The 59,417-nt window shown below is 45.7% G+C and overlaps 1 protein-coding gene and 1 long non-coding RNA gene across 2 annotated transcripts; one reads left to right on the top strand and one right to left on the bottom strand.

The window, feature by feature from the left end:
* Positions 1-4,549: 4,549 nt before the first annotated feature.
* LOC142597187 (uncharacterized) lies at positions 4,550-9,061 on the bottom strand. The gene is made up of 2 exons (XR_012832003.1): positions 7,515-9,061; positions 4,550-6,928 (listed from the first exon to the last, which is right to left on the bottom strand). It is a non-coding gene; the product is annotated as an uncharacterized LOC142597187 (long non-coding RNA).
* Positions 9,062-10,426: 1,365 nt separating this feature from the next.
* RAB30 (RAB30, member RAS oncogene family) lies at positions 10,427-56,810 on the top strand. The gene is made up of 5 exons (XM_075727734.1): positions 10,427-10,440; positions 47,687-47,787; positions 49,270-49,353; positions 54,040-54,223; positions 56,560-56,810. The coding sequence occupies exons 2-5, from the start codon at positions 47,695-47,697 to the stop codon at positions 56,808-56,810; spliced, it is 612 nt and encodes a 203-aa protein (XP_075583849.1). The 5' UTR covers positions 10,427-10,440; positions 47,687-47,694.
* Positions 56,811-59,417: the final 2,607 nt, after the last annotated feature.

The following is a 59,417-nucleotide window of genomic DNA, read 5'->3' as shown; positions in this document are numbered from 1 at the left end:
CACCTGCTCTGAAGGACCCTTGGAAAAACTGTAGAGCCTCCTTCACATTGTGAGCTCATCAGGGCCTTCTTACTTAGGAGAGGATTTCAAAACCTTAATGCAAGATTACCACAATAGGGCCATGGAAGAATACTTGCTCACAGTGCCTCCAAAGAGGAGACCAAGCCACGCTTTGTCAAATTTAGCAGAGGTCACACACAAGACTCTACAAAGGTATTTCTTGGACCTTGTCCACATTAATGTCCCCTCTCTTACAAACTATGTAAGGACCACAGCTTTTTTCCCCCCCAGTCAGGAGGGCAGCATCTGATCAGACCCCTGCACCCACTCGGGAGCTGTTCAGGACATCCCAATAGACAAGATGGAAAGGAAGGCTCTCTCCTCCAAGCTTGCTTTCTTCTTCTTTATAACGATGGGATGCAACAGCTGGAATTCTGCAGCCACCGGAATCACCAGCCCCACACAGCTGAACAAATGGGGAATTATCCTAAGGCTTCTCACACACATCAGGGCATAACCTACCGTTGAACCCAGTGTGATGTACTATGTATGGGTGACAGGGAGATATAACAGAAAAGGAGAAATCCCAAAGTTTGGAAAACAACTTGTGTGTTGGCACAAAGCCTCCCTTAACACTTACATATTAGCTAGAAACAAAATGGTGATCAAAGCAAATGCCATTTGTGGGTGGTGGACATGAGCAAAATAATGCCTTGCATTCCCTGCTGTCACTAACTGCTGAGCAGTAAATTCAGGGAAGACTGGGGTAGCCATCCTGTTGCATCCCACAGAGGTGCACATTACCTGGAGGTTGTGCACATAAAGCACTACCACAGCATGGGGAAAATTCAGGTGCACGTTTCCTTTGGGAGGAGTAAGACTGACAAATCGACTGTACCCACCCGTACCAGAGAGCATGACTGAATATTACAGGAAGGCAGGCATATTCCAAACCCAGGATCTTGGCTGTCATGATTTTTACCCAGTTTACCTTCAAATAACAGAGAACCGACTATAGCAAAAGGCTGGGATATTTGAGCTACCGTCAAATCCATGTGAATGAGGCTGCAACGCTACTCAGAATGAATGGCAGCAACGTTACCTATTCTGGAGAGCCGCAACACTTAAGTGTTGACAGAAACCTGTGAGAGACCGCACACATACCTACTTCCATGGCCAAGCATGTCACATGCCTCGGTACTCATGACGAGCTTAATTCACAGCCAAATAACCTCCTCAAGGATGAGAGTACAAAAAACAGACAGGATTAGAAATTTTAACAAAACAAGATGATTCACGCAAACTGTGTTTGTTGGGGACCAGACTTTCACTTTTGACCTGTTCTCAAGAGGAAACAGCTACTCCATCCCAGGAGTCTGTTGGCAACACAGAGCTCCTCTATTTTTCCATGATTCCCCTGGCTTATTAATTTATATTTTATAAATGGTTAATTTATAAATTATTAATATACACAATATATAAATGTATTTAACATTATACATTTATATATACACATATTCATCTATTTCAGGGATGTATTTATAAATATATTTACACTATAAAATATTTATAAACTATTAATTTATAAATTAAATATATTTAAAATTATAATGACAAGCAAGCAAAGTCATCTGTTTTCATTGGATCAGAGTGCCTACTAAAATAAACTCTCTTTCCTCACTCATTCCCAGGAGGTAGCATTGGGACAGCGGTTGCTCCGGTCACAGTCTGCCCTAGAATGGCGAGGAGCTTTCAGTGGACAGGATTTTGCAGGAGGCTAAAGGGACCTCATGGACGTGAGCGAGGAAAGCACAACTGCCCTTCACCCCCAGTGAGATGTAGTACCCCCTTGGCTGTGCAACACCCTCCTGCCAATTCGCGTGAGGATTGCATCTGCCTCTACTCCTCATTTGTTTTTCCAGAAAGGTTAACAACAGCAATAATCTAACTCTTAGGGGACACAATTACTGTTTTAGTTGACATTCACTAAAGCAGAGCAAGTACAGCGAAGCCACTGGGTGTGTCATTTTAAAACAGCTGCCACTGCATCATCCTCATCAGAGGACGACATTCACCAGTATCAGAATGGAGGCAATAAATCATATCTGCATTGTAAGAGAGTTTACAGTGGCGAAGCTGACTTCACCCATATCAGGAGCACTGCAAAAATGTTTATGTGGAAAGCTGAACTTAGGCTTTTCAGCTATCATATGTGAAATATTTTAGTGCCTAATTCTCTTTTTGCAAATCTACTCTGCCATTAAATATAAAAGGGGTATTTGGCTAGGTGTGCAGGGGTAACATGCAACTCCCTAAGCATAAGAAATCAGTTTCATCGCAAGATAACAAACTGGTACCCTCCGTAACAGTCATAAAAGGCAAAATGTAGGAGTAAACTGCTCCACATCATACTCTCGCTCTCTTCTCCCATTGGCATTTGTCTGGACTGTATCTAGCAATCGCCAGTGCTGCTTACAGACATCAGGGTTTCTCGAGCTGCCACTGCCCAGTCAGAAGGCTGCACACAGCAAAACATTTGGCTGGGTCATGTAAGCTAAAGCAGAAAAACATGATTAACAAAAGCATCCACGTGCACAAGGGACATGCTGCTGCTGTTCCTCCCCACAAAATAAACTGCATCCTTAGATGCACAGTGTAATGAGTCAAGAGGCTTCAGCAACAAGCCCAAGGGCTTCTGATTTGTGCTGTGCACCCGGCCACCTATTTTTAGCATCATGTTACAAATGCTCTAAACCAGCTCACTAACCTGATCCTGGTTTCGAAAGCTGAACAATTACAAGCCTCCTCCACTTCCACCCTGAGCCACGGAAGAGCATACACAGGGCAGGGAGGGTGCGTAACACCCTGATGACGGCACTGATAGCTCACCATGCCGCTCCAGGTAGTTGTGTTGGCACAAGAGGGAATGGTGTACTGTGGCACAGGAGGGCAAGGGTCAAAAAAATAACACCAAATTCCTTAAACCAGCGATGCCACCAAAGATCCTGCAACTTCATTTTGCAGGAGCTCAAAGCAGTGAGCTGAGGTAATACACCTCCTGGGAATGCATGCCCAAAAAGGCTCTACTGGATACAAAACAACTCTGGTATGAATCCAGAACCTGAGGAAAGACAACAGCTCTACTTTGAGCAGGGTAGCTTAGTCGGCTTCACAACTCTCTGCTGAAAAACCTCTCCTGTATTGCAGCATGCCAGACCCATTACATGAAAACCGTATCCTCACCTTGACAGCCCTAGGTCTCACGTATGCAGAAGAGCAAGGTTCAGAAGAGATTCTAGGTCATGTAACTCAGGAGGTAAAGTGATCAATGCCAGCGTGTCCATTTTTAAATCCTTGCAAGAGCAGCATAATGCTATCTTTTACGTAACGTCATGCAACAGGAAACCCAGGGCTGTAAGAGTAGCCATCGAGTTCATCATAAGGAAGCAGGCTTGTGTAAACCTGACCTATGTGGACTGGGGCCAAGACATAACGGGGAGGTGCTCACTAGCAGGCCACTAAATTATATCCTTCAGACACTGCATGTAAATAATGTGACAGAACAGAGCAAGTGGGAAACTTGGCCAGGAACCCAAGATACTGTTGTTCCAAGTTTTCCAGGAAGAGATATTTGCAGAGAAACAGCAAAAATACAATCAGGTGGTGGTGAAGAGCTAACCAGCAATTACAGAAGGGCTAAAAGTTTGGGTGAACACCAGAGCGCAAGTCAAGGAAGAAGGGCAAACCCAGGGCTAGCATAGGAGATGCTATCAAGCAATGCTCTTCCCCGGTGTCATGTGCTTTTTCACAGTGCAGTGTTACTTACCCAAAAGGGAATAGTTTGTGTGTGTTAAGGAATGCTCCGACTGTTACACTGTTGTTTAGCTCCTCGCACTGCCGAAGCTTGTATTTTAAAATGAATCATACAGGAAGCAACATATAGTTTTGCACCACTGGCATCCAAACAGCTGGAGAAGCTGAGGACACTAGCATGCACAACCAGGGACTCCAGCATTATCTATTTAGTTGCAGGACTTTCTTAGAAAATAAATAACGGTGCATAACCTGACACAAGATTCCAGTTGTTCAAATTAACTTTTTACCTGTGGTTATGGCTTTCACACTCTCCCTGTGTCCAACACTTTTTCCTATAAACCTCAAAACATAAACAGATATAAGGAAGTGTTGAAAGATTGCTGTAACTGAAGGCTGACATTGCCTTTGTTACAGCATTCATTTCCCAAAATGTATTCTTTCCAGAAAGGTATTTTTAGTGGGCTTTTGATTTCAGTAGAGTTTCTGTGACCCTGCAAAAAAAAAAAAAAAAAATTCCCTGCTGACTCCCCCTTTCTAAAGGGGTAAAAGCCAGTACCATGCTTGAGGATGTGTCGGCTCGTGGACTACTTGTCTGGTACAGACATGCACATCGGCTGAAAGGTTATCAGTTACCAACTCAAGTTTACAAATACACAACAAAAATAGACCTTTCCAGGATTAGAGGCAACAGAGCGAGGCTCACACCCAGCATAACCTCAGCCCGACACCCCTACCTGCTTTGTGCAATGCAGGGTTTTATCGTTTTGTGCTGAAGAGGGCAGTGCATCTGAGCCAGCGTAGCCCAAGTGGTGTCTCCTTCCACGTGGAAGCGCTGAGGTGCACCCTTGTGTATCTCGCAGTAGAACAGAGGCAACCAAAGGATTTACACTCGGCCCTGGAGCCCATCTGAGCCACATTTGCACGGCGGTCTCCAGCAGCCCATGCGTGGGGAAGGCTTCTTATCTTCCGTGCATTGCTGCAATCAGCCAGACAGCTCTGCACAAGTTTGGGGACCAAGCAAAGCTATCATTTTTAAACCAGGAAATACTCTTAATGAGAACTGAAGCCATTTAGGTGGTTCTGGACAGTTGCATATATGCTCTCAAGAGAAATATGGTCTGCCTACAACCCTGTGATCTTCAGTGGTCATCTTATGCCATCCCACCTTAAGAGGGCCATCCATGTGTGTATATATGTGTATATCCATATGTAGCTAAGAAACAGCTGCAGAACATACTCAACTTTTGAGTCTCCTCTGTTCAGCATGTCTCCCCCACTGCTAGTGTGCCTTCCCAAAAGCAACCTTCCCACAGCTGGCGCCTCTTGTACTCCAACTACCTCCAGTTTTTCCAAGGCCCATCACAGTGCCCTGACTAGCACTTTTAGGTCCCCTATTCCGATGCTGTTCTCCAGTATCTACAATAAAAGTAACTTCCTGTTTCAATATTAGATGAGCTCTCATTTAAATTCAAGGGAGTTAGAAGTTGTGGAAGAAAACAGTTTTTCTCTCTACTACAATGGAATTCTTTCAGAACCAATTCTTATGAACCCAGGGACCTGCAGGAGCCTGCGTGCACACCCTTTCCTGTTTTGTAACTGCTATCAAACTTCTGCCATGTTTCAGTCGAAGAACATGTCCGTGCTACCTGAAGAGGTTCCTGACCACTCTTAGAGAGCTCTTCTTGTGCTGAAAGATAAAAAAAGTTAACACTTCATAATTAGTCACTAGAATGATTTTCAGGGAAGCTTTACAAACTTTTTTGGCTATACAGAAATACTAGGTTCTTCCAGAAATTGGTTTAATAGCTGCCTCCTCACAATTTCATTGAGAGCACTTAAAAAGGCATGAAAGCCTTCCACTCTTACCAGTGTTTTTCCAAGCTCTCCCTGTTTAAGAACAAAGTAGACAACACATTTTTCTATATTGTTAAGATGCTTTGGAAACAATAACATGAGATAGAAGTACTTACCTATTCTACCCAGCTGAATTCACTCGCTCACCTTTCACCTCCAGTTAACTCTTTGGGAAATAGCTCCATAGGAGACAATTACAAACAAAAAACCTTCATAGCAGCTTCTTCAGCCTCCAGAACCTGAGCAGTAACTTTAATGTGAGAGAGCTGACACCCTTCCCCCACAGGCTTTGAAGCAAGCAGTTGGTCAGTGACACTTCAGCTCTCCTCCTTCCTCCAAGGCGACTGTGGACAAGTAAGTTTTATAGCTGGGATAATTAAGAAAATGGGATTTTAGAACAAAACTTACACACCACGACTAGCATAGATCGTATCAATCGCTCTTAGAAACCATATTCCGCTCCCTGCATGAGTGCACATGAAAACTTTTTCATCCAGCTAATTCGCATACTGGGAATTATGTAAGGCCTGACAGTTTGCAAGAACTGAGACAACCCCAACATCCCGCCAGTTCTCCATGCTGCACTGACATGGATGTTGACACCATGACAGCAGATCATCAGACACCTTGAAAATTATGTTATCTCATAACATACTTGTACACTTAATCTTGTAAATTCATGTATTCCTCATGCAGACTGTAGAGCTGGTTTTGATATACTATCCAGTGAAGGCTCAATTTACACCATCCAAATCCTTGAAGTTTTCATTAACAGCAAGAACTTACGAGAACAAAAGCTGAGGTGTGAAGCCAGGTTTCTACATACAAACTTAAGATTAAGCAATTTCTTCTTTGAGCAAAGGCATCACACATTCCTACTTATCCTCATCCTCTGCATCCCTCCTGCAAGGTCTTGCAACTGCTTCTGGTCTTCAGGACACTGGGTGGTTGCTTACCTGAGTCCACTGTGACCAAAATCACTTTAGTAAAAGACAACCCATAGTTTCTGCAGTGTAGGATGTTGCCATAGATTTGTCTGTACTTTGGCTACTATCAGCTTCACAGGCTCAGGACCACACAGACACTGGAGCAAGTTTTCATTAACAGTATTAAACTAGAGTATACCCATGCATTTAAGAAATGCCAAAGGCAGGCTTTCAATTCCATTGTCACCTTAAGTCTTTTCATATGAAATGCTGAGACACCACTTATTTCTGCAATAGGACTGCAAACTTCTTGTGGATCTTGCAGTTAAGACCTGTTGGGTCAGAAAAGACTTCGTCATTAGCTCTTTCAGGTGAACAGACTATCCAAGTTTGAGACGTGCAACACAAGCTTCATCATTAACATCTCTGACAAGTTGTGATCAGTAAGCATAATTCATACACTGACAAGTATCAGACACCCCCAAACTGATGAAATTGAACTATACACGGAGAAAACTATTTTACTTGTCTCTTGCATCAGGCATTCATTTGGGTAGTTTCTGAAGTCAACCCCTTTTTTCTACATTTCAATCTGCTATAGCAACTCTTAGCTGAGCCATCAGTGAAATCTGCCTCTTCAGATAAAGAAACATGGTGCAAACAATGAAATAAAATTATCTGTAAAGCACGATGCATCCTTGTCTCCTCCCCAGAGCAGCAGCACTGACACAAGGGGGAAGGGGAGGAAGATGGGGAACCAATGCAGGTGAAAGCAATTGTTTCTAAACCACTGTATGAAACAAACCCTAATGTCATTAGGTCAGCAAACTTATCTTGGATAAGATTTCACATATATGTTTTCCGCCAGTTATAGAAAAGACAAGCAAGCCCCCCCCGTTATCCCACTGCAACACTTACCATCATTGCTTGGTATCAGCTGCACAGATATAAGCATAGACTTAAAGTCTACGGTGGGCAACTGTCGTGACAGCAGTCATCATGCCACTGCCCTTTTTCTGCCCACAGCACACCTATCTAAAGGTGTCTGAATACAGAAGAATCAGAAAGAGAAAAGAAATAAAGGGGGCTGCACTTGTAATTCAGAATTCTTCAGATTTATGCAACTATTACTGAAAGTTATAGCAGCAACAGAGCATTACACTCCCTCCACTCCTTTTCTTCAGTGATGAGTATGGCAAAACTGGACAAGCTGGGGCTGGGCAGAAGCACCTCCTGTCCCAGGACACCGGGCATTTTACAGGAAGGCAAGCAACTGATTCAGAGGCTTTAACTGGAGGGCGCTGCATTTAAAGATAGAATAATGGCACACACTGCTGTAGTATCAACAAACCCTGAAAGGCTGCAAGGTTCAGATTAAGTAACTGCACCACAGAACATCTCATGACACCCTTCCTCTGTTATCCAAGTGTATCCTGGGGTAAACAGAGCACTGTAGCCATGCAGTTACTGTGAGGCAATATCCTGAGCAAATGCATTGTACTTACCTCCAGGAGGAGCCAAAGTATTAAATAAAAACTTGTAACCCCATTTTTTCCTGAGCTATACCACTGCTGGACTTTAGTCAAGACTTCTAGTGAGCCTGCAAAACTCTTCACAACTCTTTTCAATGGAGTATCTTCTTGAAGTAATAAAGCACTTTATTTCACAGGAATGAGCTGTAACTAGAAATGGTGTTATTCCACAAACCATGCAATAATTTCAGTGTCCTCCCTCCCAGTTTTGAGCAAAGATTTTCCACACGTTATTTCAAGGAACTCCAGTCCTCTTAAGCCTAACAGAGATTTTAATTAATCTCCCATTTGATGAATGGGTTATTTCCCATTCCCTGACACAGAGACTAGCACAAGCAGGGATGTTGTTCAGTACAGGAAAGTCTACAACCTACGGCTCAAAATCTAGCCTACCTCCTACAAGCCAGCCAAAGGGTATGCTGAAAAACTCAGACAGCACCTAGTCAGCTGGCTAAGCCATGCCAAGCGCTAGACAAGCAGCACAAATAAGAAAACAGGGAAGCAAGTTAGCTTGGCTGCTCCCATACCATGCTGAGAGCTCTTACACCACCTCATCCATTCTCTCAGCTTTGTCAAGGTTAATTCATGCCTCTGTGGACACACTGGGGACAGCTGCCTTCAGGAGGGAGGAAAGCTCCTTCTGCCGGTCACACGAAGCCACAGATCTACAACAGCCAAACACTATTCCTGCAGTTATCAGGCAAAACCCACAACCCTTAAAAAAAGCCCCAAATGAGCAAGCACGGGCTGTCGGCTGGTGTGTGACAAGGGCACGTCCCAGCCTACCCTCTGAGGGCCTCCCCTGCCAATGCCAGGCCAAGAGTTCAGCTCCGCTCCTTAAAGCGGCCTGTACTTCACCCCAGGCAAGGACCTACAAGCACCTACAGCCCCACACAGGGCTGCTCTCCCCGGGGGGCGCAAGGGGCACAACCCCGAAGGCCACCGCAGCCGCCTCCCCCTCCAAAACCAGCACCGCCCCAGCCCCGACAGGCACCGCAGCCGGCTGCCAGCCTGCCGCCAGCCTGCCGTCGCAGCCCTGACCAGCAGCCCCCCTCACCCGCCCCAGCTCCCCCCACACACCCACCTCCGCGGGCGCCGCTCCCGCGCCGCCGAGGCCGCCCCGCCTGCCTCACGGCCCCGCTGCCAGGGGCGCACGGCCCCCCCCGGCCCGCAACGGGGGCGAGCGCCAAGAACAGGCTCCCACCTCCCACCCGCCATGGAGAGGCACTGCCCAACCAGGCGCCGGCGGGCGCCGAAGGATACCCGGCCGCTATGCGCTGTCTTTCGGGGCCCGCCGCGCCCCCTCAGCCACCCCCCAGCCTCCTCCTTCTCTCTCACCCCCTCGCGCAAAACTCTTTCTATCCCCTGAAACGACACCTGACTCCCACCCTCCCTCTTTTCCGACATCTTAACCGGGTTCCCCGGCCGCTCCTCCCGAGCTAAAAGCATCCCGCGCCATCAACATGGCAGCCGCCACCGCCCCCCGCCCCCCGGCCGCGCAGCGCGGTGCCTGCCGGGAGATGGAGTCCCCGCTCTGCGCGCTACCGCGCGGCGCCCGCCCTCGCGAAACTACAATCCCCAGAAGCCCCCGCTGCCGGCGGGCGCCAGCCAATGGGGAGGCGGCGGCGCGGCCGCTCGCCCCGCCCCGGCGGGCGAGAGGGGTGATGTCATTGCCCAGCGGGCGGCCGCGGGGGCGCGCGCCGCTCATTGTGCTCCGCCGGTGCCGCCTCCCGCTGCCAGCGCCGGCCTCGGCGGGGGGGGCCCGCTCCTGCTCCCGCCTCTGGCCCCCGGCACCGGCCCGGGGCGGCCCCGCTCCTGCACCGGCGTCTGCACCGGCCCGGCGGCTGCCCTGCATCGGGGGCGGCCCTGCGCCCGTCCCCGAAGGGGGTTGCCTTGCACCGAGCTCCGCTGCACCCATCCCGGGGGTGGCCCTGTCGTGCCCTGGGGGGGGCTCAGCACCCATCCCGGGGGGCTCAGCACCCATCTCCGAGCGGGGCTGTCCTGCGCCCAAGCCCGCTGCACCCATCCCGGGGCGCTGCCCCGCGCGGGGCGGGCGGGCAGCACCCATCGCCGGGGGAGCGGGCTGCCTTGCACCCATCCCCGGCGGGCTGCGCCGCGCCGTGCCGTGCCGTGCCGTGCCGGGGGCGGCCCAGCACCCACCCGCGGGTGTGCGGGGGCTGCGCCGCACCCAGCCCCGCTGTCCCCGCCTTGGGGCGGCCCGGGGCTGCCAGCCTTCTCCCATCGCCGGTGACCGGCTCCTGGCTCCCGCCTCGTTTTATGGTCGTGGAGAGGGAGGAAAAATCCCAAACCAGGTGAGTTCTGCGCCCCTCTTCTTTTTTGTGCGTGTGTCCCCCCCGCCCTTCCCCCGCACCCCCCCGTCTCCCGCTGCGTTTCCCCGCACCGTGCGTTCCCCCCAGCCGAGCGGGGCTGCGCCGCCTTTCCCTGGCATTGCTGAGAAAGAGGGGATCCCCCCCCCCCAAACCCCTAAATTAGCGAAATAGTGGGGGGCTGCGTGCCCCTCCCCGCCCCTGGGGCCCGGCGGCCGGTGCGTCCCGCAGCGCCCGGGAAACTCCCGCAACTTCGGGATGCTCCGGGCGCCCCGAAATTGCGCGGTCCTGAACGGCGGCCGGCGCGGGGGGCCCGTCCCGTTTGCCGCCCGCACCGTGTAACAGCGGAAAATAAAGATGGATTTTTAATTGCTGTCGTTAAGTGCTGCTGAGCGCCTGTGAGACCCGGGGTTCCTGGCGGGGAAGAAATAAACGCGACCTTTTGGAGAGTCGAATAAGCGAGGTGTGTTTTAGGATGGGTTTTGGGGCACCGTTGCGCTGTGTCGGGCGGCTTCTGAGGTCTGGCACCCCCATTCCTCCCGTCTTTGGGGGAAATGGGAGGGTTTTGAATCAAACTGGCTCTCGATTCCGGCTGCGTGCAGTTGGTCCAGGTTTCTTTTCCAAGCCATAGCATGAGTATGCATCTTAAAAATTGTCGGTTGGACAGCCCCATGGTTTATTTTGACTTCCAAACTCTCACCCTGGTCTTTTTCCCTTTTATCATAAATACAAGAAGCGTGTATATTTTAAACTTTTTTAAAACTTTGTGGTCTAGCAGAGCTTCATTTTAGCGTGGCTTTTTTATTTGTTTCCCTGTTCTTTGCTGTTTGCGAGATGCAGTTCAGATCTTTACTTGCACAGTGCTATGATATTAGTGCAAGATACTAGGTTTTTTTTTTCTTAGTGCATAACATCAGGAGGTTTTTCCCCTTCTGTAACTACATCATTGCTGCAATTGCTCGTGGACCCCAGACATCTAATTTTGTGCTGGGTGGCAGTGAAATGCGTGCACGCAGAGGGGTCCTGCTTGCCTCAAATCTGTCAGCATCTTTCAGTGCCCTTTAAAGTTAATCTGCTCCAAAACCCCATTTGGAGGCTGTTCTGAGAGCAGGAAGAGAGCGTGCAGCTGAGCTGATATTTTTTATTTTTTTTTCCCTTCTCCTCTGCTGCATATTTGCTTCTGCGCTTCTCTTGTGTAACTGGCACTGTGTGTCCTCTGGCAGACTCCCTGGAATCTCAGCGCTGGGAAGGGTGACATGAGTGCAGTGGGGACAATGAAACTCCCTGTTTGGTTTGATCAAAGTGGATGCAAACACCGAGGCGGTGGTTGGGGTGTCCGTATGCAGTGCACGGCGTTTTACAGCCTCCCCTCTTCAGGTGGGATAAACATGCTGCATCCACACCTCCTCCTTGCATTTATTTTATCTGTGTTTTTTCCTTCCTTCCTCTTTGTTACTGACTCAAAGGGGAAGAACAACATTGCGTGCAGTGGTTGCCTTTGTTTGGTTGGTCTTTTTTTAACACTTTTATTTCCTGGAATGGCATTTTCCTCTTTATTTTACAAGGGAATGGGTAATCTAATAGAGGGTTTTCCCATCTTGGCTGTAAAAGGAGAAGTTTTATAGCAGTGATTTTGTTACCTATGGAAAGAAGGCACTGGAAATGAAGTGATAATTTTAAAGTGTAGCTTGGGAATTGTTCTGGGAAATATTGATACAGAAGTTGTGGAGAACAAGCAGGGAATCCATGGCTGGGATTTTTTTTTTAGTTTAAAAGTAATGAAATTTTTGTGATGTCCCTCTTTTTAATTCTGCTTTCATCTTTATATGTGTGTATATCTTTACAAGTATGTGTTGGTATTTATGGTTGTTTTATTATTTTTCCAAATTATCATATTTATTTGATTTAGAAAGACTTGTGACAATGTTGTCTTGTGTGCTGGTGTTTTCAAGCTATATTATACTACTGCAAGAAGTGGATTAAAAATGTAGCTCGGAAATGTACGCTATTAATAAGATGAAATTTTGCCTTGCAGCAACAGAAATACAGATGCATAAAAAAGGACCAAAAGCTGCAAATCACTCAATAGATGAGTGATTGCTCTGAAAACAGCACAGATGAGCTAAGGGGCCCTTCTTCTTGAGTAATTTGAGTCTTGATCCTGCAAAGACCTAAATGCAACGTATGCATTTACTGTGATTCAAGAAGTCCCTGAGATGCCAGTTGCTGGAAGCAGAGAGACTACCCCAGGAAGGCAGCAAACATTTCCTCTGGTCTTTTTCCCCAATTTCTTACTAGTGTCCAGTGTCTGAAAGGGGATTCAGGGCTAGATGGTCTTGTGGTCGCACCCTGTACAGCTTTCTTGTATTTTAGTCCTGTTCTTAACCAAATTCAGTTTGCCATCGATTGGCTTCTTAGTAAAGCCAGAAATCACATCTCTGTAAACTGGCTTTATGAGCATCACCCTACGTGCCCTGCGCTGTATTAAATTGCTCATCCCAGAACTGTTGTAGAAAGAGGTTCAAGCTGCCCTGGGACGCTTGGGTGTCTCCCAGCTTCTTGTGTGCAGGGCCCCAAAGACTGGTGAGCTGAGGGGAACCTGGAGGAGCCAGAGCTGGGACAGACTTGCTGCCTCTTAAGCTTCACTTTCTTCTCTGCTCCAGAGCTGAGCTATGAGAGGACAGTGATTTTTTTTTTTTTTTTTTTGTTGTTGTTGTTGCCTGGAGTTGGGGTCTAGTGAGTCAACTGGAGTTTCTGAAGGGAGAGGTGGATGGATGAAGAAGGCTCTTTGGGGGGAACTGAGCAGTTGCTTCCCAAACAGACGCAGGGAGAGAAGGTGAGAAGCGAGGAGTGGGAGAAAGGTGTCTGTGAGCAAAATGAACCTCTGTTTGTCGCCCTTCCATGAGAGAGCTTTCCTCTGTTTGCCATCTAGGCTGTGTGCTCCTCTTCTTCCCAGGCCCACCTGTGGGTGGTAGATGTTGCTCGCAGCCTCAGCTGGAGCACTGGGGCTCTCCAACGCAAGCTGCAGAGCTCCTGGTTTTAGCTCTGGAGCTGCTCTTGTTTGGTCCTTGCCGTGATAGCCAAGCTGGCATCCATCAGTTGGCAAATTGAGGTGCTTGCTCTAAGTTTTGTGGTGTGTCCCAGGCAGGTGTATCCGCAGCTTTTTTTGCTGTGTGGTATGGGGTTGTTGGCATTTTCTTATTTTTACATAAAATATAACCAAACAAGAAATTGTAATAGCTGAGAATTAGATAAATTCCTTTTAAGGCATATTGTCTTTTTTTTTTTTTTTTTTTTAGGGCAGGACCAGCAGTTTGAGTGCAAGCCTTGCTCTTGGAAAGTACAGAAAGAGGAGTGGGGAACGTGCTAGGAGCTAGTTTGTGCATGTTGCCAAATAGCCACCCAGGCAATGTGAAAGTTTGAGAGATTCATTGCAATAGTGTGGCTAGCACGGCAGGAGAGCAGAAGGCAGCACAGGGTGGTTAGCATGGCAGGAGAGCAGAAGGCAGCACAGGGTGGTCATACCTCGCAGTCATGAGGCTGTTTAAACGGGGAAGCCTGCACGGGTGCTTGCAAGACTTCAGAGCAGGAGATTTAGGAGACAATAAAATCATCTTCTGTACTACAGATGGGTTTCTGACACCAAAAACATCAACCCTTGGGGCAGAGATGCTCAGCAGCAGCCCTGCTTTGGCTGGAGGACAGATGAGATGACCTACGGCAATGTTTTGATTGACTCTCTAGTTTCCGTAATTTCATTTTGCAGCAAGTCATTTACTCCCCCTTCCCTCCCAGTGATTCTGTCAATAACTAACTAAATCCTCATTTTATTTTTAATGGTTCTCTTACAGTGTGAAACAACTGATCTGTCATGTTTGTCATATAACCCTGGTGCCTCTTGCTCAGCCTATGCTTAAATCATGAATTTAAACTGAGAGGGTTGAATCAAATATTCCTCAGGTGCTAATATGTTGAATTAATTAGGGCAGAACAAGGATGAACTTGTCCCTTAAAATCATTGTCAGTGTTTTAAATACAGAGTCAAGACCACATTAAAGTCTGTTGCTGTTACAGTAGTTTCATAGCGAATCTGTGATATTAAACATTGGCCCTGAAGAAGGAATTAGTGAGACTTGTGTTATAATGTCATTTGATTTCACCCTGCGTGGATGAAAATCATTAGACAGCTTTGTTGCATTGAGCTGGGTATAGATATTTAGGTTGCAAACAGCTTGAGACTGAATTGCAATTTGTCATCTCGCCTTGCCTGGAGTTACTGCTCTCACTGCACTTCTCTCTGTATGAAGAGGTGCGCTGCTCCCTAATATACTTAAGGCAAAATTTAAACCACCTTTTTAAACTAACCTAGCTATTAGTTTCCTGAGATAATTAGGGAATACTTGTACAAACAGAGGAGAAAACCTTCAATAAGGTCTTGCTTTGCTTGATATAGATAGAGCCTCACGGAAATCTGCTGCTGTCCTTTTACAGATCACAGGATACCCTGTTTATTTTCTTTCTTTTTAGCAGAAATGCTTTCTTTTAGGTACTGCTGAGCTAAAAGTTAACTGTAACCTTTAAATATCTGAATAGTGTTTTATTTTGGACCTTGAAAAGAGTAATGGGAAAGAGAAGAGGAAGGGGAGGAAAGGCTGTGCTGGCGTGAAAAAAGATGAGCTTGCACATGGTTTCTCAAAAGACTGTATCCTGCAGGGTGAATTTAAAAGGGCGGGGGGGGGAAGGTGTTAGAGATGCCAAAGTGTGCAGATGTCAAGCAGTGTTTGGGTAACTCTGTACTGCTAAAGATGCTCTCCACGGAGAGAGGAGCTTAATGCAGGGCCCCAGCAGCCCGACCCACTGCTGCACTGTGCTGCTGCTTGTCCGTAATGAAGTTACTGAAAACTAAGCTCTGCTTTTTTGATTAAGCAGTAGGTCAGTTACTCAAAGGGCAGCAGGTGTGCATTTAAAGTGGGAATATTTCTTGATATAAATCCAGCCTGTTGTTTGCAAAAGGGAATCTTCATGGAACTACCATCCCATAGGCTGGTGCTGAGCCTTGATGCCAATGTGTTGGGAACAGTGAAGAAAATGAATCTGACTGCGTATGAGACTCTCACATCCTGCAGTAGCAATCAGTTGTGTGTGCTTTCAAGAGTGTTTTGGACCCAGCCCCTTGCATCCAAAAAAAAGGAGCTTTTATTGCTTCAGCAGGACGGATCGCTCCCTTACCCGGCTGTGGAAGTATGGGATCCCTCTCCAGGGTAATCAAGTGGTTAGAACAGAATAGTTGAGTTGGAAGGGAACCTACAAGGATCATCTGGTCCAACTGCCTGACCGCTTCAGGGCTGACCAAAAGTTAAAGCATGTTGTTAAGGGCACTGTCCAAATGCCTCTGAAACACTGACAGGCTTGGGGCATTGACCACCCCTCTGGGAAGCCCGTTCCAGTGTTTGACCACCCTCTCAACAAAGAAATGCTTCCTCAGGTCCAGTCTAAACCTCCCCTGGCGCGGCTTTGAACCATTCCCATGCGTCCTGTCATTGGATACCGGGGAGAAGAGATCAGCATGTCCCCTCCTCAGGCAGCTGTAGAGAGCAATGAGGTTGCCCCTCAGCCTCCTTTTCTCCAAACTAGACAAACCCAGAGTCCTTAGCTGCTCCTCATAGGACACTCCTTCCAGCCCTCTCACCAGCTTTGTTGCTCTCCAACAAAGCTGTACAGGATTATATGGGATGTTTCAGCTGGGGTGTCACTACTGAGACAGTACCAGGTCGATGGGAACTGCTGACAGGCTTCTTCCCATCCTCTTTCTTCGTGCTTGTTTTCCATCTGCCTAAGCCTCTCCTTGCTCCAGTGCAGCCACCCCACCTCCCCTTCCCCCTTTGCTTTTCTTCTATGTAGTGATGTTCAGCAGTAACCTTTGGAAGCTTGGATACTCCCTGACTACAAATGAATCCAGGTAATGCTGTGAACGGGCGTAAATGGAGACTTGTCTGAAGAAGATGTGATGCCCATAGGGAACAGGTTACTAAAGATGTTGGGTGGAAAGAGGGGTGCGTGTCTGATTAGCAACCCAGCCCACCTGTGTTCTGCCCTGCGGTGGATGAAACTTAAGGCATGGGAACTTGTCAAGCCCTCCTGTCTTTCCAGCAGTCACTCTTTTGCTCTAAATATCCATTCATCCATAGATACAAAAGTGGTGGGAGATCTAGAAAAATCTGTGGTCCAGAAAAATCCCAGATCCATATTCAGGATGAAGATCGATGCTTTGAGTTGAGAGGTGAATGCCAATGTTCAGATTTACTTGGCGATCAAAGAACAAGTGAAAGGGATTGCCAGGATTAGAAAAGAAATCATGTTTCTAAACCCCACAGATTTTGGGTTTGCTGTGTTGCAAAGAATGCTTTCAGTAATGAAAAGCTGACTTGAAAAATAATCATTAGTACTTCTCTGTGATTTAAATTCCATTGCCTGAACTCAGAGTAACAGAAAATAGATCAGTCAAGGCTTTTTATCTAACAAGTTTTTAAAGGAAGCCAGCTTTATGTCTAATTAGTGAGAAGTTCTGCATGGTGCCTTCTCTTATGCTTCCAGGGTCTAGCGCATGGTGTTTTCATGACAGTTGTGGCTGCACCATGGGAATATTTACTTAAAATGACATACTTTCTTAAAAACGTAGTAAGACAAACTTGTATATAAATTTATTTCTTGGACAACCTGAGTTCTTGTTAGTAACCTCAAGAAATCCCCTAAGAGGTCTGTCTGCATGCTATGTGGTCTTATTTTCCTGTTGCTTTCTGCTGGCAGAAGGGAGTTTTACATTTCGTCTTCTCCAACACTGGAGATTCAAGCTTTATTATAATGGCTACTGAACTTGATTAACTGAGAGAGGAGATGACTGCCACTTAAAAAAAAAAAAAAACACAACTTTTTTTTTTTTTTGTTCTTGCTTTATAGCTATTAACTCAAATACCTGAAAAATAAATGTAGGGTTGAAGTCATTTGGTGTCCCTGTTAGATCCTCTGGAGAAATTGGATTATTCCATCCTGAGACGAGTAGTATCTGGAGGTGAGAATCAGGTAGCCTTTCTCTTTCATCCTGAAATTGCTGTGGGAGTATCAGTTCATTTTTGTGTATCGGGAAGAAGATTAAGGAAATAACGTTAGCCTTTTTAGTCTTGCATCTCACCTGAAGTTCATGGTGCAGCATGTCCTGTGGAGAAAAGGTATTAACTCAGATAAACCTGCAGTAATGTGCTTAATTAAAACCCCAGCGAAGACTGGAGTAATCTGTAGCTTTCATGAGAGCCTAAGGGCAGGTTTGGGATTTCTGTACATCTGTGTGCTGCCAAGGACCCCGAGGTGGCTGTTTCCAGCACCAGGTTCCACATCCTGGTTGACTGGAGATGTAGCAGCAAGTTCAACCTGTGTGATGATGGGTTTGGGCTCTGCTCCTCTTCTCTGTAATCTCTGGTTTTGTGGCCTAGCTACAGAAAAGTGCTTTTACTCCCAAGGGGTTGTTTTAACACAGTTTGCAGCTAATTCCATGTTTTCTATCTAAAATCAGCTCAAGTGAAGTGAATATCTGCACCATTGCAATTACTCTGGCCCTGCGGGCAATAGCTGTCTCCTGTCTGTAGCCAACAGAAGATTGTGGCACCCTCTAATTTCTTACATATCTGATAATATAAAAATCCCCACTGTAAATATTTGCTCTTGAGAGCATTAAGTAGTTATGGGGTGATTCTTGAACAACGGTGAGTCTATTAAAAAAAAAAAAAAATCATGCAGAAACTGTATCCGAGCTGCATGTACCAGAAGCTTGAAACATCAGAAGCAAAGTCGGTGCCTGATTTCTCTCTATTGCATTTGTCCTTGTTCTGAACAATTTGTTCCTTCTAAAAAGGGAACTGTGCCCATTTTCTTCAAGCCAGCAGCATTCACATTTTTAAAATATGGTAGCAGCATTTTGCTCAGATAGATGGATGGTTGTGTGTGTGCGCACATAGAAAACTCGCAAATAAACCCAGGTTTCTGTTAACTCCTTAATTTCAGCAGGCCAAGGGGAACCTCTGGAGTCAAGCTATTAACTTCAGGATTTCTGCTCGACCTATTTAGGAGAGGGAGGTGTGAGCATGTGGCTCGGCTGGGAACTGCTTTGTGGTATCTGTAGGAATGAGGTTTCCTCTTGTCTTGTGACCTGCTCTTGGGTGTTGCCACACGCTGACCATCTCTTGCAGGGATGTAGTTATGTTCGATGCAGAAACACCGTGTCTTTTTAGCAGTTGCTAACCCCGGATTCTGAAGTATCTTTTGCCTCCCCCCAAAACTGGAAAACAAACTTAAATATATCTGTATTGTGATCCTGAGGTACTTCTCGGTATTTCCATTATGTTTATGAACCTTGGAAACTACTTTTGATATGGTAGACTGTTTCCCTCTACTAGGAAATTGTTTTTCCTTTCTTTTTAAGTAGCAGTTCTGTTGTCACAGTTCTGCAGGAAAACTGTCTTGGTGCACTAGCACTTAGCAGTGCAGGTAGTTGGTCCCTGCATGTCACCAGGCAGCACTGACAGAAGTGTCTTCAAATGCATGGCCTGTGAGAAGTGTCTGCTGGGTCACGCTGGACATCCCTGTGCTGGAGATGCTTGAGATTCCACTGTCCTATGCCATAATATGTGGTTATTATGGTCCATTTGTGAACTTTCTACTGCAGATGTGAATAGTACGGGGAGTTTTTAAAGCTCCTTCATGACCAGAGACATTTGTGCTTCCATCATTAGTAATTTTACCATACTCATTGTAAACATTCAGTCTTTTGCCAATGGCCATCCCATTTATATCAGTGTCGTTTCTAACCTGTTATGCCTCTGGATTGGGAAACTGGTTGGTTAAAGCCAATCTTAAAATTATTCTTTTTTGCTAGGTTAAGTTTTTGGGGGAGAGCATTGCAGGCTGGTTCATTTTGCAGCCATGCAGGTGGTTAGCTGGTATTGAATAATAACTAAAACCAGCTTCTTTAAAACAAATCCCCCCTAGTTAGAAATTTGGACCTGAAGAAATTTAAAGTAAATTGAGTATTGACTTGCACAACAAAATAACCAAGGAAAACATTCATTGTGGGCTGAGGCTAATTCTGTTAGAATAAAGGAGGCTGATTGCGAAATAAATATTAAATAAAGTGTCTTATTAAGTTCTGCAGTTTTACAAAAGCTGTCGCCACAGGGAGGAAAAACCTGGCGTGAATTATTGTTTGTTTACTGCAGCTGTCAGTCATCGTGGTGGTGAGCGTGTTGCATCAATTCGTAGAGTAGCCATTAGTAACCAGGCCATCCCGCTTAAATGTCAAACTCCTTGCTGGAAAATGTGTGAAACCACATAAAAATTCTTTCTATCTTGTTAACACATCTTTCACAATATTCACAATTTTGCTTGATGACATCAGTTCTTGGAGATAGAGAACAAGGCTTTAAAAATATCTCCTGGGCAATGTTGGGTGATGCTTATTTAATGAATTTAGTTGTGTGTCTGACACTCTGGAGGACAGGTCCATTCCCAGTTCTGGCTCTGCAGTTTTTGAGTCATTCATCTCTTTTTGACTGTTCCTGTATTTTATGTATAGATCGAATTTTATTATCCATGTTAAGGTCTTTGGGATAGCGCTTTTATCTGTTAGTCCCTACTTTGTACAGTGAGAATCTGCAGTTCTCTGCAATCTGTGGGTATTACTGTGATGTGAGTAACCAGTGCTGTATCTTGGGGTGGGGAGGGAATAGCCATTAGTGATTTTGGGGAATGAGTGTCTCCTTAATTTCACTGCAGATCAATGTATATAATTTGCAGTTTCATCTAGAAGGATGTGTTTTGGTCTTTGAAGGCAAGACAATTGAATTCTGCATCTGTTTTGTGTTTATAGGCAAGCCACTTCTGAACTTTCTGTCTCTTGGTTGCCTCCATCTGTAAAATGGAGATAACCTCAGAGGGATGCCTTGAATATTCATCAGTAATCTATTGTATGCCGCTGAAGAAAAGTGTTACGGGCAATGTCAAGGAAGTTTATTACTCAGCTGCTCTGCTGTACGTTGATCGGTATTTCAAACATCTGCAGTCTCCACAGTGAGCGCTAGCAAATTCTTAACTGGACTTAGCCTGCAGATGACAATAATAACTTCAATTTACGGTGGGGCTTTTCCTTTGGAAGAGCTCCAAAGAATGTTATAAACTGTAATGCAAACCATAGTGTAAATATTGCTTTAGCAGCCATCAGCTATCAGTGAGGGTGCTGTGTGATGGGTATTGCAGCTGGCAGCCATATGCGGGAGGATAGCAAAAAAGAGAAGGAATACTGCAAACAGTGGAGGTGACACAGGCAGAAGAATAGAAAGACAAAATGACACTGCCTGAATTGTGATTTTCAGCTTTGATGTGATCAGCGATTCCTAGAGATCAAGTGACTCTCATGTGAAACATGGCATTTTTGTTGCAGTCCCACGGTGCTGTGATATTGGTTCAATTCCAGATGAGCAGAAAGAGCCCTGCTAGCTCCCAGGGTTTTTTTCTTGCAGAACATGTGCGTTTCTGGATGTCTTCATTCAAATGCTGTGGTACAACAATGCGATTTCAGTGGTTTCTTAGGCTGGTTTGACTGACTGTGTAATGTCTTCCTCTTATGGAGGCAAAAGGCACAGTCACCTGGAGTTTGCTCTGTACATCCAAAAGACTTGAAAGTATAACCCAGATAACTTAGTCTCAAACTGAAATCCCATTAACCCTAAATCCTCTCAGAAAGTGTAAATACCTTTGCAAAGATGTTGGCTAAGGATTTGTTGTGTTCAGTTGGATTTGTTCACTGAATGATGGAGCCTTGGCTTCTCCCCTGAACTGTAGGCACCTAAGTTGGATTGTCTGAAGTTGGATATTGTTATTGTAGGTCCCAGATACATCACTGGAGAGAGATGGCAGATTCAGAAGTGCTCCAAGATGCTTGTCTCACAGTTTGATAGGGAGGCCAGACCTTGTATAAGACTAAGTTGGGTATCTTAGCTCCTCAAAGGTAGGTAAAACAAAACAGTGCCACTGTGTAGGGTGTAATCTGCTGGACCACTATAACATATGCCTGCTTTAATAGACTAGACACAAGGCTCAAGTTGTCAAATCATTTATTAACAAGAGGTTCGTCAGCTTTTGTGTCCCATGCAGGAACACATTTTGGAGAGGTTTTCAGCATTTTTAACTCTGGTGGCTGAGTACTGAAGCTTCAAGGGCTCAGAACCACTAAAAACCAAGACAGAGAGGTCTAGAAACTGGGTAACACAAATGAGTAGCTACAATTGGAAGCTACGACAGGAACATCTGGAGAAGAAATGCATGGCTGCTACGTGTTCTTTTGGTGGACAGGCATTTGTGTCCCGAGCAACCAGACAGCAGCAGTCAAACAAAAATGGCAAGGGCAAGGGTCAGCCCAACTTACAGCATGGATGCCAATTTGGGGCTCATCCCAGCTGCCTGTTGGTCACAGAAATTGTAGAAATTGTATTTTCTTTGTAATTGTGCCACAACAGTCTTTCCTTCAGTAACTTGAGTCTGTTGGCCAGGCTAGATGATTGCAAAAGCTTGTTTTCCTTAGAAAATAGGGTTAAAGTGTGTATAACACTTTAAGGAGAAGGGACTTTGTTGAATTCAGATGCTTGTTTGGCAGTGTTTATCCAAAGCTTGCCTGGTATGGAGAAGAGGTTGCATTGTATCATTTTTAGGCTTGGTCTGGGCAAACCAGTATTTCTGCTTGGAGCACCCTGGGCTAATGGAGACCTCAGCAGTCAATAGAGCACAGTTTGAGGCTTGGCTTCCTGCCTGGCTATATGCTTACACGGATCAATAAAAACAAAACAAAAGCAAAACACAAAGTATAATTATAAATTCATCCACCTGGCTATATTTTTGGTATGTTGTGTTGCTGGGACTATTTTAAAGCCTCTGGGTCCAGGATTCTGGTCTTTCTAGATATTTAAAAAACAATCAATTCTATATTTTGCTAGGCCCCACCCCTCCATTAAATATATATATTGATGATAGTCAATGACTGCATTAATGTTTAATCCAGTACATTTTTCAGCTTTAGGATCCCATTCATCCATATTGCTGTAATCGATTCCTCATGGAAATACTGTGGTAATTAGAGGAGAGACTGATTTGCAAGCATTATTGTGACATGTGCAACCAACCTATCTTGTTTTGATTCTTACATTACCTTTGCTTTATGACTAATTGTGTACCATCTCAAGTAGGACCACGAGAAGGAGGAGTGTGAACTTTTCGTTTGCATGTTAACGGCACTTCGTGAAGGTGTTACGGGGATTCAAGCAGTGTTATGCAGAAAAAAATAACATGTCCAGTATGCAAACAATTTGATGGTTAGTGGTTCAGATGTTGCTAATAATAAGGGTCTTTTTTCTTCCGATACCGCATGCAGCGCTACAGGCTTGGGGAAGAGTGGCTGGAAAGCTGCCTGGCCGAAAAGGACCTGGGGGTGTTGGTCGACAGCCGGCTGAACATGAGCCAGCAGTGTGCCCAGGTGGCCAAGAAGGCCAACAGCATCCTGGCTTGTATCAGGAATAGTGTGGCCAGCAGGAGCAGGGAGGTGATTGTGCCCCTGTACTCGGCACTGGTGAGGCCGCACCTGGAATACTGTGTCCAGTTTTGGGCCCCTCACTACAAGAAAGACATTGAGGTGCTGGAGCGTGTCCAGAGAAGGGCAACGAGGCTGGTGAAGGGTCTGGAGCACAGGCCTTATGAGGAGCGGCTGAGGGAACTGGGGTTGTTTAGCCTGGAGAAGAGGAGGCTGAGGGGAGACCTTATCGCTCTCTACAACTGCCTGAAAGGAGGTTGTAGTGAGGTGGGTGTTGGTCTCTTCTCCCATGTAGTTAGCGACAGGACGAGAGGAAATGGGCTCAAGCTGTGCCAGGGGAGGTTTAGGTTGGAAATTAGGAAAAAATTCTTCACGGAAAGGGTGGTCAAGAATTGGAAGAGGCTGCCCAGAGAGGTGGTGGAGTCCCCATCCCTGGAAGTGTTCAAAAAACGGGTAGATGTGGCACTTGGGGACATGGTTTAGTCTAGTCTGCCCTTGATTGGTTTAGTGTGGACTTGGTAGTGTAGGTTAATGGTTGGACTGGATGATCTTAAAGGTCTTTTCCAACCTAAACAATTCTATGATTCTATGATACTGCAAATGGACAAGGCAATTGGTATGATTTAGGAGGAGAATTGTTATGGAGAACACCTTCCTGTAATCAGCATCTATCTCCTCCTGGGAAGGAAAGAATTGTAATTCGTGTGCCCTTTTGAAAGGGAGAATCTATTAATTGAATCTTAACATGTGTTGTGACACGTAGGGATACATTAGAAAAAGTTGTACACTGAAACAAGGTGGATTTCTCATGTGCGAGAGGTGGGAGTGTGGGATATCCTCAGGAGCCGAAGGACTAATGTACAGGCTGTTTGGTGAAGCTTGTTTGGCATTTGAGGGTTTTGTCCAAAGCGCTGACATTTTACTCTCCAGCTTCTGGTTTTAAAAAGGAACATCTGTCACTTTATCCTAACCCTGAAGTGGTTCCTGGTGTGTGTCAGTCTGTGATTTGGGTTGTTTGTCCTCTTGCAAAGGACAAGCTCATAATGACTTGTTTTGGTCATTCTTGGGAAAGTGAAGATCCTCTCCGTCACACTTCTGCTTTTTCATGGAAGGGCCTCCCTCTGAACAGTCAGAGAAATCCCTGTAAATACTGAAAACACATCTTGTGACACTTCAAATCCTTCCTCATAATTCCCTGTTCTCCTGCTGTTTGCAAGAAACCTGAGCCGCATGCTTTCAACTTGCCATTGGCGTCTCAGCCCGATGAGCCGGGAGGGATTGCCATCCTCCGTGGATCAGACCTGGAGGAAAATGAGTGGCATGGGATTAACAGCCTGGCATTTCCACTTAGGGACAGTTGGGTAAGCCTCAAGAGGGGACACTTGCTGCTTTAAATTAAGGGTGGCCCACCAAGCAGAATCCCTTCTTCTGCCTCTTGCTGCTGTGTGTTGCTGCAGCATCCCGTGGCCCATTGTTGCATCCTGAATAACTGTGCAAACACAAAACATAGTTTCCAGCTGGCAGAGCTCAGCTCTTTCTGGTGGGTGACAACAGGTCACCGTCACAAACAGGCAGGGAAAGGCCAGGTAACAGCAGGATTTTTGAGCAGGAGACAGCTTGGTAGGTGTTTGCAGGGAGACGTGACCATGCATGAAAGAGAGTGGTTGACACTGCTACTTTGGCCTTGAGGATAATTAGTGGGATGTAGGCTAGGCAGTAAAATAAATGTGAAAAGTAATAACAAGGAGTTGGGGGGCCATGAAAGGACAAACAATGGGAAACCCTGAAGATGCAAATCAGGAAAATTGGGAAAATTGTCCTTTGACAGTTTTTTGGGTTTTTTTTTTTTTTTTTAATGGGGATGCCAGTGATCCAAGATGAGATCTGTCAAGGCCAGAGAAGGACAGTCACAGTAACTGAGATGCAGTAGGATGCTGGGTTGGATTAATCCTGAAGGCACTTTATTTTAGAAGGATTCACTGATGTACTTCTGCAGGAAAGAGCTCTCTTGCCAACAGAGGTTAAGCCAGTTCTTCACATGAATATCATGTGCAAATGGTGAAACTGCTAGCTGGGGAGGCTTTGGTTGGGAAGGGAAGAGCTGTCCTCTGGAGGAAGGGGTGGAGAGGGTTTAAGAAGAGGTGGATGATGTCTGTTTTAAGCTGGAAAACTTCCCAGATAAGTAGCATCAGCTCCTGGAACTTTTGCTCTCCAGGAGTCTTCCAACCTGCAGTGCAAGGAAAAATAGTTATTTTCTTGCTGTTCACAGCTTTACCAGTTCAATTGCTCCCTGCAGAACATTAAATTAGGGTAGACAGCATTTCTGCTGGAGTCTGGGAATGGAGGTGGTACTAAGGCATTAGCGGCTAGGGGAGAATTTGGGCAGTTGCAGAGCGGTGGGATGTGGCCTGTCTGCATGGAGAAAGGGTGAAGATGCCCAAGGGAAGGCTGGCCATCATGGATGACCTGTCCTCCACCACCTTGGAGTAGCCAGAGGGAGAAGCTAGAAGAAAGAATTATCTTCTCAATTTTGGTAGCTGTAACTTTTATACAAAACTTAGTAGTTAAAAGGGGGAATTTCCTGAATACAGCCCAGAAAAGGTTCCTGGAGAAAAATACCAGCCCTATTACACCTTTCTTGGCAGAGAAAAGACAAAAATGCGTGTAGAGAGTATGATACCAGGGCAGAGGAAGGCAGGTATCAAGACTGCACAATGAAAAGAAGAAGAAAAAGAGAAATCATGCATAGTAAAGAAAAGCAAAGCAGAGTTGGGGGCAGCAAGGGGGAAGGATGCTGGGGAGCTAAAATAGTCCAATGAAGACAGCATGAGGCTTAGGTCTGGCTACACAGGGGCTACTCCCATATTTCTGACCTTGGGCAAATCACTTGATCTGTTAGGTTGGGGTTTTTTTTCCCCCCTATCTTGCCTGAGTGTATGGAGTACTCAGAGATGGAAAATGATGCTTATTAAGTGATTTTTGTGTAGTATGGAGTACAGCAAGGCCATCAGCCTGGCTTGGATTTAAGTGTCACGATACAGATTTGAAGTTACCCTTAATGATGAGGAAAGATTCAAAATGTATGTACTGTTTGAGCATGACTTGTTCTCCCTTTGAAACTTAAAGGAGGAGGTATATGTGGGCATATGTGTGGTGGAAAGTGTGCTTGGACACTCCCTCCATGCAATAGTTAAATATTGAGTGAAGCTTTTGGGTTGTAACTCTGGCCTTTTAAAAACGCCACAGGTCTCTTTCAACGTGATAGACCAAAAAAATTGTACTATATTCTCTCAAAGCAGAACTCTTATCTACGTTGTTGGAGTCCATACAACCTTCTGTACAGCCTGGTATAAAGCAAGCTCATACTGGGCACACCAAGGTACAAACAAGTAACAGATAAAGGGAGAAGAAAAGTCTGAGAAGTGCACAAAAAAGAGAAGCCACTTGTATAGAGTCTGTGATGCTATCTTGTGCTCTTAAATAGCCCAGCTAATGTTTGAGTTAGTTTCATGTTCAAATTGTTGGTTGTTGTAATGGCATGAGGAATGAATAATTGAACTTGATACAATATTATATTTTTAATTGTGGCCTCCTATTCCCTACATGCTCATTACAGCCAGGATCTGGATCTGTCCCAATAGTGCATTTGTATTGAGGGTGAAGGGGATGATGTTTGTAACCATGCTTGGACCTTATTTTGCTATCTTTTGGGCAGACATGAGAGGACAGACCTGCTCCGAAGAGCACACACTGTCTTCATTGACTGTTTAAGTGTAATAAAGGTACAAAGAAATGCAAACGTGGTGCTTTGTGATCCCCGTTATCTGCAGCTCTTGTATTGTACCTGGGAAGTCTCACTCAGGCCTTATCCCATTTTGTGGGAGGGGGAGGAGAGGTTATTGGTTGCCAAGAAAAGAAACTCAAACCAATTTAAGTGAGAACTTGGAGCTGCCAGCTGTAACCCCAGGCAGTATGTGAGGCTACTGCAGAACAGCAGAAATAGAGCTGTGAACCAAGCAGCAGATTAGTGAGCCCATAGTGAAAACTTGGATTTCTCCACTGGAGGTGAAGTTCTTCACTCCAAAGGCTACAAAGACTTTTTTTGACATGGAACACTTGCCTTTGCCACAAGCCAACCTACATTTCTATGGCAAAACAATACTCAAACCTGTTCCCTTGTATTGCACCACAAATGGGATACTTGACACTTAATACCTAATTTTCCCTGATTGTCTTGCATTGTTTTGTGCTTTTGACAGTGAACCAAAAGCCTATTTGTGACTTACAAATGCGTGTTTTATTACAGGCGGATGTGTTATCTGGGGTTGTAGTGACTGTTGTTCAGGCTGGCACTGAGATTTGCACTCGAACCCGATTTGTGCTCAGTGTTTGAATTCAGATTCCCAGATCTGTTGCATGGCCTCACCAGAATACAAGTCTCCTTTGCGATTTTAAAAATGAGCATTTTTTAACTTTTGGCAGAGGTAACCCTAAAGCTTTTGATTTTGTCTCTGCAGGTAGCTGGCGGGTGTCCTTCCAGGGTTAGGGGTAGGTTTTTTGCCAGTTTGCGCTTCCCATCGTCTCCACTGGGGTGCATTTCTCCTGCTCTTGTTTTGCTGTGCCTGGCATGGATGCTCCTTTCTGCAGTGCTGCTGGCTGGGCTCATGCCTTGGTGCTCCAGCAGCATCTGCGCGGACATCTTTATCCCAGATTCATCCCATATCCTTCTGCGCTTCCTGTTTTCCCTGTCTTCTCACCCTATAACTTTGATTTTTTTCCTTTTATAACCCTAACCCAAAATTGCCTCACAGGTCTTTAAACCACTTTTTTTTTTTTTTTTTTTAAACCTAGATTTTTACAGTTATAACATGTTTCCTTTCACCATCTTCTGTAGCAGTTCAGGGTACTGCCAGCTAAGCAAATACCCCAGTCCAGATGAAGCTGGTTTTGTGAGCCTTGTTACCCTGCCTGGATTCTTTATCACCACAGCAGCTTCTCTTTTGCTTTTTATCATACGTGTATCCAGTTCAAATTAGCTCAATTTAAGTTGTTCTGCACGTGGCTATTGCAGAGACAGAGGTGCTTATGCTAAAAGGGAGCAGCAGCGCACATTAACAGTGAAGATTTCCCTTCCCTTGGAGAGAAACTAAATAGATTGGGGAACAGAGTAATTTGACAAGGTGGTTCAAAGCTGGAATTTGCTTGTTCTTGCTGGAGTTAGCTCACCGCAATAAAATTGTGCGAGTCGTTGCAAACTCTCTGTTTTCAGAGAGAAAACCAGTGACTTTGTAAATCTGCTTTCAAAGTTAAGACTTAAGATAATGCTACTGCAAAAGTTCCTTGCACAGAGCTTTGCAGGATGGGGCGGGGGGGGTGTCTGGTCTTGCAGTGCCGCTTCAGAGCAATGCATATAATGATTGTCACGCAGGGAAGAATAAAATCCAAAATGCCATGAAGGACCTGTCGTGCAAGCTGTTGTCAGCAGAGCCAGGAAGTCTTCTCATATTCTGACTTCTAGTCTTCATCTTTACCTTTTTTTTCCTGCTGAGAGGATAAATACGTGCACGCACACAAAAAAATCATGTTTCTTTGATTTGTGGTACAGTCCTGGATATTCAATTTCAGTCATATGTAGTACAGAAATACATATAGAAAGGACTAGAAATAAATATAGAACTTCTCAAAGGCTTTGCTTTGCTTTAGATGGGCTGTGTTAGACATGAAATCTGTTCATAACATGGGAATTTGCTGTGCGATAGGAGCTGGTGCTTGTGCATTGCTTTGTACTTGATGGGAGCATGCTGGGGGCAGCAAGGCTGCGCTTGGCGTTTGGTGGAATAAATGGCAAACTGGAATGTGAAGAGGCAAATGTGTATTTTACTAAATGAAAATGCCTTGTGTTGAGTTTTGAACTACAATTAGTGGTTTTGGGTAGACTGCCCATTCTGTTAAAGAACAAATGGTGGTGGCAGTCCAAATAATTTTGTATAAAATTGGGGAACTGCAAGGAATGAACAAATGTGAGATGTTCCATACCTGCATAAGCATAGTCTGCCACCTCCTTTGATAAGCCATATCCTAAAGAAAGAATGTCAAAGTGTGTGTGTGTGTGTTTTTTTTTTTTTTTTTTTTAAGAAGCTGCTAAAGTGATCTTTTTTGTGAACAAAACACACTTTTCTTTCAGGATTGTGTGTCAAGATCTCAAACACCTGAGTGTAACTAGCTGGCATTAGCCTCTGGACAAAGTCTCCCAGCTGGGATGAAAAAATATTTGCTCTGTCACATCCTTTCAGCTTAAAGGATTAAAACTGTGTGGTGTCCAACAGTGTCAGCCCACTCCGGTGTAATACCTTAAAGAGAATTATTCTTGTTTGGGTTTGGTTTTCTGTTTTCCTTTTTCTTCTCTGCCTGTCTTTTAATTCACCTTTGGCCCATGCTTTCTCCCTTGCCCATCCCTCCCCGCACCCACCCACGTGCATAGCAATCCAGAAATGCTTGGGACCCCGAGCTGCCGGAGGACGGAGCGTGTGAGCCAGCAGCCCTTGCAGGGAAGGGATGCTGTGGGACTGGCATGCCAAGGGGTGCTCTGGCTGGAGTCCTGCATGGAAGGATCCTGGTTTTGGCTTATTGTCTGGGTGAAGGAGCTGTGTTCCCTTGTCCCCTGGGTTGTGGTTGCATTTCCAGTGACTTCAGCAGCCTCAGCGTTTCAGCTCTGTGGTGTGGGTAAGGGTTAATGTGTGAGGCTTGTGATACAATTCACAGTGTTCTAGCTGAAGAGTTATTGGGGAAATGTTATTTATCTCGTGCTTGATACAAAGTGACCTCACTTTGGTATGTGCAGGCTGTAAATGAGAAGGTGGGTGTCTCACCCACAGTCCTGCAAGCACAGCCCAGCCAGGGAGAAGGATGATGATGAATCTCCTTCCTTCTGCCTCGTATCCAAAAGATAAAGGATCCAAACTAGTTATCCTTGCTATATCCTGTTGCCTTTAGCTAATTTGCTTGGGCATCCCTGGTTGTGGCTCAGTTTTGTGGACGAAGTTTGGGGAGGAGCACAGTTCAATTTGTGGTCGCGATGAAGGCTCTGCGGCGCAAATGTGCGCTGACGCCTGTGACTTTGGTCAGATACGGCCCTCGGTGTACGTACGCAGCCAACGTTGGAGTACGACAGTGCAGTTTCATACACAGCTGCTTTTCGTGGAATATAAAGGAAGGGGCTTGTGGCTTTCGCTAGAGAAGGGGCTCCTTTCCAGCCAGCCGCACGTGTGTGGTTGTACAACTTCTGGTCCCCCCGGCGCAATCACAGCGGATGGGGGTGGCAGAAAAAAACTAACCCACAGAGGAGCATTGCTTACAACATTGTATAATAAACATTATTCCTTAGGGTCCTGTTGTTCCTTCTAGACAAAAGGCCTTGCATTGGAGTCCGGGAGTGAAGAGACAGATTTGCCAGCGGGGAAGGGCTGGAGACAAAACCAAGCAAATAAGACCTGGTGGTGAAATGAGTGATGTAAATCTGCTGCGTGATAGCCTCAACTTCCCAGATTTTTAGCATGCAGCCAAAACCAAAAGGCAGCATGGCTGGAAGGAGCAGGCTTGCTGGGGACCTGCTCCTGAAGTTACAGCCAAATTATCTCCCACCTATATTCAGAAAATCTACTGTAGTGAAAGGTGTGTGGTGCTTGTCATGCAGGCAGGGTGTGAGGTGCTTTGGATTGCCTGTGTCGGAGCAAACGCTGGGGTGTCTTTGCTGTTACCTGTCTGGCAGATTAAAACACACAAATACTCATGGTTTTGGCTTGCTTTGAGAACATGTGAAGAACCTCCTGCTATTGGACACGTGGCAAGAAATGCTGCGGTGGTGCCGAGTGTGGGAGCAGGGGAGGGGACTTGTGCCGCAGCCAGGTTCCCCTGGCCGTGCCGTGCCGGCAGCCTCCCTGGGGAGCCGGTGGCAGAGCCGTCGTGGAGCTGAGACCCCCTGCCCCAGCTAGTTCAGGCTCCCTTTGGCAGGCAAGAAGTCACCACGTATAAAAGCACATGATTCTCATTACCCGCGCCTGAATGTCTGCTGGGGCCGAATTGCCTGGATCCCTGCGAGTCGCTCAGTAAGAAACGGCAAACATTTTCCCTGGGAAGGAACAGCTGTTTATATATAATGTGCAGTGGGTTCATGAGCAATTATTAGGAAAACATTCCTTCCTAGTCATAAAAAAAGGGCATTTTTGTTGTCTCCTTTCCTCTAAAACACACAAGTCAGAGAGTCAGGGATTTTCATTTGCCATGACAACCAATGAAACCGCCGAGCCATGTGATTCTCTATCCTTCCTATGATTAAATCTTTTTTTTTTTTTTTAAAGGCCATGTTGCTAACAGAGTTGAGAAACATCAGGTGTTATTTGTTTTTCTCATGAACATTAGGCTGGATTTAATTTGCATGTTTGCTTGGGAGCTGTAGAGAACTGGGGGGGATATTGATATTTCCATGATTTATAGTAAGAACAGTGTCTTAGTTCAGAATTACTGTATTGTACTGAAGTCTCTTTTTTTTGCTCTTTGAGGCAGTGCTGGTACCGAGGGGTCCTGGCTCCTGCAGGACAAAAACCATCGTGGGACCCGTTGGTGCTGCTGAACAGTGATGAGGTTCAGACCCTTGGAGATGTTGGTTTACACACTATACAAATGTCTTAGAGACTTTATAAGCCAATAAATCTTTTCCTGTTCTTATGCCAGGGCAAGATTTTGCAAAGGCAGAAAGTGTGATGGACGTGACTCGTGATGCCTGGTCCATGTGAGCACTGCCTGCGGCTCCAGGCCTGAGCACTTCACGCTAACTGAAAGCCTGGGGGTGGTGTTACTGTCAGAAAAGCTCGAGTGCCAGCATTTATCCTCTCTTTTAAAAATCGCTATCTTCTGCTCAGGAATTTCCCCAGGGTGCCAAATATAGATTCAACACACACACACAAAAAAACCCAAAACCCAACCCCAAGAGCTGCTCTGTTGCTAAGGAGTGAAAATAAATGGTCACAAACATAGTGCTGATGTGCCAAGTTGTGTCCCCATGACCATGCAGCTGTGAGCGTGAAGGTCCCTAGCTGGGCAGTGACAGCGCTGCCCGGGCTGCATGCGTCGTGTTGGCATTGGTGCCTACAGAGGACTGGCTACTGTTTGCTTTAAGTAAGCAAAAGGAAATAACTTTCTGCTTCCTAATACTAGTCCCAAGGAGGTCAAAACTTCAGTAGGCTGCTGCCAGGAGATCAGCAGGAGTAAAGGACAACCTCTGTATTTTTATGTGGTATTATATAAAACACAGCAATGTCTATACTGGAAAGCCCAGAGAGATCATATTTGTGATGGGAACATACTTTTGAGCAAAAGTACCATGCTTTGGGAGATCTTGGGCTATGCCATAGGGTTGTGGAACGTCATGACAGCATCAAAAGGGTGACTATAGTGGTGCCGCAGAAGCTGCTGTTGTGCCTCCACCTTCTCTCCAAATGCAAATCTCTATCTGCAAATCTCTGCAGCAATTTATTAACCCATGTGGCTGGAGACGGGGAGGAGCTGAGCTGGGAGTAGAGGTGTGCAGAGGTGAATACCTTTTTTATCCAGGCTAGAGAGCATCTGTGACCAACGCGGTCTTTTAATTTGTGCATGTGCATGCACATGTGATGCTTGGTTTTGTGGGGGCCTGCCTGCTTTAGCCCTCAAGGTACCACTTGCATCAGCTCTAAACAATAAATCTCAAAGATGCTGCCCCTGGGACACTTTTTTAGATTATTTTTTCAGATTTCAGGCTTTTAGGTAAGCTGTATGAGTAATGTCCCTGCAGTGGTAGGAGACCTAGAGCAGAAAGTTTCCACTAAAGAGCTGCTTTTTTGCTCTTCGGGATTTCTTTTAGTGTCAAATTTAATCCATGCAGCCTCTTGAATTGCAGCTGTCCCAAAGCTGAAATGAGGTTTTAACAGCAGAGTAACTGTACTTTTGTGGTGGTTTAGGACAAACAAAAAGTACTGTAACCATCTGAAACTATAAGGGGAACTGAAAACAGGCCACATGTTAGCATGTGAGCTAAAGTTTAACCAGAGCATGAATACTGTTCCTTACTCTATGAAGAGCCCTCTGGTATCCTTATAAAAATCTTACTCAGGAGCTGTTATGATATGAAATGACCATTATAGAGGTACTAGTTATAGCGAAGATACTTTTTTAGAAAAATGAAGTTCTGGGACCAGGGCTGTAAAATCTAATCTGCTGTCCCACCCCCAAATTTTTTCCCATCTGGTTTGGGTCCCTCCTGCAGCTGGCAGGGTGCTGGGTGCGGGCATGGCTGGGAACCTTCTTTTTGGAGGCAGCAGGGCTTAGATCAGCTTAAACCAGCCCTGAAGATACACCTAAGTCTGTTATTTCCACTTTCTTCCCCCTCTGAAGAATTTGTTTTCATGAAACATCTGCTTCTCTGGCAGATATTCGCAGTTAAAACTACCAAAGTGTTTCTTTGCAGAAATATTCCCCATCAGCTCAGCTGCTTGCCAGATGGGCTGGCTGATCCCAGTTGGGGGGTTTCCACCAAATGAGAGCATTTTTAGAGGGGACAACTCTTTTGCTGGTGGTGCAGTTTTGTTAGGAAGCAGAAGCATATATGCTTGGGTGCACGAGCATGTATGATGTTACAGGCAAAACACGTTTCCACACTTCCATTTCCCATCTGGAAATAAGAGGAGGTGATGAACTGGGGAGCACTGGGGCAATAATCAGCCTAGGACTAGCCTAGACCCATCACCCCAAACTTGATCTTAGTGGCAGAGAGGGCCCTCTGCTTTGAGATTTCAAGCTCATCTTTGGAGGGAATGGGGACCTGGGAGATGCGCTTCCCCAGGCTGCCCTCAGCTGCTCCAGCACATTCTCCATCTCCCTCCCCGTAACGATTTAAATAGCCAATGCTATTGCATTGCCTCTGCCATCTTAACAGGAGCCTGGAACACCTCTGTTTTATTCCTCCATCACTTCATGTTCAAAAAAGCTATAATTACTGGAGGAGAAACCTTCCTTTAAAATGCATAACGGAGGCAGAAGTCCTTCCTAAATGCAAATGTGCTGTTGCAAATTGCCACCTTTCCTCTTGTAGTGGCACAGGGGTGTGATGCACAGCTCCCATGTGGCTGGCTGATGTTGCACGTGTGATTGTGATAATGGAGCCTCCAGCTGAAACACAGGATCACTTCTTTATTTCCTCATGTAAGTTTAAAAAAAAAAAAAAAAAGACAAAACCCAACTTTTCTCTTAACAATCCTACTCTGTAGTAGCAGGCTGTGCTCTTGAATTAGAGGGTGTGCCTGAAAGTTTTACCTAGGGATGCCAGCCTCCCTCTTGAGTCACCAGGAAGATGCTGCCCCACAAAATCCATATGCAAAAGACTGACTGAAGATGGGTTACCTGTACTGTGTAAATAATTGCCCTAATAGTTTTGTGTTCCTTCCTGCAGAAAGCTCCTTCAAGCAGTTGTCTTGGGAAGGCTTCTTTGCTGTGCTTCAGGCTGTGACATAAAATGTACGAGAGGTGCTAGTTAGGGATCGAGGTCCTCTCAGTGAAGCATTATCAGTCCAAATGCTTCAGAGGAACATGATGTTTTTTCTTTCTTTTTTTTTTTTTTTTAAAGCTGTAGTGTCTTGGCTTTTACAGTTTTGGCTTCAATTCTTGCTATTTTAAAAGAACCAGCACAAATGCATGTAGCTGTAGTAGGAGAACTTGCATGACCTCTTTAGATATCTGGTGATACTGGACGCAGATTGAATCTGGTCTAGAGGAATGGTAGGTACTGCGTCTACTCCTCTGGAGGTCTAGGTGTCTTGGATATTAGTAAGATCAACTCAATGGATGATGAAATACGTTGTCAAGAACAGCGTGCAAGGTAGTTTTTGGGTGGGTTATTATTTTTTTGTTTTGTTTTATGATGAGTGGGGTGAGACACTGAAACAGGTTGCCCAGAGAAGTTGTGGATGCCTCATAGAATCATAGAATGCTTTTGGGTTGGAAGGGACCTTTAGAGGTCATCTAGCCCAACCCCCCTGCAGTGAGCAGGGACAGCTTTAACCAGATCAGGGTGCTCAGAGCCCCGTCCAACCTGACCTTGAATGTTGCCAGGGATGGGGCCTCTACCACCTCTCTGAGCAACCTGTGCCAGTGCTTGACCACCCTCACTGTAAAAAACTTCTTTCTAATGTCTAGTCTAAATCTATTCTTCTTTAGTTTAAATCCGTTATTCCTTGTCCTGTCACAACAGGCCTTGTTAAAAAGATTGTCCCCATCTTTCCTGTAGGCCCCCTTTAAGTACTGCAAGGGCACAATAAGGTCTCCCTGCAGCCTTCTCTTCTCCAGGCTGAACAACTCCAACTCTCTCAGCCTGGCCTTGTAGGAGAGGTGCTCCAGCCCTCGGATCATATTTGTGGCCCTCCTCTGGACCCGCTCCAACAGGTCCATGTCCTTCTTGTGCTGAGGGCCCCAGAGTTCATCACTGGAAGTGTTCAAGGTCAGGTTGGATGGGCCTTTGAGCAACCTGATTTAGTGAAAGATGTCCCTGCCTGTTGCAGGGGGCTTGGACAAGAAGATCTTTAAAGGTCCCTTCCAACCCAACCCATTCCATGACTGATTTTTATCTTATTACCTCTTCCCTTTACTGCTGGTATTGCTAATTTATTATTATGTTTCAAGAAAGTTAGGTCTGATATATCTGTCCCAAGCCACAGAACCAAGAGCCAAAAGTTTGTGGGTTTTTTTGTGGATCCTGTTGTCCCTTCTGAACAAACAGCAAACTTTCATCTTAATATAGCAGTTGGTTTTTAGCTTTTTGATTGCTACTGCAGGACACTGTTGGGCTGGCCCAGGGTGGCCTCACCAGTGGCATGGCATGGCACAGGAGCATCATGCATGACGCTGCATGGACCCCGCAGCCCAAGCCGCAGGGTACCAAGTGCAGCCCCGTGGACACTGATCTCAGCCACATGAAAGTGAGATTAGATGAGGCTTAATTACTTGTTACTTGTACTAGGTTTGATGGAGAAGTGATGTAAGTCCCAGTAAATCACAAGCTAACTTGAGCAGAAATCAAGAGATGGAAATAACTGCTTGTTTTTTTAATTAAAAAGCATTCTTACAAAACAAAACCTTATTAGCAAAAATTTTTAGTTTGTTCATACCACAGTCTCTGGCACAATCAAAACAAGATGGTCAAGAGCAGTAAGACATGTCATTGTAGTTAAAACTTAAGGAAACTTTCTTGGACATGCTTTTATAACCCAAACTATCTAATGTACATATTCATTTTTCACAATACATTTATGGGACTTATGTCATTGCTTAATGACATACTACACTTATGCTGCTTCTGTGTTTGCAACCTCATTTGAGTCATGATGTTTTTGTAAATATTTTATTGAAATCCTTTAGTTGTGATGGCTTTTCTTGTATCTTGTCAAAACATTGGTGTCAAACTGTCTAATCTTGCAAGTGTTTTATCAGGGACCTGTCACCCAGTGTCAAAACATCTCCATGTACGACTGTGATGACACTCAACCCCACCATGCCAGCCCAGCAAACGAATGTATCATGAGACTTCTTTGCCTTTTACCCAGCTAACATGCACAAGCCTTGCTTCTGCACCAAGGGCAAATTGTTTCTCCTCCAGCTTTGCCTCCCTGCTTGTAGGGCTGCTGTCCCCATAAACCTTGCCCAGCTCATGTGAGACACCTGGGGTTCAGCCTGATCTTGCACCTGGTTTCTAAAGGCAGAGAAATTCTCACCGAAGGTCCTGATGGTTTTCCCTGCTTCAGTAGGTCAGGTCTTGGTGCAGGAGCTTTATTTCCCATTGTAGAGAGCTGGACTTAGGAAGCTTTCCTGGCTTTTCCATGCAAGACACATTCCAGTTAATGCTTGGCTGTAGTTTTAAAAAATAATTTTGTAATTTTTTTTTTCCTTTGGGAAGAGGCTGTTGTTTTTGAGTGGATAAAGCAGCATTTTTGGCTGGATTTCTGGCAATGCAGTTTTCCACGCTTGGAAGTCAGCCTGTCTGCTGTGCTGGCTGAGTCTTTAACTGCTTCCATGCAAAAATGTGTTGCTGCAGAGCATACAGCTTGGTGGTTGCATGATTTGCTAAAATGTGGCCAAAACCACATAACCAGTGTTGTTTTGAGCATGCAGTATTGGGTCTTCATGTCCTAGCATGTCTTGAAAGATGGTTATAAAAGCATGTTAAGATTGCACCGACTTTTTTGCAGTCAGAACCCAGATTCTGCCAGTAAAGTGGAGCGCGGGGTTGTTCTCATGCTTGGAAACGGTTTTCCAAAGATGGTGTGTATCCTGGGCGTGTTACTGCTGGTGTGTGGTTTGGTCACCAGCCAACTATTGTGGCACTGTGGATGTGCATGTCAGCATTTTTTTTTTTTTCAATTCTAAAGAAATTAATTCTCTATTTGTTATTTTGCAAGTATTCTGTGTGTGTATCTCATTCTTCCTAAGTAACGCAGAAATTAGATTAGTTCATTTATCTGTGCGAGGAGAATCATCATTGATTAATAGTTCAATGCTCAGATATATTTGAATATAACTTGCTGTCTGCATGTGATATTTTGCACTTCCATGGCCAAAGTGTTACAAATGTCACTGAATCTCCTCACCCTCCAGGAGGAGGAAGAGTTAAATGAGGACACTGGACTGCAGAAGCTGTGACTTGCCTGGCCTCCCCTGAAGAGGCTTTGGTGGCACTGAGACCCTCAAGGATGTGTCCAACCCAAACACCACCCATCCTTCCACCATCCAAGAAAAAATTATTAATGTTGTGTGTTAACGCTGGTCTTGACACCAGTACTAGCAAAGCCACCCAGAAGACTTTACCCAGTGGTGGAGAGCATGGATGCAAGGCCTTTTCACCATCAGGGGATGCCAGGAGCACATGAAAATTCAAAGATTGCTCCTAAATGTAAGATCTGTAACCTCCACCGTTAAGCAAAGCAGGCAGACGAAGAGGGCAGTCTGCAGTCAGTTATCTCTGGAAGTGAGGAGAGCTGGTGTCCATCCATGGGCTGTAGCAAGGCTGGGCCCTCTCGTGTTGAGCGGGCATCACAGCTGAGCGTCCTGCTCCACCAAGCTCCTTCTGCCTAGTAAAGCAGAGCTCCTGCTCTGAGCTCTTCCTTGGGATGATGTTGGTGCTGAATTTACCTGCTTGTTTTATGATGAAGCACCCATAATAGCTGATCAGTGGGCTCCTCCGTAGCATTTGCGCAAGCTCCTGGTGGCCAAGCAATGTATGAGCCATGACCTGACCAAAATAGTCTGGTGAGCTGCAAATTATCCCTGGCGGCAAAAGAGATCTGGGGATGGGCTGTGTGCTCTGTGCAGTCATTAATGCAAAACCTCTCAACTTCAGTTTTTCTGTATTTTCTAGAAATATCTCTGTGAGATAAAACATACCTGTGGTATATGAGAACTTGCAGCTACTCAGCTTGTTTGGCTTCTATAGGAGAAATACCCTGAGCAAAGGGTTGAGGAGCAGGAATCTCTCCAAACAATTTTTTTTGTGTAGGGCTGAGGTTTTCATAATCTACTGCTTTTTCTAGCTGGAAAGTTCAGATGCAATTTTTTTTTTATGTGTCTAGACTTTTAAATGACTGGCAGCTGGTCAGCCAGTGCTGATGGGGCTGCTGTGCACGGGGAAGCCCCATGCCTCCCTGCACTGTGTGCGTAGTTTCTTGGAAGTGTTGGATGGACTTACTGAGCCTGAATTTGTCAGTGGTAGTGTGAGTACGCTGGAAGCCCGATGCACCACGGAGGTGTGTGCGCTAATAGTCTGTGGGTGATGCGTCTGCAGGATAAAAGCTGCTGTGTTTCTGTCTGGGAAATTACACTTAGAGGCATGGTGTTTCTGCACTTGGGATTTTCTCCGTTCCTATGAGGGACCATCCTTGATGAAAAGGCACGTTTAGTGTTGCCAGTGTGCAGGCAACTGGATATCGCTCACCTGGAGTAGCAAGTGTGATGGGCAGAGATGGGAAATGTTGGGATCTGCAACTCCTGGTTGCCTGCAATAAATCTTTCTCTCTTGAAGACATCCCTGGAGTTTTAATGTCGTAGCTAGCTGAAAGCATGGATCCCTTGTGGCTTTGCCACCACCAGCACAGAGCAGGGCCATGGCGTGAGCGATCCAGGCTTTTGTGGGGGTGAACTCTCTCTTAACTTTTCCTGTGTGGGTGGAAGTAAAATTAAACCTTGTAAAGAGGAGGAGTGAAGAAGGTGGGCAAGGGAGTAGGAGGAAACCCAGGCTGCAGGGTTGCAGAGGGGCATGAGCTGGGCTCGTGCTTGCTGAGTGCAGGAGCCCGCTTGGGTTGGCAGGTGCTTTGGAAATGAAAATTTTTTATCCTGAGTTACGTAATGCAGCAGCATGTCCAGACCTGAGTTCCCCGCAATTTTCTGGCCTGCAAGGAATAATTTTCTGCTTGAAATATTAGCCTTAGCTTTGAATTTCCTGGCTCATATGGCATGTGCAATCAATGTGATATCTGTATACATAACTGCTGCTGTTTGAACTTGAGATGTTTAGGTAAATTTACTTTTGTTCATAGTTGTTGGATGATGAAGAGCAGAAAATAGTTGTTCATTAGGAATTGTATAAATACATCAAAACCCTCCCTGACCTACTCATTAGATCCAGCAGGTGGAAGAGACTGCAGATCCTTCTCTGTGCCTAATTGAAGCAGTAGCTTGGTAAATGAGGATTTGAGGTGGGACAGAGCTGAGGTGCAAATTATTAGCATTCCTGGCTTAATATAGTTTCAGTCTTTATACCAAAATGTGGAGAATCCTTTGCAGCTGTGGATAGTGGGGTTTTTTGTTTGTTCTTTTGGTTTTGGATTTTTTTTTTTTTAAACCCAGCTCTTCACTGGGTAAAAAAAACTGGCTGGATGGCCGGGCCCAAAGAGTTGTGGTGAATGGAGTTAAAGTCAGTTGGTGGCCACTCCCAAGTGGGGCTCCCCAGGGCTTGGTATTGGGGCCGGTTCTGTTCAATATCTTTACCAATGATCTGGATGAGGGGATTGAGTGCACCTTCAGTAAGTTTGCAGATGACACCAAGCTGGGTGGGAGTGTCGATCTGCTGGAGGGTAGGATGGCCCTGCAGAGGGACCTGGACAGGCTGGACCGACGGGCCGAGGCCAACTGTGTGAGGTTTAACAAGGCCAAGTGCCGGGTCCTGCACTTGGGTCACAACAACCCCATGCAACGCTACAGGCTTGGGGAAGAGTGGCTGGAAAGCTGCCTGGCCGAAAAGGACCTGGGGGTGTTGGTCGACAGCTGGCTGAACATGAGCCAGCAGTGTGCCCAGGTGGCCAAGAAGGCCAACAGCATCCTGGCCTGTATCAGGAATAGCATGGCCACTAGGATAAGGGAAGTGATTGTGCCCGTGTGCTCGGCACTGGTAAGGCCGCACCTGGAATACTGTGTCCAGTTTTAGGCCCCTCGCTACAAGAAAGACATTGAGGTGCTGGAGCATGTTCAGAAAAGGGCAACAAGGCTGGTGAAGGGTCTGGAGCACAGGCCTTATGAGGAGCGGCTGAGGGAACTGGGGTTGTTTAGTGTGGAGAAGAGGAGGCTGAGGGGAGACCTTATTGCTCTCTACAACTCCCTGAAAGGAGGTTGTAGTGAGGTGGGTGTTGGTCTCTTCTCCCAAGTAGGTAGTGATAGGACAAGAGGAAATGGGCTCAAGCTGTGCCAGGGGAGGTTTAGATTGGATAGTAGGAAAAATTTCTTCACAGAAAGGGTTGTCAAGCATTGGAACAGGCTGCCCAGGGAAGTGGTTGAGTCCCCCCCTTGCTGGAGCTATTTAAAAGATGTGTAGATGTGGTGCTTAGGGACATGGTTTAGCGGTGGACTTGGCAGTGTTGGGTTTGCGGTTGGACTTGATGATCTTAAAGTTCTTTTCCAACCTAAATGATTCTGTGATTCTGTAATTGTATAGCCGTGCATGGGTCTGTGTCACGTGGCTGCACTAAGCCTGCTCTGATTTGACCTGTTCTGATTTGGGGACAGAGGTCCCCTAACCATGGCTTGTAAGCAGGACGTGTCCACAAAGCCTTAAGAAGCATTTCTTCAGGCTACAGGAAATGAAAACCTGTGAGTGAGACTGGTGATGACAGAAGGTGATGCCATGATGTGCCATGCACTCCCTGCTCCGGTTGTCACCTGGTCCTGCAGAGATTTGAACTGCTCCTCCATGACTCCTGTGCCTCTAACTCAGAAGGGGTCTGAGATACCATGGAGGTTTAGAAACAGCAGGGTATTTCTGGTTTGTTCTTCTAAAACGAAAGCATCAAAACATTCTTTTAGACATAAAAGGTTTTTTACTTCAGACGAAGGCTGTCCATCATGTTTCCTGAGCATCTTCTGATCTTCAGGGAGGGTAAAAGACAGGCAGAGGTGGGCACACCTTGTGGTCAACCAAGAAAGGCTTGCTCTTTTGAAGTCTCCTACTCTACTTTTGGCTCCATGAGCCAAAACTACTGGGGCAAAATCATCATCATAGAGCCTGCTGTCATCACACCTAGAGGTGGAAAGTCTTCCTCAAGCAAAGGAGTTGAGAGAGAAGTACCAGAGATTATCAGCTAAAAACCTGACTCATACTTGCTGGTTGTTTTGTGCAAAGGCTGGTCCTAGAGTAAAAGCTGATGAGGGACAGACAGAATTGTGGTTTCATCCGTCTGAAGGAGAACTTGATCACTCCAAAGTCATTCATGTCTCTGAGATAGTATTTGAACCTTTGCCTTGTATTTCTGCCGCTTAGTTGGTACCCAAAGATGCTGAGCATGGCATGGTCAGAGCCAGTCAGAGATGAGGAGGAACCCTCTGTGCCCATCCAAACTAATGGGTGAAAAAACACTGAAGAAAAAAAAAAAATTGGTTCAGATGATGATAAACACTGTCAAGTTAACCAAAGTGGATCAGGGAGAGCTAAGAGGTGAATGGAGCAAATGCAAGGAGAGGACATCATGTAGGGGAATAAACTAAAACATACCTGGATAGCTTATTCCCAAAGCATGTGTTTATTGTGGATAAATGCCTTGCCTCATGGATTGTGGTGAACAGGAGAAGCAGGGAGGAGTGTGTCTTTCTCCTCCATCTGTGTTGCTGCTCAACGTGTATAGGCAATGAAAAGCCCATGGCAGGGTGAAACAGAGGACCAAGTCCTGCTGACCACACTATGGGAGTGTTTCTAGTGTCCAAGACACCGGGAGAAGTGGGAAGGATTGGTGCGTGTCTGCCTTTGCAGCAGTGTATGGGGAAGGCAGCCTGTGGCTTCTGCGCCTCCTTTTTTAATGTCTCCATGGGAGCTGGGGCTTGCTGGTATGAGCTTGCATGGGAGAAGGAGGGGTGAAAGCCCTTGTGCTTTTGTTTTGGGTGGATCTCACCAATTTTTTTGTTGAATTGGGAATTAAACATTGAAAAATACCAAGAGCATTTACTGCTCTGTCTTGCTGAAGTAAAGAAAACCAGCTAAGCCTGAAATGTGTCCTGGTGTCCTTTGGGTGCATTCCTGCAGATGGACCACCTCTCCGGGTGGTTGCCGCGCTTTGATTCACCCGTTGGCTCTTCGTTCCTGCCTGCGGTGACCATGTGTGGGGCTGCATGATGGAGTGGAGCTGAGCAGTTACTCAAATGAAATAAAACCCTGCAAAAGTGATCCCCTGTGAGGCTGGTGGGAACAGCCCGGGGGGGGTCATGAGCCATGAGGGCTGGATGGGGTGCAAGCTGTATAAACTACCTCTAGGAAAAATGGCTGTGAAACCCAATTTTCTGCTCTGCTGTCAGCCTCAGGCTCTGCTGTTTCATCTCACGATAGGGCATGTCTCTATGCTGTAGCCAGCCCTATTTGTGATTTAAACAAATGTGGTGAGGGGTGGCTGAGGCATGGACAGGCATTCCGTTCCCTGCCCTTGCTGCAGGGCCTTGTCTCTACCAAAGGGTGGGACAGGCAGCTGCGGCCCTGCTGCCTTCAACCGCTGCAGTGATGCAAGACAGAGCCCTGCGCCTGCAAACACAAGAAAGCAGAAAGGAAAAAAACAAACCCCAAAACCAAAAACAAGCAAACAATGTTGCACGCTGCCTCTTTTTTTTTTTTTTTTTTTTTTTTTTTTTGAGAGGCATATAATTCCAAGTGTGATGTATTGCTGAGATGCACATTCCCTGGCTGTGGCAAGCGGGGCAGAGGTTGAGACACATCTTCCCTGGGGAGAGGGAGGGTTGCGTGAGCCTGAGTCAGCAGCAAAGGTCACTTGGCTGAAAGGCCTGGCTTGCAGAAGGAGATTTCATAACGGTAACTGATGCAATGTTTCTGTGTTCAGCACTGATGCCGTGGTAGGTTAGTGCATGTGCACATCGGAGGGAGAAACGCCAAATTTGGTGAGCAGGGGAATGACAGGGCAGCGATGGTCAACCTCACCTGCCCATTCCACCTCCAAAATTACTTTTCTCTCTTCCTTGCTGCTCAGTCCCTTGCTTTTTCCCCTCCTGTGCCCCCACTTTTTGTCTCTCTTCAGTTCTGGCATTTAATCTCATCGTTGCGTTGTTTGTTTTATTGCATTGGCTCATCTTCTAGTTCCCATTTGGGGTTGTTATCACATATGATTAGTCTTGGAGCCTAATGAAGGGGTTCAGACATAACTCTAGGGTATGTCTGAGCCATTTAGTGTTTCTGAGCTCAAAGATCTGCAGAGGAAGTTTATTTTTAAGCTTCCTGAGAAGATAAATTTGAACATTGGATTGTTTAGGGTACAAGTAATAGAACTGAAATCTCGGGGGGGGGTGGGGGGGGGGGGTGGGCGGCGGCAAAACAGTGGCCTCTGTGATTTGAAGCATCCCAGTGATAATTATCCAGTGCTGAGTAAGTCTTGCTAGTCTTGAAATCGGTTTTAGTGGATGATCATGTTTTTCTTCACGTTGGCTGGTGTGAAAGCTTGAAAAGGTTTATTAACATTTAGCCTTCATTGTAAGCACACTGTCAACATGTTCTTAATACTCTTGTTATCCAGTCCCACTCTGGGAAAGCCAGGCATGGAGATACAAAATGATTACACAAAATAAAACCCCCAGAAAATAAAAAAGGGCATTTTTTTGAGGCTGGTCTTTAAGGTCCCACTCTTGCACTGTATTAAGAGATAGGAGGGAGCTGCAAGGTCTTGCGTGTCAGAGCAAGGCGAGGTTAGAGCATCCTCAGGACAGCTCCAGCTGCTGCTGTTCAGCGGCATTTTTGCAGGGCACCGTAGCTCCAGCTCAGCAAAGCAACTGGGCAAGTGCCATGCTGTGTCACTGGCCCAGGCGAAGTGACATGTCTGTGTAGTGACTCAGCCGTGTCCCTGCTAGCCATCTGCTGATGTGATACAGATCATTAGTCACTAACTGGTGTGGCCACACTTTTTTTAGGCTGCTGGAAAGGCCAAGGATCACATAGACATGAAGCAGCTGAGTCAGTCTTCCACCTCTTTTGCCTTCAGGTCCACCAGGCTCTTGGTGGTGCTTGAAGCTGTTTCGGTGTGCCCTGTCAGGCAGACTCAGACTGTCTCAGTTTTATCTTGTACCCTCTGGCTGTTTGACTATACACCTACCACAGCTGTACGGTGGGACTGGGGTTTGTAGCTGGGACATTCTGGTGTGTGGCAATGCACCCTCCCAAGGAAGGACCATTGGAGACAGCAGGAAAGGGCACTCTGGGCTGAGTGTGAGGAGCTTGCTTCACCCATGCTGCATTTGCTCCCTTTGTCAGCTCTGTAAAAACCCTCTAAGCAATCTAGGGCTTTACTGAGGATAACGATTTCCTAACACTTTTTTATGTTTTTTTCCCCCCTCACCCATCTCCTGTGCTTCCTGTTTCTGGCTCTATCTCCTCATCCAGTGCCTAACCTATAGGTACTGGTGGGTTAGGTGTTGATGCTCAGCTATCACCTTACCTGGTATCTCAACTGATGGCTCGTACATCTGTCTCTTTGCTGATGTCTCTTATGCTGTTACCCTAGACCAGCCTTGAGGACAGGTCTTTGGTGCCATGTGTAATACCTGGATCCTCCTGGACACAGCTGGGTTTGGACACTGCCCTTCTGCTCCCTTGTCTGTGGGTTTTTCTGTCTGCCTAAAATCTTCAACTGAATCTCTTCTGCTTGTTGTTGCTTTTGTTGACATTACAGACCTTTTCTCTGGTCATGGTGTCAGCAGCACCCTTGGGTGCACTGGAGATGGAGGTGTGGATACTCATCCCTCATGCCTTGCTCAGCTGCAGCGAACTACATTTATCTGTTCAGTCCTCCCTGTATTTTGGGTGGCCTAAGGAAGCCCTGTAGGTCTTCCCCATGTAGGCAACCCTGCCCATCTCCTGTGACATTGCTGAAACATCAGTCTCTGCATCCTGACAAGGAGGTTGGACTTGGTGGGAGGGATGTGTGCTGGGTCCCCCCCGGCTCCTCTGTGTTCACTTCCCATTTGAGCTTTATGCCAAGCAAGCTATCCTCACAAAACTAAAGAAAATAGTCTTAGTAGGAATACTTCTAATAGCATCTATTATTTCTTCTTTTTTAAAATCCCCTCTTAATATATTAAAGCCAAACTGTTACCTGATAGAGTTTTCGATTCTTGGAGAAGTAAGGAGGGGGGTCAGCAGAATGGCTACCTTGGACTTCCCGAGGGCAGACTTTGGCCTGTTTAGGAGCCAAAGTCAGCAGAGTCCTTTGGGAGGCAGTCCTGAAGGGCAAAGGAGTACAGGAAGGCTGCACATCCTTCAGGAAGGAAATCCTAAAGGTGCAGGACCAGGTTGTCCTTATGTGTTGAAAGATGAGCCGGCAGGGAAGACCACCAGCCTGGCTGAACAGGGAGCTTTGGCTGGAACTCAGGAAAAAAAAAAAAAGGAGAGTTTATGATCCTTGGAAGAAGGGGCAGGCAACTCAGTAAGACTACAAGGATGTTGTGAGGTTATGCAGGGAAAAAATTAGAAGGGCCAAAGCCCAGCTAGAACTTAAGTAGGCTACTACCATGAAAGGCAATAAAAATGTTTCTATAAATACATTAGCAACAAAAGGAGAGCTAAGGAGAATCTCCATCCGTTATTGGATGTGGGGGGAACATAGTGACAAAGGATGGGGTACTTAATGCCTTCTTTGCCCCAGTCTTTAATAGTAAGACCAGTTGTTCTCGGGGTACCCAGCCCCCTGAGCTGGAAGACAGGGACAGGGAGCAGAATGAAGCCCCCATAATCCAAGGCGAAATGGTTAGCAACCTACTACACCACTTAGACACACACAAGTCTATGGGGCTGGATGGGATCCATCCAAGGGCGCTGAAGGAGCTGGCAGCAGTGCTCACCAAGCCACTTTCCATCATTTAGCAGCGGTCCCAGTTGACTGTAGGTTAGCAAATGTGACACCCATCTACAAGAAGGACAGGAAGGAGGATCCAGGGAACTACAGGCCTGTCAGTCTGACCTCAGTGCTGGGAAGGTTATGAATGCCATCACACAGCACGTACAGGACAACCAGGTGATCAGGCCCAGCCAGCATGGGTTTATGAAAGGCAGGTCCTGCTTGACCAACCTGATCTCCTTCTATGACAAGGTGACCCGCTTAGTGGATGAGGGAAAGGCTGTGGATGATGCATACCTAGACTTTAGTAAAGCCTTTGACATCATTGTTCACAGCATTCTCCTGGAGAAACTGGCTGCTCATGGCTTGGACGGGCGCATTCTTCACTGGGTAAAAAAACTGGCTGGATGGCGGGGCCCAAAGAGTTGTGGTGAATGGAGTTAAATCCAGTTGGTGGCCAGTCACAAGCGGTGTTCCACAGGGCTCAGTACTGGGGCCAGTTCTGTTTAATATCTTTATCAATGATCTGGATGAGGGGGTTGAGTGCACCCTCAGTAAGTTTGCAGGTGATGCCAAGTTGGGTGGGAGTGTCGATCTGCTGGAGGGTAGGAAGGCTCTACAGAGGGATCTGGACAGGCTGGATCGATGGGCTGAGGCCAACTGTGTAAGGTTCAACAAGGCTTGTGCTGCTGCCTTTATTTTTAAATTATTTTAAGGTCCCTGTCTGTTCTGCCCGCATGTGCCCCACAGCTCTGCTCTGTGCATACACAGCACCTGCCTGGAGGAGCTCCTGGGGGGTTTCTTGGTATTGCCCTAACAGAAATAAATTATGCGTTCCCCTCTGACAAGGTGGCAAAGTGCATGCTGTCCTTTGGGGCCGACAGTTAAAAGCAAAATAAATATTTGGGGAAATCTTAAGAAATGGTGGCTCAGGTTTGTGGAGCCTTGCTCCGAAAGCTGAAAACCAGCGTGTCTAATTCATGGGCAGCCAGGTGAGATGGCCTGAAAGCCAAAACGTGGCCGAGGTTTCTCAGCAGCTGACGTTGGACTACGTGGATGCCCTGGCTCGGAGCGGGAAGGGCTCTTCTCCCTTATCTGGGAAGCCATGTACACGCCAGGAGACCTTTGTTCTGAGTATTTGGAGGAATAAAGTTCAGCAGGAATAAAAGGGCATTTCCCTACTGCCTTGGTTCACGTCATGTTGTGCACTCTCTCTCTCTTGCAGCTGCGTAAATGAGTATGGAAGATTATGATTTCCTCTTCAAAATTGTTTTAATTGGCAACGCCGGTGTGGGGAAGACCTGCTTAGTCCGTCGCTTCACTCAGGTAAGGTTGGCCACCTCTCTGACGTGGGACGTCAGGGTGGGAACAGCACTGGGATGGGAGCACAGAGCCCATGGCTGTGCACCGAGGGCTTTGCTGGCATTGCAGCTCTGAAGTAATTTGTTGTCTGCACTCTTGGTACATGCATCACCTATAGCGACATACTGGCACAAGCAGCACATCTGTATGTGAGGCTGTACTTAGCCCTCGTGGGGATCTTGCATTGGAGAGAGCTCATCCCTCTCTGAAAGCCACTGGGAAAACTCCTGATTTGAAGAGGTGTTCTAGACTGGTTATAAGTACCAGCACATCTGCTGGTGTGCTCCCATGCGCCTTCTCCTGCCACTGCACAAAGCTCTCCCCGTTATTTGTCATTAGTAGATAATTAAATAATCTGGGTCCTGGACTGTCAGACCAGTGTCTTTTGTTAAACACCAGACCTTTTTTTGTGGCAGAAGAACAGGGAAAGGACCAGGCTTCTGTGATCTGGGGCAAGAGAAGGTTTTGCATGATGCACTATAAAACATAAGTTGTGAGGTTTTTGTTGCACTCTCCACTAGGAATTGTCAGCAATTTCCCCCCTCACTGTTAATTTTACTTTTAAAGCCATGGTGATTTTAAACACTCTCCAACCGCATGTGGCAGCCAATGGCAATAAAGCTAGTTGACCCCAAAGGGTTAACAGCAAAAATCTGTGGGCACTTCTGGTGTTTATGCTTTGGCAGCACAGCTGCTACAGGGGATGGATGGTCCCCAAAATCAACATGACTTTGTAGGCCTGGAGGCCAGAAATTAAAAAGGTCTGTGGGCTTTTTTCTGTTGGTTTGTTTTTGTTGGGTTTCGATTTGGTTTCTTTTTTTTTTTTCCTGTTGCTCCTTTCTGATGGTGCTGCAGTCAAACACCAGCAGCATCGTGCTGGCCCTTGCTGTTGCTGTGGTACTGACAGTGGCTGCTCCATGCTTCTCTGCCAAAATGCTGTGCAGGGATGTGACCCCAGTGCTGGGAGCTGCCAGAAATACCTTTCTATGCCATGGCATGTGGTGGAGGGGAGAGGGAGGGTGTGAGGTTGCAGGAGCAAAGGCATCTCATACAGCGCAGGTGCTCCCACCTCTTTCAAGATGTTGGGAAGTGGGACAGGGGGTCTCCATCTACCCTTCCTCTGCCTCTTCCAACTGCACAGAAGCAGAAGGGCTTTTCCCCTCTCTTTTTCCCTGTATGCATCCTCCTTTTCTTCTCCTGTTTTCCCAGCTCTCAAGTCAAAGACTTGCTACACGACTAGGGGTGTGTAAGCTGCAAAAACACTGTGGGATTGAATTATGGTAACCTTTATACTGGGGAAATGTCACATTTTCCTCTCTAAATGTGATGGAAATAAGTGTCTGGGGAAGGGATCAAGGGAGAAATAGTTTTGGGGATGGAAAAGGGTGAGCATTGGCACCCAGAGAGAGCTATAGAAATTTACTTAACGAAACTGTTTTCTTTCAGGGGCTTTTCCCACCTGGTCAAGGAGCCACGATTGGGGTTGACTTTATGATTAAAACTGTGGAGATAAACGGTGAAAAAGTAAAGGTAGGAGCCTGATGTTTTTCAGTGTAAACTCATGTGGCAGTACCATAGCTGAGGTTTCTCACTGCTGGAAGGCACATGGGGAACTGCAGGGCTGTCTGGCATGGCTTAGGCAGTGCTGGGTCTAACGATCTTTGTGCCCCTCTCCACAATTAATATCAGGATCGTAACAGTGAACCTACTCTAAGGGAGAAAATAAAAAGGGGAAGATCTTGCAAAACTCTGTCCTTGCTTAGGAGGCACTGAGGTCATGCCTGTCTGGGGTTGAGGAGGGGCAAAGAAGCACTTTAGTGCAGCCTCTGCTTACGGCATTTCTGGTAAACCGAAATCTGTTGCTGGGATGTGCTTGGTGAAGGTCGTCTCCTGTGAGGTCTTGAGATGGCCGGTGGAGGAGAGCAGGCTTCTGGACTTGTGCGGTTCTGCACAACAAAGGCTCATCTTCCACTTCTGCCGAGTTGTGGATTTGGGAGGAGTTGAGATGGTCACAATACTGACGCTTTGGTCAACAGGTTGAAGTGAGAAGGGCAATGTCCACATTATTAACCCTTTCACCCTCAAAAATAGGGTAGTTGCAACCAAACTGCTGCTGGGAAGCTGTCCTTGTCCTGTGCTAACTCCCAAACTGAGCCTGAGCATCACTTGGCAGAGAGCTACTTTGCTTGGGTCAAAACACACCAGGGACCAATCTCATGCTTTAATGGGATTCATGGTTGGGTTCCAGCACCCAGAGATGTTGGCTGGCACTGCTTTGTTCATCAGTAGAGATTTTGCTAGAGCTGCTGTGGTGCTCAAGAGATGAGAGAAGAGTACGGTTATCTGAGCCTCTAATGTCAAGATGTCTAGGGTCCCTGAGCTGCTCCTGGAATTGCTCTGCCTACATTAAATCCGTGTGCATCAAAGTGAAAAACAGGGTTTTTCCTCCTTGCTGCCTTCATCAAATCTAGTAGTGAGCAAATGGGAGAGCGGCAGCAGTGTGACAGTGGTTGGATGTGATGCTGAGACCCGCTTTTAAGCTTGTGCTGGGATGGAAACAGTGGACTCGTGCACATTTTCAACCCTGAATTTTTTCACCTGTATTTCAGTGCAGAGGTTTTTTGAGAAGGAAATCAGGTGGTGTGTTCTTAAGTTTAGGACAAATTTTAAAAGCTGTGATCATGTCAGCAGGCTGCCACCCTGCTGTGTGAGAAGCTGTACAAACCTATGGCAAGTGGTGGTCCTTGACCAGAAGACTTTCCAGCCTAAGCAGGTGAAGGACAAGAGGTGTAAATGTCTTCCCCTGATAAAGACCAAGTTAACATTCAGCACATTGCTGTGCAAGTGAGACAGAGCAGCAGGCAGGAAAGCAATGAGGATCAAGTGTAGCCCCTCTGGTGTCAGTGCTTAGTTTGGTGGTTGCGATGCTCATTAGCAGGCGTGTGGTGTAGTGGGGTTGGCCAGGACACGGCTGCTGTTTGTCCAGGCTCCTCAGACAGCAGAGATGCTTCTTACTGTCAAAACCAGCTCCAGTGGAGCAGCTCAGAGGATCTAAGCTGGTAAATGGCTTAGGTACTGCACTGAAGGTGGAGTTCATTTTTTCCCTTATATACCTGGCTTAAACCAGCTGTCTCAAGATTGTCCTGGTCAATGGATAGAGAAAAGCAATCTCGAGGAAGATGAATCCCATCCACTTCAGACACCTCTCCTTTCCAAGCATCTGTTTCCCTGTCAAGTACAGATGGAGCCTTAAGAACATTGCTTATATCTGAGGCCTGGTTTTTAGACAGGTGAACTCACCCTCGGGATTTGTCTGCACTTGACTTGTTGCTCCCATGATGTAATTCTGTTTTAAGACTAGCCAACTCCTTAGGAGAAAGTTGGGAGCAGTCGCGCCAACACGGGCTATCTCAGGGACAAGGATGGTTCAGGGAAGCACTGCAAGCTAAATGCAAACTTGTCCGCTTGGTAAGCCCCTGCTGCCCCACAGATGTTTGATGAATGCACAAGTGTCCACCCAAGCAACTCTCTTTTTTTAATCACCTTGGGGCTGGCTGGTGTTTCACAGACCCTTAGCAAGGGGTAACTGGTATACCAGCTATATTTCACATAGCAAATAATGAGTTGTTAAATCAAAGTCCCTCTCCTGACTCCACCAGTGGAGTAAATTGGAGTGGCCACTGGAGCTCAGCAACAGTGACCAAGCTTGGGAGGAAGCTTAGCATGATACATTTGGGCATTTGAATGAGCCTTCTGGAGTCTGAAAGGCAAATGGATTTCTTTCAGGGAGTGATCTTGTAGCTGAAACTTTTTGAGTAAGCAGTGCTAGTGAGAATAAACATTTAATGAGCGGGGAAAAGCAGGAATGACTCAGCGCAGAGCAATAAAAATGACATCTCAGTCAAACGAGGCGCTTCTGTGACTGCTAGCTCATTTCACAGTGCCCGAGCCGTGACTCCGCTTCTGTGCCAGGCAGCATCTCCTGCACGTCTGCTGGGATCCAGGATGAGAGAGCAGAGCTGTTTACTGAAAAGGTTTTCAGACTTGAAAATAAATGATAGATTTCTGGGGAAAAATACTTTCCAGCTTTCAAAATTGCATTTGAAAGTCAGTGGAGAGGGACTTGCTAGCATGAAAGCTGTGTGCAAGCCATATCAGATATGAGCGGCTACTAAAGCTCACTGACAGATGAGCTGAGACAGCACTGTGCAGTTGAGGGGGCTTTGGATTTGCCTGGCCTTTTCTAATAAAACCAAAAATATGTACAACACTTGTACTAAGAGGCTACACAAATTCCAGCCAAGTAGGCAGCAGTTATCATGCTGGTCAAAGCTAAGCATCCTCAGTGCTGCAGAGGGCTATGCTATATGGACCTGTGATCTTACTGTATTTGGTGGGAAATGTTCATGTGCATAAAGCTAAACATATGTGCAAATATTGGGAGAGCGGGAAGCATCATCTGGCTCCAAGAAAATCAACATCTAGGTTTTTTGCAGGCTGAGTCCAGGCACTATCCTTTGGTTCGTCTGAAAAAATGGTACAAGTAAAATGGTTGCTGTAAAATATTTTATTTGGCAGAAATAAGTGGGGTAAAGTGTGAGATGTACATTTTGTGTGCAGGAAGAGTTTATCAGTGGCTGTAAGGTCGGGGGCTCTTCCCTGCCTTCTGCACCCGGCTCACAGGTAGACTCACGGCTGCAGCCAGTAAGAAACCCTCTCCCCCAGGGCAATCCCTTTTGCTCAATGTCTGTTATATTCAATTAGTGGAAGAACATAGTCACATCAAGTTTTTATCAGCTTGGAGATCATCTCAATAAATGCAAAACATATATAAGCTGGAGTTAACCAGTAGACCAATCAGTAAATGTTTTTCCTGGGAAATAGCTGAGCAACAACAAAATTATCTGTATTTTTCCATCTGCCAGAGTTTCGAGGCTGGTTTGTTTTAACAGGGACTCGTTTGTTGTCTGAATTTCATGTGCAAGTAATTTCACTTATGGTTTTGTGTGTCACTTAACTGCATGTGCCAGTTTCAGCTGTTTAAATACAACTATGCCAAGAGATTAAGCACAAAGGTGCCCAGGAGCTGTGAGCCAGCCATAAATTACTTTCTCTGCAAAAAATGTACTTTTTCAAAATCATACCCCGCGTCTGAAAGCTCCTACTGGGAGCTCTCATTTCAAACTAACACATTTATGATGAGTAGCTGGCATAGTTTGACTTTGGAACTGGGCAAGAATAAGGTTTTCTCTGCTGTGGGCTGCTGAATATATGGAAAAAATCTCAAATACTTTACCTTTTTCTTCCCAAAGTACACAGGATTCTGGCTGGAAATCACCTTTCCACATACTTAATTCCAGGGAGGGGTGCTTTAAAAAAATAAAAGCTGAAGCAGAGAAGTACTCTTTTATGTTGAACTGTTTTAATTTTGGATGTTTGTTTCTTTGACTGCCTTTTTGAAGAGTTGAGGTTTTGATGACCCACCAAAAACTATCAGATGGTCAAATTATAAAAACAGTATGAGTTTAGTTTGTACTGGGAAATGTATGTTGTCTTCCTGGACCAGAGGGTTTGGCAAACACTCATGACCTCTTTGATATAGTTAAGGACATGTCAACCAGTTCTACATGTTGGGAAGGCAGGCAGTGAGCAACTGGGTGAGATGGCTGAAGTTGTAGAGAGGAAACATGTTAAGAGTCCTTGGATCAACCTTGAGCTGAGCTACTTGTTCAATCCTGTGGTTTCCACCCATCAGTGCATCATCTCAGGATAACTATAATTAGCTTTGGGAGCTAGAGGAGAGGCTTTCTTATTTCTTCTTGGGATGAATGCTGCTGTTGGTTGGACTTCAGGGGCAGGAAAAGTGATTTTCTCCCTCCAGTGCCTCTGTTGTACCTCCAGGCCAGCAGCTCTGTCCACAGCAGAGGGATATGCTAGAAGTCACATGAAAGCCCGTAGACCTGTGGCTTCCAGGGGCTGTTGGCTGCAGTGCCAGCTGACTTTGTGCCTTGCATTTCAATCCACAAGTGCAGGAATGGAAACAAAAAATGCTGGGGGAGGGAAAACCAAAGGGGAGAAGAGCTAAGTGCTTTCACAGCATTGGTTTTACCCTGAAGGGTTTTTTTTTTTAGGTAAAAATAGTGCTGTTATTCAATAAAAAAAGTTAAATCACTTTTTTTTTCCCCTTTTTACCACCCTTCCTTGTTATGCCAAAAGCTGCAGATCTGGGACACAGCAGGACAAGAGCGATTCCGGTCCATCACGCAGAGTTACTATCGCAGCGCTAACGCGTTAATCTTGACCTACGACATCACCTGCGAAGAATCCTTCCGGTGTCTCCCCGAGTGGCTGCGAGAAATCGAGCAGTATGCCAGCAATAAGGTCATAACCGTGCTAGTGGGTAAGCGACGATCGTCCCTAGTGGGGTGGTGATGCGATGAGGGGGCGAGCTGTGCGTGTCAGGGGTTTGGTTGGCAGATGGAGGTGTTAGCAGGAGCAAAGTGGCATCTGTGTGAACTGGTGGTGCAGGATGCTCGAACTGGTGCAGCAGATCTTGTTGCCAACCAGTTGTAATTGCAGGTGGGCACAGGGTACAGCCGGTGCCTTAAATCCACTGCTTGGACTAGTCCTTCTGCAAATAACCCCAAGATGCTGATAGTGGTGTTCAGGACACCACAGCCTCTTCCTGAAGTGTGGCCCTGTCTCAGGTCTAAGGCTATTGCATGCAGAGTTGGACACTTCCAACCAGTTGGTCCCATATGGGACTGAAGTGTTGATGGTGCAGCTCCCAACTCAGTTAAGAATAGAGCAGTTTCCCTCATGACTCCCAGCTTGGATTCCTACAAATGTATAAGGATCTGCACAAGCTAGGTTGCCTGTGGGTTGCTGTACCCCATAGCTGTGGGACAACTGGAGTCTTGGATCAGGTAGGTCAGGATCTGGGAACCACATCAGGATGTGATGGTTGTGTGGATTGTAGTGTTCATAGGTGGGGCAGAGCTGGAAAACTGGGTGTTTTGCTGTGGATTTTAGGGAAACTAAAAATAAATAACTGAATGTTATGTTAATCTGTAGAGCTTCAACTCAAGCTAAAGCAGACCTCAGGCCATTCTGTCCGCTACAAGCAAGGTGAAGGTTATTCTGCCTACCCATGCTTTTCCATGCCCTGCTTTCAGCATCTGATAGTTAGGACTTGGCTTTTAAAGGCCCAAGGATATACAAAGAATAATGGAAAAATAACTTGGGGAAAGCCAAAAAGTTTCATACTGCAGTGTCATTATCTCTTTTAGTAGTTTGTTGTTTAAAAGAAAAATCTAGAGGATTGTAAAATGTGTTTAAGGTGGCTTTAAAAATCTTTTGAGTTTTACATGCCCCAGTGGTATTGCAAGTGAGCGTTGGGATTTAAGGAGCTTCCATACAAGGAAATTATACTCCACGCAAAGGATATTGCATGTGTACAAATGGTGCAGAAATAATTAATGACTAACAAATGTATATGTGAATTTCTAGGGAACATTAAGTTAATTATCAGCATCTACAGCACAAAATATAGATGATAACAGCCATAACACACACTTTGAAGGCAGTGACACCCATAAACCGCTTGTGTTGAGTGATAATTTGTTTAGAAAGGTAACTTCAGTGCATGCTACAGGTCCAAGAAACTGCTTTATCGAGAGAGAAAGGGCATCTCAAATAAGAGGAGGGCAATGAGAGGTGGCTTTCCAGTGGAAGTGCAGTCTTCCTCCTGCTAGCTGTGGGGTTTTCCTCCCACGAAACTGCTGGTAGAAGCAAGGCCAGGAGATGTTTCCTCATGAACCTGCTGAGTCCATAGACGCAGCCCCCTGCTATCGCAGGTCCTGGTCTGTTATCTTCTTTGTAAGATTAATTTATGGCAAAAACATCATGTTTGAAGTGAAGTGGCCAGTAATAGGGTATAATCATATCCGACACTTGCTTGAGGCATTAATCAACTCTCCGCTAAACCGAGCTCTCCAAAGGAAGGGGCTGTTTTCTTGCCTCACCTTGCTCTGCGAGTGCCCCCCAAGCCTGTTGAGCCTCAACAACCAAATCCTTCATAGGAATATTGAAACAGGAAAGCAGCCTTCCGTGCCAGGCTCCTTTTAAAGCTTGTAATCACATGAGAAATACCACATATAGTGTCTCATATGCTATAATTGACATTTTAAGTGCTCCTCAGAGCAAGAACAGGAGAATTTTCAATAGATATTAAAATGAAAATCCTTTAATGTCGGTTGATAGCAGCAAACAGATGCACTGGTGCTAAATTAAAGCTAACTGACTTGGATGTTCACAGGGCATATTCCATTAAATGAGCTAATATTAAATGAACTTGGTCATGTGTATCAGGGAATCCATTATTTGTAGGGCAGAGCAAGCACTAAGAGTTTCACATCAAAACCACTGTCCATACATACATACTACACCAAACTCTTCTTTATCCCTTATCATAGAATCATAGAATGGTTTGGGTTGGAAGGGACCTTTAGAGGTCATCTAGCCCAACCCCCCTGCAGGGAGCAGGGACAGCTTTAACCAGATCAGGTTGCTCAGAGCCCCGTCCAACCTGACCTTGAATGTTGCCAGGGATGGGGCCTCTACCACCTCTCTGGGCAACCTCTTCCAGTGCTTCACCTCCCTCATTGTAAAAAACTTCTGTTTCACTTGTTTTGGAAGTCAAATTGATTCCTTTTTTAAAATCTTTTATCAATGCAGGTAATAAAATTGATTTAGCTGATAAGAGGGAAGTCTCCCAGCAAAGAGCTGCAGAGTTTTCCGAAGCACAGGACATGTACTATCTGGAAACCTCAGCAAAAGAATCGGATAATGTGGAAAAACTCTTCCTGGACTTGGCCTGCCGGTTGATCAGCGAGGCACGACAGAACACTCTTGTGAACAATGTCTCATCCCCCTTACCAGGAGAGGGGAAAAGTATCAGCTACTTGACTTGCTGTAATTTTAATTAAAGAGCTGGTATGTGATTTCCCCTTCTGCCATGGGCCAAGAGGATATTTTTCTTTTTTTCTGGGATTCATCTCCTTGAAGGGAATTCCTACCACTTTGACCCATCTGACTTATCCTGAGTCAGGTTGCAGACCTGGAAGCGTGGCAGGCTGATGGCTCCAGCTGCATGGCAACGTAGCAGAATATAACACGGTTTAAATTTGATTTTTCTTACAGTGTCTGGAGCGGGTTAGGAAAAGGCGAGTTGCACAAATGCTTCATGTACTGAAGAACACGAGCTATTGCGTTTCCTTCTATGGGAGGCTAGAGCAGCCTCTCTTGAAGAAGATATTGAAGAGGTCAAAATCTCTCTTACAGAACAATGTGTTTGGTCCTTTTTAAAATTAAAAAAAATACGAAAAAACCCAACAATGAATACTGATCCTGGACTACACTGGCAAGCTTCCGGGCTGCCAGTGAGTAAGCTCTTAAGACATGTATATAGCGTCTGCTCACACGTCTTCATGGAGGACTCTGGTGTTTGAAGTAGTGTTATGTTTCTCATCTACAGGCACTTTCATGAACATGGAATTAAAAAGTTACATATATCAACATTTTCAAGATTTAAGAAGACATGGATACAGCTCAGTTGCTCCCTTTGGTGCTAGCAGTTCAGCAAATTTTCCATAGACCAAATGTAGTCTTACTACATTACTGTCCTCTGAATGTGTAACTTAGACTGGTTAGGAAAAAACACTAATTAGCACTGTTCCAAAAAAAAAAAAAAAAAAAAAAAAATCTTGTTACCTCTTTTTCTAGGCCTGAACATAGTGGGAAAGGACCGTGCTGCTTTGATATCCAACATAGGATGAAAAGACATAAAGATGTTCCAGAAATTAAAAAAAAAAAAGAAAAAGAAAATTAACTCTCCCTCCTCTAATTAGTAATGTTGTAATGTAAAAAGTTAGCCTTGGGAAGCATTATTGGTGGAGTTGCAAAAAGCACACCAGACATGACTAAAATCTTGCGCGTGCATGGATTGTGTGTAAGGGTTCAAAGAGAGCACAGTTTGAAGTGGGAATCTGCAGTATGTCCAGCTTAAAAATAAAGCTTGTAGATACAGTTCTTGTTGAAAGGCAGGTGTAAAATTTTGTAGAGTTTTTTTTTTATCTAAGTGGAAATAGCAGTGGGTTGCAAGTGGTATCATTCTGTCTGACCCATCCAGTGCTCACCTTGTGGAACTGCTCTCCAAGACGCTCTGGAAGGTATCTTCTTGGTGTCTAGACTCTTTGGTAGAGTACCTTTCAGGTGCAGGGCTGTAGAGTCATTTAATTTACTTGATGCTTTGTACTCTTAATCTCAGACTCCAGTGTATGTGTAGCTGTTTAGGCAATTTCTTTCTACAAAACCCCTGAAGTGGAAGCGCTATGGAGTTATTACACCTCTAGTGCCATATGCAAATAATGCATTGCAAATTTACACATTGACGTTAAAGCAAAATTGGAAGATAGTGAATGCGCACATGAAAAATGATTTTTAGATGTTCGAGTTCAGTTTAGCTAATCTGGATAAATCTCTCCTGGCAATTATGTGGCTGTGATATGCTGTAATTTAGAGTTAATCAATTTAATTATTTGGCATTTACTGAAGATTATAACAGAGCTTTTGTATTGACATAAAAGCTGCCAGTAAGTACTTCTTGAAAAGAAAAACAATAAAAAAAAAAAGGGCATTCTAAAATGCTTTTTCACATTTTCCTGGAAAGACTTCTCTGGGCTGTGTCATGTTGTGCCTTTTATCTGTAATGGGGAGCTGACTATGTGTCAGAGAGAGGGGGGATCGGTGTGTCACATCACCATTTTTAATTTTTTCTTGCTATTTTTTAGGTCACTTTCTTCTTTTATGATGAGTGGTAAAAAGGAAGATGTAGAAGTTGTGATAAAAGGGTTGTTTGTCATTTCGGTAACACTTAGCAAAGTGCTGCTGTAAGTGTGAGATGTCTGGGGACATGTCATCTGCTGTGTTGGCCTGTACTGGTCCTTTTCAGTCTCTGCTCATGGTGTAATCCAGAGGATTTAGAAATGTGTGGAACTTGGTGGCTTCTGCTGTGCTGGACCATGTGGTACAGCCTGTGCCGAAGAGCAATGTCTGTCTTGAGCATTCCCCAAATTGTCAAATGCAGCCTTATTTGAGCTTGTGAAGACCACCCAACTCTGAGACAGCTGATTCTGCACAGCTTTTAGGTAGCTGTTTAGAGCAAGGCTCAGGGGGTTACATGTAAGGTAACACGCAAGTTAAAAATCAATACTACATATACTGAATTTGTAAAAGTTCTTACTCTTCTTACTTGTCAGCATGTAATTGATAATAGATAGGGCAGGACTGTCTGAGTTAGTTGAGGAGGAAGGAGACTACCCACTAAAACACCTGTGGGTTCCTCAGCCTGATTTCCAGAAGCATCAAAGCCAGGCAGGTGCTTTTCATTTCTGCTGAGTACCACTATAAATGCATTTTAAAGTGCTGCTTGCATCACTTCTGGAGGTTGAACTCTAATGCATCATCATGACCGAACAAGGTGAACTGGTCAAATAGCAGCAATTAACTTTACTTTCATGGATACTCACTTTGAG

This window comes from Pelecanus crispus, chromosome 1, assembly GCF_030463565.1.
Source record: "Pelecanus crispus isolate bPelCri1 chromosome 1, bPelCri1.pri, whole genome shotgun sequence".
In the NCBI taxonomy this organism is placed as follows: Eukaryota; Metazoa; Chordata; class Aves; order Pelecaniformes; family Pelecanidae; genus Pelecanus; species Pelecanus crispus.
Note: the sequence above shows the minus strand (reverse complement) of the source record. Positions and strands in the feature narration are given on the sequence as shown.

What these genes read in the sequence shown, in the direction of transcription:
- RAB30 (XM_075727734.1), top strand. Translation starts at nt 47,695, where the DNA reads ATGAGTATGGAAGATTATGATTTCCTCTTCAAAATTGTTTTAATTGGC. An exon ending in TAGTCCGTCGCTTCACTCAG is followed by an intron (nt 47,788 to 49,269) that starts GTAAGGTTGGCC and finishes GTTTTCTTTCAG; the next exon opens with GGGCTTTTCCCACCTGGTCA. An exon ending in TAAACGGTGAAAAAGTAAAG is followed by an intron (nt 49,354 to 54,039) that starts GTAGGAGCCTGA and finishes TTATGCCAAAAG; the next exon opens with CTGCAGATCTGGGACACAGC.